This window comes from Eumetopias jubatus, unplaced genomic scaffold, assembly GCF_037043125.1.
Source record: "Eumetopias jubatus isolate StellerSeaLion01/CBP00866 unplaced genomic scaffold, mEumJub1_p1.0 scaffold_5, whole genome shotgun sequence".
Lineage (NCBI taxonomy): Eukaryota > Metazoa > Chordata > Mammalia > Carnivora > Otariidae > Eumetopias > Eumetopias jubatus.
Genome location: NW_028274811.1, coordinates 112,132,654 through 112,201,248, shown reverse-complemented (window position 1 = coordinate 112,201,248; position 68,595 = coordinate 112,132,654). Strand labels below are relative to the sequence as shown.

Here is a 68,595-nt window from a genome sequence, read left to right as displayed (position 1 = left end):
GACCCGCACCCGCTTGGGCAGGCGCCACAGGGCTGCTAGCGAGGTAAGACTTGGCCTCAGTGTGGCCCAGGCGCCCGTCGGGTTTCCATGAGCACCGTCCCAGCCACCCTCTCCACAGGTTTGCATGCGTGGGTGACTCAGCTGGCCACAAATGAGCTCATGAGCCATGATGGCGGCAGCCAGGAGCCTGTGGCCTTCCTTAGGCCTCAGCCCCTCAGGATTGGACTTCGGTCTCCCTTAGGCCCTGGTCTGGCTCAGGGTCCTGCATAGGTTCTTCCTGACCCCAACCTCAACCTCCACCCTCTGTATTCCCCATTTCCCTTCATCCGTCCTCTTGTTTTTGGACTGACCAACTCTGATCTCGCCATGACCCCCTTAAGGGCGAGGGCCTCACCTTCCATGAGAGTTGCTGTGAAGACCCCCACCAGACACTCCCCCATCCACATGGATGTCTGCGCCTCTGGCCAGCTCTGGGTCCAGCATGAACGGGGAGGGTCAGCATCCCGGCAGGGCCATGCCCCCTTCTGAGCTGCCCCAGGAAGGCTCAGGGTGAGTGACCTTCTGAGAAATAAGCACCTGGCCAATTGTGCCACCACAGGGTGCAAAACCCAGACAGGCAGAGGGAACTGATTCACCTTTCCAGAACTGCATGCTGAGGCCCTCCCAGCAGGCTGCGGCTGAGGCCCCAGCCTATTAATAGTCAAGCAGCTGTTTGCCTCCCTGAATGAGACTCTTTATTTGCAAGCTGCGTTGACAAAACAGATCCCGCTCCTTCCTGCGAGAATATTTGGGGATGGAGGGGCCGCAGGGAGATGTTCCTTCCTTTCAGGGAAGTTGAGAAGGTCAGCGCGGGAAGAGACCTTAGTGGTGAACCTCCTCAACGCTGGGGAGGCCAAAGCGAAGCTCATTATCACCATCCTCCCTGCCCCCTCCCTCACTCCTCCTCCCATGTTCCCAGCACCAGCCAACGGCCCCATTCCCTCCCGAGTACTGCCTCCTTGACAGTCTCCCCTTCCTCTGTCCCAGCCTCAAACTAGAAGCCTCGCGGTCAAGTCCTTGGGTGACTGCCCCCTGCTGACATCCAGGCCTCATCTCCCGTGCCCCCAACCCTTCGATCTGCTGTATCTGTGACTGTGCCCTCCCTGAGACCCTGGCCTTTGCACACGCTATTCCCTCTGCCTGGGGCTTCTTTCCACTACTCTCCCACCCCCCACCCCCGCCCTCTTCCCATGTTTAATGCTCCCTTACATCTTAGCCTAAAAGAGACCAGGAAGCCTTGCCTCCCTATACCCACCTCAAAGTGCTTTCACACTCTGCTGAATTTACCCCCTCACCTGAAGTTCTAGGAAGGTAAAGTGACGCCTTTTTTTTTTTCATTGCATTTCTCCACCGGCCACAAGGACACCATATGACATGGACCTAAATCAGAGAACGGGCATGTGAATTTTTTCCTCTTCCTAGACCTCCACGATCTGATCAATCACCAAGTCCTGTTAATTCAACCTGGTTAAGAACAGGAGATCTGGAAATGTCAGTTTGAACCATGGTTCCGCCACTTACCAGTTGAGAGACCTTGGGTACATCACTTAACCTTGCAAAACCTTGGTTTCCTCACCTGTGAAACAGAGCCAACCCATAGTGTCTGCCTCATAACATGGTTGTAAGAAGTCAATGAGATAATGCTTATAAAATGCCTAGCCCAGTGCCTGACATATTCAGCAAATGTGAGCTGCAAAAGTGACTTTCAACATTTTGATTTGAAACAGAATCTCTCACCCGTCCCTGCCCCCCCTCCACTACCACCCATGATAGTTGTTGCTCCACAGCACATGCTTTGAGAAATGCCTGTCTAGGCTCCCTGCTCTCCCCGCCCCCCGCTACTGAACAGGCAAGGCATGGAAGGCCAGAAGGAACAGAGAAAAAAGCCATGAACCTAAGGGTTAGGCACTGTCATGTGGCTGCATCTCTGCTTATTGGCACCTGCTGCCCTAGAGGCCTGCAATGGCTAGCCTCCCAGGGAAAGACCAGGACCAAGGGGCTGGCTGTCTTCCCAGTGGAGCAGCCCAGGTACCCATTTTGGGTCCCCAAACCCCTCAGGGTGCCTAAGGCATGTTTTTGTCAGGAGTTAAGGGACTTTGCTCCTTCTCTGCCTGATGAAAGTAGAGAGGGGCCCAGAGGGGGTTGGGGAGGAAGGAGACATTCATTCAAGCCTTGGAGCTGGTGCTCTCTGCTTCCAGGAGGTTGGTTGGCTTTTCCTGCTCCTCTGAGCTTCAAAGCCTTCTTAAATTGTCTTCAAAGAGTGAGTACTTATCTCTGCCTCGTACAGGCCTTTTCAGTTCCCAAAGCACATTGACTTCCCTGAGCTCACTTGGTCTCTTAGCTGCCCTCCCTGTGAGCGGAGTAAGGCTCTCCCCGACTTGGCTGATGGTGAATTTGAGGCTCAGAAAAGGCAAATGCCTTGCCCAAGGCCGCAGAGTGAGGATGTAACCATGCTGAGGCTGGACCCCGGGTCTCCTGGCTTCCCACCCAGCACTCTTACCTGGCTGGCGTTCAAGGTGAGTAGCTAGCGGAATGTTCTCTGTGCTGTGAGAGGGCTGGCCCCTTGAAACAAATAACTCTAGGCCCAGAAACATATGAAAAGATGTTCAACCTCATGGGGATTCAGAGAAATACAAATTAAGACCATTGTGAGATACCTTTTTACACCCACGAGATTGGCAAAAAGATAAGGAGCCCGACAATACCAAGTGTTGGCAAGGATATGGACACTGCTGACAGGAGTGTCTGTGGGGTAAGTGATTCAGAAAACCATCTGGTATTATCTTATAAAGTTGATCATTCACTTTCCCTACAACATGGCCGTTTCACTCCTGGGCATGTATATTCCCAGGTATGTATACATGAGTGCTTACCATTTGGACCACAGTGGTTATTAAAATTTTGAATTAATTTCAGGTCAGTCGGTAAATAGCTGCTACTCCACATCTCTCTCCACCCAGCCCCTTCACCTTGTGACTCCCCCGTGCTCTGGCTGCCCCAGTTCCTCTCCTGGGGGCCCTCCCAACATTCCCATGATCCAGCAACTATAAGGTTAACACCTGGCCTTCACAATACCTCCGGGACCAGGTTCCAGCTCCACAGCATTCATTCTGATTCTTCAGTGCCCTTACCTTTCCGGTTGTTTGTTACTATTATACACACCCTAGAGAAACTCTTGTTCACATGCACCAAGAGAAATGCACAAGTTTATTCAGAGCGTCAGGGTTCTTAATAGACACAATAGCAACTGCAACAACCCCAATAACAAATCAACTATAAATAACTTTATTTATTTATTTATTTTTAAAGATTTTTATTTATTTATTTGTCAGAGAGAGAGAGAGAGAGAGCACAAGCAGGGGGAGCAGTAGAGGGAGAGGGAGAAGCAGGCTCCTCACTGAGCAAGGAGCCCGATGCAGGGCTCGATCCCAGCACCCTGGGATCATGACCTGAGCCGAAGGCAGATGCTTAACGACTAAGCCACCCAGGCGTCCCTCAACTATAAATAACTTAATGTGCATGGACGTAAGATGCCCATCCAGGCTGCCTCCTTCTGTTGGGTCAGAGAAGCTACTCAGGGCCTCCAGGCAGATGAAGGAGACAGGCCGGTCTTCCAGCGGGGCCCAAGCCCCATCTGATGTCATGTTGGATAGCAGGTACTAAGCCCTCATTTCTGTGCCAGGTGCTACATTCGTTAGGGTTGTATCTTATTTCCCAGCCGAGAAGGCAGTTACCATGCTTCATCCCATTCACAGGGAAGGAAGCTGAAACATAGAGAATTAAAGTGGTTTGTCCAAAGTCACACATTGCAGAGCTGGAGTTTGAGGTCCTATCTCTCTGATTCCCAAGCCCAAATTCTTCTTCACCACTGTGGGCTCATTGCCACAGAGTAAGGGTTTCTGGGGTGCAGGACCTTCTCTGCTCAGGATCCCCAGCCTCTAGCCCAGAGCCTGGCATATGGAAGATGCTCAGCAAACAGAGACTTGATACCACAAAGTAGTCAAACCGCCTGTTGAGTCTGACCTCAGCCTCTGGCCTGGCCTTACTCCTGCCTGGTCCCTGAAATCCAGGACAAAAGGCCGTTTCTCCCCCTAATTCCCTTGCCTCGTGATGGCCTGATTTTGAGCCTGGACTTGTTAGACATGGCTCTCAGAGGCCCCTCCAAATCTTGAAACACAAATAACATGACTCTACTCACACATTCCTTTATTCTTTAAACATTGATTGAGCACCTCCCACGTGAGGTGCAGAGCTCCGCTTGGGAGGAACAGCACTGACCAGAAATCGTCCTTGCTTTCTAAAGCTCTTTGCCTGCCCCGGGGGACCCCAACCCTGAAAACCATGTCTTCCGGAAGAGTGGGTGCTGAAACGAAGCCCACGTGACTTTGGTCAAAGTGGTAAATCAAATTGTCTGGTATTGCAGCCCTTGGTTGGATGTTTGGTCCCTGTGTGCCTCCTGTCTGACCTTCTGCCTGAGCAAGAATTTGTTTTCACTCCGGGAAGAGAGGTATAGCTGTGGAAAGTTCAACGTGCTCACTTGTTTGTTTGGTTTCCTTAATTTCATCTCTTTAGTAAATAAAAATAAAGATGGTGTGTTTGCCCAAATAGTACAGGCTCCACCTGAGATGTTATTATGACACCTTAGGAATGAAAATCACACCACTGCGGTTAATGGTCTCGGTGCCCAGGGCAGTGGGGAAGTGCCAGATGGGGTTAGGATCCCGAGCCCCCAGCACAGCTCTGCCAGGAACTGATGTTGGAAAAGTCATTTGGCCTCTTCAGGCCTGTTTCCCTCTTTTATGAAATGAGAGAGTTGAACATGTTCATAAAGACAGAACTTTCACATTCACTACCTCGTTTTGCCATCATGATATCCAACGAGGAAGCCTCTTTGATCCCTAATTTATTGGTGGAGAAATGAAAGCAGAAGAGTCAGAAGGATCCAGGTGACTCAGCCACTCAGCACCAGAGATGGGACCTCAGTCCAGACTCGCAGCCTCTGTCTAGAATCCTCTTGTCTTCTCCAGGGTTTCTCAAGCTTGGGAAACAGACACATGCCTTAAAAAATTCTCACTGACCTGGGATCTTAGGGGTCTGCAGACACAAAATATAAGAACCTGCTCAGTTTGATCTTTGTGAAAATCTTGGTTTGTTCAGGAGGCTGCAGAGTCATTGACGATCCCAGGGCCAATGGGATCATAAATACAAACACCAACACAGTGTAGTCACGCGGCCATGCAACATTATCAGGCAGACATCCCGACGATCCAAAAATATTATCTTTAATTGTTTTAGATTATCACTGGAATGGACACCAAAAAATTAAAGTGTAAAAGAACTTGCGGGGAACCCCACCCCCCAATCTGAGATTCTGTCAGGCTGCCTCCACATTGCCTGAAAACCCCTCCCAGTGTAACATTCTTTGAGTTTCCCTGGTAACCATCTGCTGGTGGAAATGACAATTAAGCTGTTCAGCTGCCTGGTTCACATAGTTCCCCCATTATGGCTCCGTGCCAGGGTCAAGAAGGCCTGAATTTACCCACCTCCAGTGACAGGCCAAAGTAAGAGGGAACCTCCCAAGGTCAGAGATAAGTCTCGAAATACAGAGTCCAAAAAGCCTAAACCTGGATGAACATCATTCATTTATCCCCCACCCCATCCACTAACCCATCCGTTCTTCAAATATTCACTCCTGCCCATTATATCCTAGGTCCTAAATTTGGGACAGAGAAGATAGGGTATAAAAAAAATAAGCAAAGTTTACCAAAACGTGTATAATGTGCTACTCTCAATGTTATTTAAATGCATATATGTATATACCCTCCAATAACATTGTTTCCTCCTGGGAAACTGGGAAGAAGGGTGGGAAGCTGGGAGACTTTTCTCCACATCCCTTTTGTACCTTTCTAGTTTTTACATCACGTGTGTGTATTGCCTGCTCCAGAAATAAGTTTCAGTTGTAAACAACGCTCCTGACTGCCATCCCAGTGCTCCGGTCACTTGAGCAGGCGACCTCTGTGTGATGGTGGGGGGCGTTGGTGGAGTGATTTAGGGTCAGCCGAGTGAATAGTAAGCATCTTTTGGTCTTCCTGTTCGTGGGCTCTGTGGTCTTGTCCAAATGGCTGCTCACCCCAGAGGCTCTGCCCATCTCCTCCCAGGCTTGATCCTGCCCCAACAGGGTGCTGGGTCCAGGATGAATTGCTGGGAGGCAGTGGGGGTACCCCCCTGCTGTGGCCTCAGGAGACCTGTTTGTGTGGGCTGGCACGTGGTCACATATGAAAGTGACCAGGCATGTGTGCCCCTTTCTTTCCCCAAATACTTTCCTTAGAGCCCTCAGATGCTCCCTCAAGCCTGCTCCCATGGATAACTGGCTTGCAGCTGCCGTGGCGTGCATCCTCGCACCTCTCCTGCAAGGTCAGGACTGCAACTCCATACCCGTCCGTAATGTGGAGTCACCCAACATGGGCTCAGGACCCAGGGCTGAGTGGGAGGGGAGGGGTGGTAAGGCTGGGTTGCACACATCCAGTTCCTCCAGAGACCTAGCCGTGTTCTGAGATGTAGTTAGATTTGAAGAGAATGTATCCATCCCTTTGGACCAGACAACATTGGGACATCCATTGTAGATGGGCCTCAGATGACAGCCTCTCTGGAGACTCTTGTCAGTGAGTCCTCCCCCACCTTCGGCCACTTCCCTCCTCTTTCCAGCCTCGCAGCATCCCTGAAGCTCAAGACCATCCTTATCCCTGTTTTCAAGAGAGGAAGCTGGAACCCAGAGGTAAAATAACTTACTCCCAAGTTCACCTCACCTGTAAATCTCTCAGGAAGGATTCCATCCAAGCTGGCCCAGCTCCGGAGCCCATTCTCTTCCCACTGCAGCACCAGGCCTCCTACAGGGGGCGCTATGCTGGCAAAATGGCCTCTGCTTACCACAGACCACAGAAGCCCAGGCCGCAGAGGGAGAGATTGACGCTGTAATTATACTAAAATGTAAAATCTTTGTGCATCAAAAGACTCCATAAATAAAGTGCGAAGACAGGCCACCGACTGGCAGGAGGTAGTAGCAACAGGCCCAGGATTTGAGCTCCCACAAATCAGGAAGAACGATACAGACAGCCCACTGGAAACATGGGCCAGAGATACAAAGGCAATTCACAGGAGAGGAAATGCAAGCGACCAGACAAGTGATGAAAACGTTTCAGCCCCACTGATCAGAGACATACAAATTAAAAACACCAATGAGAGGCATTTGGCCCTCATCAGAGCGGCATAAACTCCAAAGTCTGACAACTGCCAGTGTGAGTCTGGATGGGGAGCGACAGAAACCGGCCAGCCCTTCAGATGCAGTCAGGCGATGGTGGGCGGGCTGGGAGAAGCTCAGGCGCCCGGCGACCCCTCCCCGGGCACACGCGGGAGACTTGTGCAAAGATTTTCGTGGCAGTGAGGCTCGGATCGTGAAAAACTGCAACTGTTCGACTGCCAATTGATGGGAGAATAGATGAATAGGTCGTAGCACGCAGTTACAATGAAATGGATTGGAAGAGTGGCAACATCTGTACTGAGCTCTGCACATAGTACAGATAAATTTCAAACAAAGTGTTCAAAGAAAACGAGCAAGCTGCAGAAGACTATGTGCAATATCATAGCACTGACAAAAACTTTAAAAATCTGCAGCGCAATACTTTACATGTTTTATGGATGTATACATATATAGCATAAACATAAAAATATGTACAAGAAAGATTCACGCCAACCTCAGGGAACAGGGCGGTGACTGTCTCTGGGCAGGAGGGAGGGGACACTGCTACTTACTTGTGATGTCTTATTTCACAACCTGGGTCCCGGGAACATGGAAGCTGTATGTATGTGTCCCTATATTTTTCATACGTTGAATGTTTAATATTAAGAAGCAGAGAGCCGGATAACGGCTCCAAGGTCAATTGTCACCCAGGTCACTGATCACTGTTAGAAAATTCCATCTGGAATTTACCCCCTAGTCATGGCTCCTAATTCTGTTCCTTGAGGATCCCGTGTGATTGTGCAGGCTGGCAAGTGCAGAGAGGAGGCTGCATCTCCCAGCCACCCCCTCCGCCCCTTGCCACCCCTTCCAGGCTTTAAAGCAGATGGCTGTTCACACAGCATGTTCTTTTCTGTGGAAAGTCCTTGAGAAGCCCAGACGCAAAGGAGGCTCAAAGAAATCCCACCACATTTGTCAGTGGAGTTCTCTCTGCTAACCATGGACTAGGCTCAACAAGGGATGCTCAGTGAGAAGCACTGAGCTGGGTGTCAGGACATCTACTGTTGATACACTGGGTGACTCTGGGTAAGCGACAAACCTCTCTGAGCCCTGGTCTCTCCACAGGTACACTGATTAAAATGTGTGGTCCAACGTGGTGGGTCCAGCCCTAGAAGCATCATTATCAACTGGTGAGCTTTTTTAAAGTGTTGATGCCCGGGCTCCATAATCAGAATTGCCTGAGGTGGGGCCCTGGAATTGCATTTCTCTTGAATTGCCAGGTGATTCCAATGCACCGGCAAGTTTGGGGATCAGACGGTCATTCCAGGTTGGACATTCACATATGTCAGAAAACTCTGTCCACGTCGCCTTATTTTCTCTCCCCACCCCCAGTGTCTTCCTGCATCTTTGTTAATCATCACCCTGAATAGTTGATGCCAAGCAGGGTGCTGGGTGAGAATGAGGGAGCAGATGAGCTTCCAGAATGCGGCCCCTCTCAGCCTCCCACTCCTTAGTAACCGCAGGAAAGCTGCGAAAGAAGGCGGGGAGGAGGGGCAAGCACTTGCACCCCTCCACAGGTGGAGGAGGGTCTGGTGGTAGGGACATGGCCCATCTGCTGAGTTCCTACCCCTCTGCTCCAAGTCCCAGTGCCCCAGCTCCTGGAGGCAGCGCCTTCCTCCCTGCCCCCAACCTTGGCAAGGGCAGGAATCACCACAAATCACAGAATTCTAGAACATCAAAGGCAGACCAGTGTTTTCTCGATGGAAGCCATTCACTGCCGTCTTACCACCTGTACTATTATTTAATTGCTACTTTCTTTTACATTGACTCACTGTTTTTTTTTTACTTGAATGCCTACTTTAGCCCCATTGTAAGCAATAATATCTGTGAAATAACAGGTTTGATGTGCTAGTTATTTCTTGTCTAATACACGTTAAAATAAATACATAATGATTTCCATTTTAAAATGTCCATCTATTTATCTCCTTAAGTCACTTTGTGCGTCACTGTGCTTTCAGAAACGCGGAGCTGGTCCAACCCTCTCGATTTACAGAGACGCAAACTGAGGCACAGGGAGGGGGGGGCCACGCCACTGGGGTGGCTGTATTTCCACAAGCGTCCACCCTGGAGATGAGGGGTGCGCACCAAAGGGCTTGTGGCCAGCCTCGGGTCCCCTGGTGACCTTGACCTTTAGGAAGACCTTTCTTTGGTGGTGCATTGCCCCCTCCTGGTGGGCCCTTCTGCAATGTAGCTCCTCCTGGAAGGAAGAGAGGGCCTCCTTGCAGAGCAGAGACGACTGGGCTTGGGTGGGAAGCTGAGGCAGTCAGGGAAGGCACCACGGAAGAGGTGGTATTTGCACTTGGGTCTGAAGCGTGACCAGACAGGGCTGAGCTTGAATGCCTGTTAGGAAGCTGTGATTCATTCTCATGGTCAGTGGTTGACCTCCCGGGGGAGGTTTGATAAGCCAGGGAGAGAAATCACGCCAAAAGCAGTGTGGAGAATGGACAGGGGAGGAGCACGGGGGGGCAGACGCAGCTGGAGGAAAGGGAGGTGTGAAGCGGGACAGCACCTACCTCGGCCTCGAACCCGGCTGGGACCTCACCAAGCCGATTCCTGCCTCTGCTCTGGGCCTGTTTCCCTACCAGTGAGAAGAGAGAACCAGGCTCCATACTCTCCAAGGACACTTCCAGCTCTGAGAAATAAAACCATGTAAATAGGAAATTATGCTGATGAAGTTGTGAATTGCTACACCCTCTTGGCAGTTAATCCGGCTTTAGCTATTAAAATAAACCAGAGCATCCCCTCTGGCCCACTTTCATTCCATTCTACAAAAATTAAAGCTCCAGTCCGTAAGGATGTATTTGCCAGGGCGTTGAGAGCAGCGCTGTTGTATTAGCCAGAAAAGGAGAAAGAAATAACCTGTCCCAGGCTCTCTCCCACCTCTGTCAGCAGGAGTCCCCACCCCCAACCCCCCTGCAGCTGGCCTCCGTCCAGACTCTGCCCCTCACCCGCTAGCTCAAAGCTCATGGCCTGGGGCCTTACCTCGCTGAGCCTCAACTTCCTCCTCTGTGAACGGGCGGAGAACCAGTGACGTGCTCCACAGGGTGCTCTGAGGGCGAAACCCGTAAGTGCGGGTTCACCTCGCCTGCTAGGTGAGCTGCCACTCTTACTCAGAAGCCTGCTGCAGATCCCAATGTCTGGAGAAGTGGCTCAGATCTGTCACTTGGTGAAAAAAGGGAGTTGCAGAATTGTGCGCTTCGGATAATCCCCTTTTGTAAAAAAGAAAGAACAGAGAGAAGAAAACGGGAAATGGGAGAAGAGGATTAAAACCTTATAAAACTTGATGCAGGGTGTCTGTGTCTGTCTGAGCCTCAAGGGAGGGTGTGAAGGGACCTGACATCAGGCCCCTAGGGGTTGCTGGGGGTGGAGGTGGGGGGGGCAGGTGGTGCTGGAGGGTGGGGAAGTGAGCTGGGAGTGGATGACCTGGAGGGAAGGACTAGCTTTATCTTTGGACATCCCTGATTTGTTTGACTCCTGACTTCAGTAATCACTTTTAAACCTTTTGTAAATCTTTAAAATCTCCAATGAGATTGAAGAAAAAAGAAAGCGAGAAATTGTCATCCCAGGACAGGGAAGGGGACTGTGGGAAACCTACTGGCCCCAGTGACTTGGCCCAGGGAGAACCCATTGTTACAGCAGATGAAGGGGCCATCTTTGGGTTCTGGGGACAAAGGCAGCCTTCCCAGATGGGCCCCTCTCTTGAGAGTTCCAATGCCGGAAGGGCTTTTGTCCTACCTCTCCAACCAGTAGAAATGTTGAGGTTCAGAGAGGTCAAGAGACTGGCCCAAAGTCACACAGCAGAGCCTGGCCAAAAAGGCAGTTTCCTGACTCCTGGCTCAGTAACCTCTCCCTATATCATGCTACCTTCCAACTCAGTGCAGGAGCCATCCTGCTGGGAAAAGAAGGGTATAGTGTCCCACCTGCTTAGCTTCTTTCCCCTCTGCTGACAGTCCCTCCTTCACTCATTTCCTGAGTGCCCTCACTGTGCCCTGCTTGAGAATTCAAGATGACTAAGGCGTGCTGCTTACCCGAGAGGCACTCGCAGTCGTGTGGTCTGGAAGCTTCTGGCTTCTACCACTAACAAAGCCATCTTTTTCTAACTGGGAAAAAAAAAAAAAAATGCTCTGAGGCTAATTTTTTTTTTTAATGCACTGTTTTGTTTGCTGCTGTCTTAATTGCTGCCATGTTATATTTTATCAGTTTAATGTTTTAATTTTGCGCTTGGGCCCTGAGGCAATTCAGTGAAGGGTATGATTTAGAAAATCAAGGAAATAAAAAAATTGTCCACATAAGAGGCAGCCTCCCAGGAGCCAAGGACAAAACATAAGTGCTTAAAATGAATTCTATCAGGAGCAAAACAAAAACAAACAACCTGTTGCCAGACAGAAGGTATTAGACCATCCTGGTTTTGTTTTTGTTTTTTAATTTAATATCAGTTCTTCCTTTTTCCCGAGGTCAGCCAAAGACTCATGACCCAGTACCCTCTCCATTGACTTCTAGAAGCTTCCACATTTCTGCTTCCAGGCTTGTACTCACGACGTGTGCCCTGCCTGCCCTGCCCTCCTTTCTTCCTCAGGAGACAGGCTATAATCACCGTTGCATTTGCCAATATTTGTTGACTGGTGTTGGAGGTAACACAACCGACAAGACAACCCCAAATCTGCCCTCGGGAAATGTATATCCTATGAAAATTCATTCTCAGTGAGGGTGATAATACCCCACGGGGGTGAAAATAAGTTCTTGGAGGGGTGATAAAAAGCTTTGATTTACCCAAAGATTTGTATGCTCATCAGCCTATTGACTTATCTCAGTCAGTGGCCCATCCAGCCCCCCAGTCAGGAACCTGGGCATTGCCATCAACTGGACTTGCCAACTGTCTTTCAGCTCCGGCTGCTGGTTATCAACCTCATGGTGGCCCATTCCCCAGAGGCTTCCGCTCTCTCCCTGAAAATTGACTCCATCCGTCTCCACTTCCCTTCCTGCCCAGTCCAGATCCCAGACCCCAGAGACTGAGCACCTCTCTTGCAAACACTGTAGACCCCTGTGCCTCTTTTCCTCACCCATCTGGCAAAACCCGAGGCCTCTAGATAAACCCCACTAAGTACTTGCCCCCGGCCTGCACCTGGGGAGGTGAGCTGCGGAGGGGGAAATCTCTTAGCGGGACGGAACAGGACGCGCGTAAATTAATGATCACCAGCCTCAACTGGGTTGTCGACACTATCAGGCAATTGGGGATTTTGTGGGCAAGTTTGCTTCCCAAGTCGGAATGCTCATTCTCCTCCTTCCTCCAGACTCTTCACCACCTCTTCCTCGCTCTCAGCAGAGGACCTTGCCTCCCACTTCGCAGAAAAAATAGAAGCTCAAGATGAAATCTCCCTTAGCATCCCACTACAAACCTACATCTACATCTGCACCCATCCTCTCTTTGTTCCTTCTTTTGGTTCTAGAGAAGTCATCCCTCCTCCTCTCTGAGACCAACCCCTCCACCCACATGCCTGATCCCATTCCCTCTTGCATATGCTCCTGAGCATCACTTGCTGATTATCTCCCCTGTTCCCTACACCCCTAATTAAGCTCTCTCCCCTTGATCTGCCTTTAAACAAACCCAGCTCTCTTGCACCTTATAACACACTTCCCCCAGCACACACACTGACCCTGGCACACTGTCTCTCTCCTCCCCTTCGCACAGAAACTTCTCCAAAGACCCACTGCCTCCTTCATCCCCCCTTCACTCATCAGACCACTGCCACCTGACCTTCTCCATCACTCCACAGAAGAAGCGCTCCCTAAAGCCGTCAACAGTTGCCACAGCCATCATTAAACCAAAGCTCACGGTCCCACCCTCATCCCATCTGACTTCTTAGAGCATTCCCCATGGGCTCGCCCCACCTTCCTGAAACTCATCCCTTGCCTTCCTTCCCTACACCCACCCTCCTGGGTTTTCTCCTGCCTCTCTGCTCGCTCCTTCTCAGCCTTGCCAGGCACATCCTCCTCTGCGCAGTCCTACCCTGTGGGTATGCTTCAGGGCTCCCTCCTGGGCCACCTTTTCTCCTCTGTCTGCGTTCTGCTCCCTGGTCAACCCGGCCCTCAGCTGTGCGCAGCCTCAATTATCATCTCTCTTCTGACAACTTCCCATCTTCGTGCGGGTCCAAGCGCAGGCCCCCAAGTGCCTACCCGACACCTGCACTCCACGTCTCAAAAGCATTTCAAGCTCCACCTGCCTCAAGTGGGACTCGGCTTTTCCTGGCCCCCTCGTCACCCTCCCCTCCCCACTCTGCGCCCATCCCTGTCCTCTCCAGGCTTCCCCTTCTCAGGGAAAGTCGCTGCTTGCCAGGCTGCACAAAACCTCACAGTCCACCCTGACGCTCCCTCTGCCTTGCCCTCCATTCCACCACATCTCTGTGACGATTTCACTTCCTGACAACTCTGGAATCTTCCACCAGTCTCCACCTCCGCTGCTACCAACATTGCCCCGTTATATTCTCCCTGGATGCCTGCCTGCCCTCCTAACCCTAACTTGCCTTCTGGCATGGACGCATACACACCCTACTCCACTCTCCACAGGCCTTCACACAGGTCACGTTAAAATGAAAAATCATCCTGTCCTTCGGCCTACGCTGTCAGTGGCTTCCTATCATGCTTAAGATGAAAAGGAAGATTCCTTAATGCAGAATCTGCCTGTGCCCACCTTCCACATTCCCCAATCCCCCTGCTCTCCCCCTAAGCCTTCCTACCAAGGCCTTGTCTCGCCTCTTCTCTCAGCTGCACCTTCTTGCCTCAGGCCCTTTGCACAGGTTCTTCCCCTCTGCCCAGGAATCCCCCGCCCCCTCATCATCACCTACACATCATTCAGATTTCCTCACAAACATCACTTTCTCAGGGAATCCTTCCCTAACCCCCAAGAAAGGATAGATCCCTCCTTCCTGTTAAATGCTTTCACAATTATGGCTAACATACATCTAGGCACAGCACTATTGTTAGAAGCTCTTCTTAGCATTTCTCCTTAGAACTCAGGTACTCCTCATGACAGCCCTATGAGGTAGATATTACACTTATCTCTATTTTACAGTTGAAGAAGCTGAGGCACAGAGAAGTTATATAACTTACCCAAGGTTCCAGTTAACAAGAAGCAAAGCCAGAATTTGAACCCCAGCCGTGTGACTCCTACACAGTGTTTACTGTTCCATAAGAAAACTCCATTCTTGGGCACCTGGGTGGCTCAGTTGGTTAAGCGACTGCCTTCGGCTCAGGTCATGATCCTGGAGTCCCGGGATCGAGTCCCGCATCGGGCTCCCTGCTCAACAGGGAGTCTGCTTCTCCCTCTGACCCTCCCCCCTCTCATGTTCTCTCTCTCTCTCATTCTCTCTCAAATAAATAAATAAAATCTTTAAAAAAAAAAAAAGAAAACTCCATTCTTTTCCTCTCTGCCTGAACTCACTGTTTGTAATAAAGTGTTCATATGACTGTTTAGCCTGTGTCTCCCCCTTTAGACTTCAAGCTCTGTTGGGGTGGAGACTACTTCATCCCAATAGTAGGTACTCAATAAATATTTTACTAAATGGCTGAATGCAGATTCCTCTCCTCCCTCTTCCTCACTCACTGTATTCAGTCACCTGGACCTATCCCTGTTGCTTCCTGGAGCTGCAGTTCCTAACTCTAGGAGGTTCAGTTATGCGCTTATCCACGTCCTAAAATTGGTTTGAATATGTTATGTGTCTGTACACATTCAAAATTTTCTACAGCAAAGTCTAGGTGGCTCATGCTATCTTCAGTTTCTCAATGGGTCCATGAAGTTAAAAAGAGCTGATTCAAATATTCCCCAGCCTACCTCATCCCCTCCCTGCCAACCTCCCCTCAATAAGTACAACAACCTCACGTCTAGTTTTGTTCTCCACAAATCCATCCTCCACATTTTGGTGATAGAAATCTCTTAAAAACACAAACCCAGGTCACCCTCCTACATAAAACCAGTCAGAGATTATCTGTCACCTTTGGAACAAAGTGCAAGCTCTGCTCAGCAGGAGAGGATGCTGTAGGGCCTGTTTACTTCTCCATCCTCCTGTGTCCTTACTCATCCCCTCTTTCCCACAACTACAGCCTACCAGCACAGACCAGGTTCTGTTTTGGCTTCCCAGCCTATACCAGGGTGGTTTCTCCTGTCTGTATACAGGCAGTGCCCTCTGCCTGGAATGCCAGTCCTCTCTTCTGCACCTAGAAATTCCTGCTCCATCTTTAAGCCTCAAATTAGATGTCTCTTTGGGGTTAGGTGCCCCTCCTCCCGGCTCCCATAGGCTGTGCCTGTCCCTGACAATGCACTCAAGGCATTGAACCATAGTTGCTTTGTTACCGAATCTCCCTTGAGCCTTGAGGGTAGCCATCATTTCTTATCCATCTTTTTATCCCTCCATTCTAGGTGAGCACTTAGCCTAAAGTATGGTGCTCAAAAACGATTTAGGCAATGAATGAATGACAAATAGTCATTGGTCCTAAAAACTCTGTGAAGTGAATAAATGAGTGGGTAACTGGAAGTTCGGGACCAGAGAAAGATGCAGATTAAGATGTTCAGAGATGAGTAAAACCCTATCGCAGATGTCACAGCGAACATGGAACACAAATGCCTGCAGTGAGCAAGTCTAGAGGATTTAAGAGGGAGTCATTCATCTCAAGGCCAGGAGGCGTGTCTAAGCCTGACCACGCCCTCCCCCGCCAATGGGAGGCCTCATTATCCTCCAAGCCTCCGCCCCTTTCACCCGCCGGGGCGGGGCCGGCCACTCCAGGAAATAAGACTACATTTCCCGGCGCGCCGCGCGGCGCGGGGTTAAAGAGGAGCCGGAAGTGGGGCGCGCGAGGTCTAAGGGCACGAGGGAAGTGGCGGGCGGGGACTGAAGGGGGCGTGCAGGTGAGCGGACGGGCCGGGTTTCGCCGGCATGGCCGAGGCCAGGAAGCGCCGGGAGTTACTTCCCCTGATCTACCAGCATCTGTTGCAGGCGGGCTATGTGCGCGCGGCGCGGGAAGTGAAGGAGCAGAGTGGCCAGGTAAGCGTGCGCGAGCCGTGTACTAGGGCCGCGTGCAGGTTTTGGGGAGCGACTGCCTGCACCCCCTCCCTTAGCGGCCTGGCGGGCACCCGGAGCCGGACCCTGCGGTGCCCCGGGAGGCGGCCAGGGGTAGTGAAGGAGCCGCAGCCTCTGCCCCCCTGCGGCTCCCTGTCCTTCTGGGCCTCAGTTTCCCCATCTGTGCAGCGGGCGGGCCGGCATGTGAGATCCGACGCGCAGGGCTTTGTAATTCCCGCGCCCCTTACCTCCACCCCCTTCCTGGTAGTGGCGGTTTAAAGTTTCCGAAGTCTCGGGCCACGTGGCTCAGCGCGGCCCCGGAGGGCGAGAGGGTTGCTGAGAGTCTGAGGGGTGAATTGCGACCAGACCCCGGGAAGGGTAGGGAGGTGAAAGAGCGCCGAGGGAAGGGGCTTGTGGCCCCTTAACTTGAGGTGAAGCTCCGGCCCTCATCCCTCCCGTACTGGGTCAGATAGCTTTGGATTGCGAGCTTGTGGTGGAGTCATTGCTTACTTCATTCATTTTTTTCAGCACTCAACTCTGGCGCTCAGGGTGCTGGTGATAGAATGTTGAGCACGGTCCCTCAGCCCTTCTAGGGTTTACATTTCTAAATCTAGTAGGGAAAGTGGACATAAATCAAAGAATCACAAAAGTAACTGTACACCTAACATATTAGGTGCCAAGAATGAGAGACATAGGGTGGCAAATTGCCCGTGTCAGGGATATCCAGGACTGCTTTCACCGAGAAGTGGATGTTGATTTGAGACCTGGAGAAGGAAAGTGGATATTCCAGGCAGAGGTGCAAATGCCCTGTGGTGGGAGGGAACTTGCTGCATTTGTACTGGCCTCTGGAAAGTCCACTGTGGCTGAAGCATAGAGTACAGGGTGACAGGGGGTAGGGAGCTGGCTAGAGCCCTACTGTAGTTAGTTTGGTCTTTATCTGAAGAGCAGTGGTAAGCCACTGGAGGGTTTTAAGCTGGTAAAGTGGTTATTGACCTGATTAGTCACCCCTTTGGCTGTGGTATAGGCCCTGGTCCTGATGCTTGCTCCCAGGATCTCCCTAAAGGGTGATGGGCCTTAAGACATTATCCTAGTTTTTCTCAACCCTCTCTGGACCTTGATTGCCTTCCTACTCCATTTAGGTCACTCAAGGGGTAAGTGGGGTAAGAGACAGTACCCATCTTCACTGGGGCATTTGTCTAGGCCAAGGTATTTTGTCCTCATGGAGCATACAATGTAGCAGGAGCAGACAGATGACAAGTATTTTTTTAAAAAAGTTAATGAGGTAGTGTGTTAGGTGATCATAGGTGTTAGCTATAAAAATAAGGCAGGCAAGGAGGATAAAGAATATCAGGGTTCAGTTATAAATAGGGTGATCAGGAAGCCCCACTGAGAAGGTGACATTTCACCTGACATTTCACCTCTGAGAAGGCAGAGACCTTAAGGAGTGAGGGAGTGAGCTATGTAGTTAGCAGGAGAGAGCATTCCAGGCAGAAAGAAAAGCAGCACTTTTGAGGGCCAGTGAGGAAGCAAATGTGCCTGGGGCAGAGCAGAGTGAAACAGACAATTGGAGTCTGTGTTATCAGCTCATGTGCTGGGCACTGACTAGAATATCTTGTTCAGGCCTGATAGCATCCTGCTAGGTGGGTGTTGCTCTTATCCCTGTGTTATAAAGAAGAGCCTGAAGTTTGAAGAGGTGAAGAGACTAGCTCAGCCAGTTAACAGAGGAGCTGTGCCTGACTCCAGATGCAGCCTCTTGGCCATTCTGCCCAGATCCATGATACTGCCCTCACCTCACATTGCTCACTCTACCTCCCTGAGGCACTTGACACCCTGGGTTCTTGACATTTACAAAGTGGACCATCTGGCCTTGGCTCTAAAGGGCTGGATTCCACCCAGTTCCCTCTGCTTCCACCAAGGGACTGGCCCATTTGGTTCTAGTCTCTTCCCAGCGGATGAGTGGACCGCAGTCATGCCACCTGGACACCTTGGGTGTCTGGGCTGTGGTTCGTACTGCCCTGGGAAGATTTACCCACCTGGCCTTTCAAAGACTTTTGAAAGGTCAGGAGTGGAAAAAACTCTGTCTTGTGGCCTCTAAGCATGGAGAGTGCAAGGGTGGTTGGGGACTGCTGGATAAATGCTAGCCTGGAACATTCTAATTCCAGTCTCTCAAAGGTACCTCTCATTAACATGTTGTCTTAAAAGTTTTTAGCTGGAACTACTTGCCCTGCTTGTCTCTGGAAGGTTTGAGTGGTACTGACAGGACCAAGCAGATATATTTTCCAGAGCAAATAGTCTCCCGTGAGGTCGTGGAGAGTTGGGCCCAAGGAGGACCCATATTGTGCTGGGGGGTTAATTGGTGCTTTCTCTTTACTTCTCTGCAGAAAAGTTTCCTGACTCAGCCTGTAACCCTTATGGACATCTATACTCACTGGCAACAGTAAGTCTGATGGGACTGAAAGAGTGGAGTAGGGACACCCCAACGCATCAGCTTGAAATAGCTAGGATTCTAATCTGATCTGCAATCTGTCTGCATAGCCCACTGAGGACACTGGCTTTGCCCCCGAGAAGCCAGGTCACAGGTATGGGTGTCTGATAGTGAGACAGAACATTGAAAGCTGAGATCAGTGCTTTCAAGGACCACAGCTTCTCAGCAGCTTGTTACTCATTCAGTCAACAAACATTTATTGAGTACCTACCCGCTAAATGCCAGGTCCTATTCTGAGTATGGAGATAACTGTCATGAGTGAGACAGACATGGTTCCTTCTTTCCCGGAGCTGACATTGGGGTCAGGTAGGTAGGCATGCCTCAAAGAATGAAACAAGTAAGTGTAAAATTAAAATGGTAGTAACAATTATGAAAAAGGACCTGGTGCCAAAACCCCATAAACGGGTTAACTGGGCCTCATTTGGGGGCTTAGGAGAGGTTTCCCTGTGGTGACCTTTGGTATAAGGGCTGCAGGGAGTGGGGGAGAGAACTAGGCAATAGGTCTGGAGAGGCAGGTAAAGTGGGTCTGGCAGAAGGAACTGCAGTGCTGAGGCCGTAGCTGCAGCCACAGGCCAGAGGAGGCTGGACGGCTCGCAGGGTCCACCCCGTGCAAGGCCTCATCATTCATGGTGAGAAGTTGTGTCTTTGTCCCAAGAGCAGTGGGAGCCATGAAAGGGTGCAGTACAGACTGGAGAGATCACTCTGCAGGATGGCATGGCTGGTTGGGGCTGTGGACACCATCATCCAGGCAAGAGCTGATGGGGCTTGAGACAGGAATAACAGAGGGGGTTGAGCGTCAGATAGTTGATTCCAGGAATATTAGGGGATGAGACCGGGAGCTGTGGATGATCTGGAGGGGTGGGCTCCTTGACTCCCAGGTGCCTGGCTTATGCCCTTGAATGGAAGGTGGGCCTGAGCAAGAAACAAGCCCAATTTGGGGGGAGAGATGGAGGGAAGGGGAGGACATGTTGAGTGTGAAATGTCTGTGAAACATGCAGAAACAGGAAAGGGGGGATAATCCAAGGGCATATCAACAGAGGAATGGTTTGAGAGGGAGGGAGGGGATAATCATTCTCTCCGTGAACTGGCCTGATCACAGTCATCCAGGGAAGTGGAGGACCTGCAGTCATGTCCCATGAAGAATGATTAGAAAGTACTGAACTGTCCAGGATGGACAAGAGATGGCAAAGGGGCAGGTGATATGTCTGCAAATCTCTGAGGACGAAGGGAGTGGGCCGTTCCCTGGGGCTCTGAGAGACTGAAGTGGGACCCAGATGTACTGCTCTAGGAAGACAGGCTTCAGCTTCTGAATATAAGCACTTGGTCATCAGAGCTAATCCAAAAATGAGGTAAGCTGCAGTTTCCTGTCATCGGAGGTGTGTAAGCAAAGGCAAGAATGGTGTGGAAGACATCCCAGCTTCCAGTGGAGAGCTAAGGTCTGTGAAGGCCCTGTCAGCTCTCAGTTCTCAGCTTTCCTCTGCTGTAAGGTAGGGTCAGAGTGCAGTGCACACCCCGCACCCTGCACTTCCTCTCCCTCACCCCCTTCAGCGTGCCCAGTTGTCTGGCACTTCCTTCCCTAGAGAGCTGCTTCAGTGAGCCCCTTCCTTGTCACTGGTCCCTTCTGTGGGTGAGGGGTACTGAATGCAATGAGGACCTCACACCCACCAGAGGCAGCCTAGTCTAATGGTTCTCAGCAAAGTTCAAACCCCACAACGACCTGTATGACCTTGGGCAAACTTGGCTTCCTTGAGTCTGTGTCTTCATCTGTAAAGTATAGTAATAATAAATAAGGTGCTAAACCTGACCATCAGAGGCACCCCCCCCAATATTTATTGAGCAATAGCTACTATGAGCCAGAACTATTCTTGACATATCTGAAACCAACCAGAGAAAAATCCCCGCCCTTGTGAAACTTAAGATTCTGTTGGGGTGAGAGGGGCAGAATGAATTGAGAAGTGTAATAAATGAAACCTCAGGGGAGTCCCAAAAAGTGGCCTTCCTGGGAACAAGGGACCACAAACTGTGTCAGAGCACATCTAGCCAGCTGGAGAACACGGGGTATAGACAGTGACGCTGTCGGGGTGAGAGGGTGAGGTCAGAGGAGATGGTCCTTGCACATTCCAGGGACTCAGCCATCTGGGTGCTTGTCCTGCCCGTGCCCCAGCCTTCCAAACCTCCTCTCTGACCCTAAGCAAGTCACTTAGTTGTTCATTTTTTGAGATGTAAGCTACATGCTGAAGATATTTAGTGAGACAGCAGAGGTTCCTGCCAGCCCCCCCAAACCCCTGGGGTTTGACTACATAGTTGGGGAGTCAGGCAGGAAGTAAGTAGAATAGCAGGAGAGAGAAAAGTGCTCTGAAGAAAATGAAACAGGATGGCAGGGCAGAGATCGTGGGTGGGCCACGATCAGACAGGGCCTTTGAGGAGTCTTTATTGGCGCAGAGGCCTGAAGCACAGGAAGGGCCTGAGCAGGGTCTTCCAGAAAGAGGGTAGTGCAGGTGCTGCCAGTTCTGGAGGAGGGGGAGCCTAGATGGTTCTGTGAATGGCCTACAGGTGCTGGCTCATCCCACTCAGTGATTGTTGGCCATTGTTATATAATGTTACTGACCCTTCCTGATTATTTTGAAGACTAATAGTTTATGAAATGTGGGAAAATGCAGAATACAAGTATACTACACCATGTTCACAAACTCTCTACACACATTTCCTTCGGGGGGTGCGGGGGGGGGCATATCTTTCTTTTCAAATGTCCTGGAGGTGTCCTTGTCACCTGGTTGGTATAGCCAGTCACCCTTGTCCTGCAGAACCTCAGAGGTTGGTCAGAAGCGGAAGGCAGAGGAGGATGCGGCGCTGCAGGCTAAGAAGACCCGAGTGTCAGACCCCATCAGCAGTTCTGAGAGCTCGGAAGAGGAGGAAGAGGAGGAGGTGCAAGCTGAAGCCGCCAAAGCCGGTAAGAGTCCTGCATGCTGGGGGAGCTTCCATCGGTGTGTTTGTAGGGGCTCAGCCCAGGGCCCTGCAGCTTTGGGGAGCAGGCTTTTGGATATTGGGTTGTTCTGGGGGAGAGCCCGCCTCCAGCTTCTCCTCCAGTGAGTCCTGGGAAGACCAGGACCTTTTAGAGAGAAGATTGGAAGCATCTTGCATACATATTGCAATATTTAGTTGCGGCCTTTCTCGTGCCAGACATTGTGTGCCGGGGACTGGGAATCCGGTGGTGAACAAAAACTGAGCTGGGCCCTTACAGCCTGATTTGGGGTACAGCGGCTATGTTGGTACAAGCCCCCGGGGATTCTGATAAAGATGGAAAGAAGCCCACAGTTGTAGAAGAACTGCTGGAAAGATCGCGGAGGGCAGCTGGCGGGCACCCCTTCAGTGTGGCCTGTGGGCTATGGGAGAGGTTCTTTGCTTTCCGTTGTTCTGGAAGAGTACAAGTGGCTTGGGGAGGCTGTCCTGGGCACTCTGCTTTCAGAGCTCTCGCAGGGGTGACCCCATGAGGCCTGCCCAGCCCCTTCTCCCCAAGTCCTCAGGACAGTTCGTGCTTTAACCAACACACCTATAACTCCACAGAGGAATCGTCCTTTTTCGCTGCAAGGTAATTGGGTTTTGCTTACGTAGAAGGTAATTTCTTAATTTTAGGTATACTTTCCGATTGTCAAAGAAATCTGGGATTCACTGTGGACTGTTCATTATAGGATATATGAAAATGACTGGTTAAAAAGGCAGGAAAAAAATTACCCATGCTCTCGCCACCTACGATTTGGCAAATTATTCTTCCATTTATTTTTCCTGAGCCTGTTTTTTTTTTTTTTTAAGATTTTATTTATTATTTATTTGACAGAGAGACACAGCGAGAGCAGGAACACAAGCAGGGGGAGTGGGAGAGGGAGAAGCAGGCTCCCCGCTGAGCAGGGAGCCCTATGCGGGACTCGATCCCAGGACCCTGGGATCATGACCCGAGCCGAAGGCAGACGCCCAACGACTGAGCCACCCAGGCGCCCCCTGAGCCTGTTTTTAAAAATATTCAAGATCATATTGAATATATATCTTATATCTTTCTTAATCTTTTAAAATTACAATTGCAAAACAAGTTCACTTTGAACCATACAGAAGCACGTTGAAGGAAAATGAGAGGTTTTCTGTTCTCCTATCCTGGTTCCCTCCCCCCCCCCCCAAAATGTATCCCGGCGGGTAGCTTTACAGCTCTCCCCTTTGCATCTAGTCCTACAGAGACAGCCATCCGTATGTGCACACATCCATATCTACACACTTTGTAACACAAAAATTGGTCAATTTCGTACTGACTGATATTTGATATTAATGGACTTTTATTTAGTGATACCTTATGAATTTTTCCTGTGATAACAGAATCATAATTGAGTCCCTGTTGAGAGAAGCATATGGAAATATTTGTGGGCAGTGTGGTACAATGTCTGGTGTTCCCTTCAGAATCATACTTGATGGGGAAGGGTGCCAGAAAGGCTGGGTGACATCACATTGGCCACAAGTTGCTAATGGTTGGGGCTGTGTGGTTCGCTGTACTTCCTCTCCACTTACAAACGTATCTAAAATTAAAAAGAGAGGGAGATGGAGTTAAAGTGCCAGGAAGGGAATTAGACCATGCTGTTCATCTCTGCAGTGTCCTCTCTAATTCACAACACACCCTAGAAATTTTGTTTTGTCTGAGATCTGGGGAGACAGTCTCCTGGTGTAAGAGCACCAGGAATCTGTGAGTCTCAACATCTGACCAATTCCCGGGCCCATGGTTCAGCTGCCTTTCCGCTAGAAACCCTTGAAATCCCCAGCAGCTTTCTCTGTGGCCCCGGGGGCGGGCTGGCTGACCACTACCCCTGTCCTGCTGCGTGACTCTTGGGCTGCAGTGTGGTCACCTGTCGGGCTGGCCCACCCTGAAGTTGGGCCGGGCCACTGAGGTATGCAGCACGCCTGTGAGCCAGCCCTTTCCTCTGGGGGCACCAGTGTCTCATGCCAGCAGGGAGTCGGGACTCCCTGGGGGACTTGGACCCGTGGCTTTCACATCTCCCTGCCCTCTTGCTCCTTCTGGCTGGGGCTCCTGCACCCCAGAGCTCTTTTCCACAAGTCTGGGCTCAGCCTCAGGTCCTGGTGCCAGCACCAGGCAGCCATACCAGTTGAACTGTCAGGTGAGCCGAGACCTGTTGGCTGTTCTTAATGAGAGAAAACTCATCTGGCTCATCCCGCGGGTGTTTCTGTCTTGCAGCCCCAAGACTAGCGTCTACCAATTCCTCAGTGGCAGGGCCAGTTTTGCCATCAAGCGCAAAAGAAAAAGCCAAGGTGAGTAGGACCACCTTCCAAGCTGTGGCCTATGGGAGTGAAGTGCCTTACAGGGGGCAGTCCCCTGCGTCGGAGAAGGATAGGGTTGTGGGTAACGGACTGACTTGGATTCATATTTCAGCCTTTGTCACCAGCTCTGTGATCCCTAGGGCGTCCCTTCACCGCTCTGGGCCTCAGTTTCCTTTTCTGTAAGGTGGGAACAATGCCCACTGCTCTGGGCCCCTGGGCACAGTATGCACCTGTAACAGCTTCTTGCTCCCCGTCATCCCCGCATTCTCCTGTTCAGCCAACAACTTGTGACCCATCCAGTTACTTTCCAGCCACCGTGGGAGGCAATGGGGGCACCACAGTGAACAAGACACCTATGGTTCTGAAAGCGCGAAGCTCATTTTCTAGACTGAAACCACTTAGAGAGGAATACCATGTGCTGGTAGTCCATAAAGCAGCATCGGACACACAAGGACGCTGAGCCGCGTCCCTGAGCTGCCTGGTGCACTAGCAGCGATGCGAAGAAGTGCTAGGAACCGCAGCTGGCGGCTCGTTACCACTTAGCGAGTAACTCCTGTGTCCCAGGAACTGTGGGCTTTCGCCCCACATTAAAGATGAAGAAACAGACCGAGGGAGGGAGTTTGCCCAAACTCTCACAGCTAGGAAGGGGTCTGTGCTTGTCATTCACCAGGCCACACCCGGCCCATCTGTCACCCCTGTCCTTTGTAGGCAAAGACCAAGAAAGCCAGCCAGATGGTGAACTCCACACCACATCCGGCCTCTGGAAAGGCAGTGGCCCACCTTCTGTCTGGGAGGTCCCCCAGGAAGTCAGCAGGGCCCTCGGCAAATACCATCCTGGTCTCAGAAACTGAGGAGGAGGGCAGTGTCCCGGCCCTCGGAACCACGGCCAAGCCTGGTGAGCAGCACTGACCTCTAGACTCCGAGCCCCCCCCCCGAGTTTGGGCTGGGGAGGCAGGCCCCGGGCACTGCTTTATCCAGCTCTGGGACATTCTGGAATTTAGCGGTTTGTCTGCATGGCAGTAAGGGCTCCGCACCTCGATGAGGGAGGGTCTGCTGCCGGGACACGTCAGGCTTTGCCAAGGGAGTTGGAGCAGCCTGGGTGATGGTGGAACATTTTCTGGTTTATTGCTCTCAGGTGGGCCCGGGGCCCACTGTAAAGGCTGAGGCTAAAGTGAGAGGCCTGGGTTTGCCTCAGTTTCTCATGTCAAAGAGGCAAATAGGCATTTGCCTGCCTGCCTCAGTGTGGTGCTGATGGAAGGAGACCTCTGACCCATCAGACGCTGGTTCGTGTGTGCTAGGACCTAGTCTAACGCTTCCCAGGGCAAAAGGAGTGTGGGAACGCAGGGGGCGGGGGGTGCGAGCGGCCCGCGCTGCGGCTCTCGGATTCCGGGACAGGTGGAGCAGAAGCTCCGCACGCGCGAAGTGAGCACAGGGCACGTGCCTCTCGTCGGCTGGCATGGCAGAGTGCTGGCGAGGGGAGGGCAGTCTGGAAAGGCAGGCCCTCAGTCCTCTCCCTCCCCCTCCCTCAGGAATGGCATCAGCCAACCAGGCCGACAGCTCCAGCGAGGAGACCTCCAGCTCGAGCGATGAGACCTATGTGGAGGTAATGGCCACCATCCTCGGGAGCTGCCCTCTGCGAACCTCTAACCCTCCCAGAGGCCTGGCCGGGGCTTCGCACACCAATGGGGCCAAATCAGTTCAGCCAGTGTTTCAGGGGGACTGGGAGCTGGAAAGGCCAAGGCCTGGGGAGGGGAGCCAGGTGCTGCTCATCGCACCTTGGGCATGAGAGAGGTCTCGGGTTGGCGGGGAGAGTCGCCAACCTGTCTGTGGGACAAGAGGAGCCTTCCTGGGAGAGGTGGCATTGGAGCAGGGCCTCGATGCACAGGGGACTCGCCAGGAAGGGATGTGGGGGAAAGTGTTTAAGCAGGAAGAGCTACACGAGCCAAGGCCCAGGGGCAGGAGGGCGGCCGTCCCGTGGTGTGGTCAGGTGAGTTGGGTGAGGGGCTCTGGGCACGCGGGTGAATGCCAGGCCTGGGCGCGTGGTCAGAGATCGTCAGATCGTTAGGTGTTGGTCTGTGGCCTTAGCTCTTCTCTGAACTGTGACCAGGGAGTCTTTCTTTATGGGGCACCTGGGCCTTGGGAATATAGTGGCAGGCAGGAATGCATGATTCCTGCTGCTGTGGGGACGTGGAGGGGCCCTCAGAAGTTTGACTGCAGTGCTAAAGGTTGCTAGGGGAAAGGTAGAGAGCCCCGAGGGGCAGCAACAAGGATGTGGTGCCGTAGGCGAGGTGCACGTCACAGAAGAAGGGTCAGGTGGGCAGGGGCCCCATCCTGCTGCCGGACCGTGAGGGCCAGCAGGAGTTTGGGCTGTGCTCTAGGCTCTGTGAGAAGCCATCTCAAAGTTTTAGGCATGGAGGTAAGGTGGCCTGATTTACGTTGGAGAAAGGCTGCTGATCGTGGCCTGGGTTGGAGGACAGGGCAGAGCGAAAGTAGCAAGACGGTTGAAGCTGGCAGAGTGAGGCTGGTGGCAGGCGCCAGGGCGCCTACTAGAAAAGGCTTGTGGAGGGAGAACCAGCAAGGATCGGGGCGGGAGGGTTGATCTGGTGCCCAGAATACTTCTCCCTTGCTTCCTGCCTCACCCAGTAACCTCCTGTCTACCCCAGGCCTGGCCGAGGGCCGCTCCCCACATCCCATCCCCACCTGGCTACAGCCATCAGGGCGCCCCGGAAAGCCAGAAGTCAGACACACCGCTTCGGTGAGCTGGAGGCCAGCACAGGGCCCTAACAGTAGTGAGGAGTCTGTGATTGAGGAGATGGCTGCCCCGGGAACCTGGAGTCAGGTGAAATCTGATGACGGAGGTGGAGGTAGGGCACTGCCTGCCTTGGAGATGTCAGAGTTTTAGAAGTCTAAGAAAGAGCCCATAGAGGAGAGGAATGTGCCTGAACAAGCCAGTGGCGAGACTGGAGTTCAAATGCTGGCCTCCCAGCCCTTGGGATGGCCACCACGATCAGATACTGTAGTTGAAGGGGCGGATGGGGTGAGCCTCCAGGTGGCAGAAGAGCATAGTGTTCGAGGGTTCTGCCCCCAAGGCCACCCAGACATGGGTTCTAGTCATGACTTTGCCCTTCTTATTGGTCTTGAATGACTTAACCTCCGTGAACTTCTTGTCCTTTTCTGGAAAATGAGTGTAAAGATAGCATCTGTCTTAGGGATTTGAGAATCAGGTGATACAAGGAAAGGACTTTATAAACCATAAAGCCTCTCCTACCCCTCAGAGGCAAAGATGATTAATTTTTCCCTAATCGCATTTTCTTGTTCCAGATGAAACCTTCAGTAAAACCACCCCAGGTCAAAGCCTCACCAGCCCCTGCCAAGGACCCTCTCGGGAGAGGGGCAGCCCCAACCCCTGGGAAGGCAGGGGATGTGACACCCCAAGTCAGAGGAGGTGCTCTGACCCCAGCCAGCAAGGCCAAGGAGCCGGAAGAGGACTCAGAGAGCAGTGAAGAGGAGTCTGAGAGCGAGGAGGGGGCCCCTGCGGAGCCACCCCACCAGGTGAGGCCTGGGGGTGGACTACCCCTCGGCGTCTCGCATCCCCCAGTAGCCAGGGAGTCTTCCATGGCCAGCAGAGGCTGGCCGAGTGGCTACATGATGAGCACCTCCTCTGCCAGATAAGACTCACCTTGGGGTTTGGGGAGCAGGAGGTGGAGGTGTGAAAATTGAAGGGCAAGGACAGTTGGGCTTGCGTCAGCCACCTGTGGAAATTGCCCTTTTTGCCCAAGCAGCAGCCTAGAAGGGCTGCTTCCTACAGGGTGGTCCTGCACCCCACTCTGTCAGTAACACCCCTTTACCTCGGCTTCCTTGTCTAGTGAATGGGATGTGGCCAGCTGGTCCTATTGTGAAGGGACTTAAGTTTTAATTGCCTGGTCGTCTGGCTCCTCGGGCCAAATCATGGTTTGTTAGCTAACAGGAATCCTGTTAACTCCCATCTGCTGGGATCCCCTCCCCTGGGCTGGTGGCCAGGGCTCTGGGCACATCTGAAGAGAAAGCAGTGGGGCTGGGAGGCTGTTGGGGCCGGAGAGCCAGGAGGAGGAAAGCATCAGATAGTGGTGGGAAAAGGCCCCGCAGCCCTGAGCTGGCCAGGTGAGGCCCAGGTCTGGATGATCAGGGGAGATGTAGTAAATAAGGTTCACTTTGCTGGGTGTTAAAGAGGAAGGTAAGGTGGGCTGGGCTGTAGGAATGGCAACTGAGATAGAGTCCTCAGGGAAGGCCTTACAGAGACATCGGGGACCTGCCACACAGAGGGCGCGGAAGTGGGCCAAGCCAGACTTGGTGCCCGTGCTCACAGAGCTCTCCCAGCGGGGGAGCCTGGCCGAGGGAGGCTCTGACCCCTGTGTACGGGCAACTTTGGGAGCAGTGCAGGGAGGGGCCTCAGGGAGGACTGCCAAAGGAACTGGCGTCTGTCTCAGACCCAGAGGAGGAGACAGTGGTGGCCTAGGGAGATGGGCAGGGCTGTGAAGGCCCCAGGAGTGAGAGAGTGAAGCTGATAGGCCAGGCCTGAGCACCAGTCAAGGTAGAGAGTGAGGAGAGAAGCGGGGGTGTCTTGTGAGCCCCAACTAAGGCCTCCGCTTTGTCCTGAAGGCACCACCAGAGGGTGAGGAGAGGAACAAACCACCCTTTCTCTTTTACTAGGTGAAGACCTCAGAGAAAATGGTCCAGGTCAGAGCTGCCTCGGGTCCTGTCAAGGGGACCCCTGGGAAAGGGGCCACCCCAGCACCCCCTGGGAAGGCAGGGTCTGCAGCTGCCCAGGCCAAGGCAGGGAAGCCAAAGGAGGACTCGGAGAGCCCCAGTGAGGAGGAGTCCGACAGTGAGGAGGAGGCGCCGGCTGCCAAGACGCCACTTCAGGTGAGGCCTGGGGAGGGAGAGTCCGTGCAGCCCCCGCCCCTCCCCTGAAGGCCTTCTGCAGACTTGTTCTGCCCTCTGCGAGAGCCCTAGACATGCTCAGAGTCGCACCCTTTCTCCCCTGGGGTATGTGTGATGTCCTTTGCTCTGTCCGGTCTCTTGTGTCTCCTCCTCATGTCCGCTCTCTGGGCTCCCTTCCCTGATTCCATTTGTCTCCCTTCAGGTGAAGCCTTCAGGGAAGACCCCCCAGGTCAAAGCTGCCTCAGCTTCTGCCAAGGAGTCCCCTAGGAAAGGGGCCCCTCCAGTGCCACCTGGCAAGGCAGGGTCTGCAGCCGCCCAGGTGGGGACGGGGAAGGGGGAAGAAGACCCAGAGAGTAGCACTGAAGAGTCCGACAGCGAGGGGGAGGCCCCAGCAGCTGTGCCCCCAGCCAAGAGCCCTGCTCAGGTGAGGCTGCAGGTGCCCCTGATTGGAGAGCCCATCTGTCGGCTTGTCTTCCCCCTCTGCACCTGGGGCCCTGCGCCCTGCATCTGCCTTCTCCCCACCTGTCTCCCCTCAAACGCAGTCCCCTGTGGGCCCCTGCCCTGATCCTGTCTTTTGTTACTCCCAGGCAAAGCCCATGGGGCAAAACTCCCAGGTCAGAGCTGCCTCGGGTCCTGTCAAGGGGCCCCCTCAGAAGGTGGGACCAGCAGCCCCCCGAGTAGGGAAGCAGGAGGAGGGGTCTGAGAGCAGCAGCGAGGAGGAATCAGACAGCGAGGGGGAGGCACCAGCCCAGGTGAGGCCCCTGTCTGTAAGGCTCTTCCCTCCCCCTCAGTGTCGGGAGCACCCCCCGCCACACACACACACACACACACTCTCTCTCTCTCTCTCTCTCTCTCTCTCTCTCTCTCTCTCTCTCTCTCTCTCTCTTCTCTTTCTCTGCTTGCCCTCTCAGTTTGTGTCTCTGCACACAGCCATGCTCTCCACTCCCTCCCCTGATCCTGTGTGTCTCACTGCAGGCAAAGTCCTCCGGGAAAGTCCTCCAGGTCAGAGCTGCCTCAGGTCCTGCCAAGGGGTCCCCTCAGAAGGCATGGCCTGTGGCCACCCAGGGCAAAGCCGAGGGGTCCAAGGATGACTCAGAGAGCAGTGAGGAGGAGTCAGACAGTGAAGAGGAGGCGCCTGCAGCCGTGGCACCAGCCCAGGTGGGGCCCAGGAGGGGCCGCTCTGCAGCCTGACCTCACCACTCCCACCAGTCAGCTCCCCCGGGAGCAGAGGGGAAGGATGGCCGCAGGGCTCCACCCCAGAGCAGATGGGGGCTCTGAATTCAGGCTCCTTCTCTAGCTTCTGACTTCTGTTTCCTCTTAGGCAAAACCAGCTGTGAGAACACCCCAGACCAAGGCCTCCCCAAGGAAGGGCACCCCCATTACCCCAGCACCTGCCAAGGTCCCCCCGGTTCGAGTGGGCACGCCAGCCCCTTGGAAGGCGGGAGCAGCAACTTCTCCAGCCTGCGCCTCATCCCTAGCTATGGCCAGGGGTGCCCAGAGGCCAGAGCACTCTTCAAGCAGCGAGGAGTCCGAGAGTGAGGAGGACCCCGCTCCTGCCCCAGCCGTGGGACAGGTGAGGTCAAGTTTATTCAGCTGACTCAGGGCCAGCGCTCACATGGCCCCTGGGGCACCTGTGACCCGCTTCTCTTCCCTGTCATTCCAGGCAAAGCCTGTGGGGAAAGCTGTCGCCCTGAAAGCTGCCTCCACACCCACCAAGGGGACCTCAGGCCAAGGGACTGCCCCAGCACCCCCGGGGAAGGCAGGGCCTGCAGTGGCACCGGTCAAAGCTGAGGCGCAGGAAGACTCCTCGGAGAGCAGTGAGGACTCCGACAGTGAGGAGGCGGCTGAAGCTCTAGCCCAGGTGAGGCCGAGGAAGGCCCAGCCCATCCCGGCCACACCAGAGCCTGGCGCAGGGCTGAGAAGAGGCTTTTCTGGGCTGCTCCTGCCCTCGCCCCCGGGTGTGCAGAAACCTCAAGGGCAGCCTCAGCTCAGCCTCATTCCCCACTTTTCACTCTGTCTCCTCCGCCTGTCAGAGACGGCAAGGTCTCCCCTGTGGCCTTTTGAGCTCCCATTGGGATTCCTTATGCCTTCCACAAGCTTTGTTGAGCACCCCATCTGCCAGGCGCTGTCCGGTCTCCCTCAGGGAGTTCCTAGTCTAGATGGGGGCGTGGACGTGTGCCCAGGTTATTCCAGTATGGTGTGTGCTAAGGCTGAGAATAAGCGCATACCTGGGCTAACAGCATGGCTGGTGGTAGCGTCTAGGGGTGTCCAGGAAGGCAGGCCTTCTGGAGGAAGTGGCATCGGGAACTGGGCTGAGAGAGCTGGCCGGGTGAAATGGAATGTTGCAGGCAAAGAAACTGGCCTGTGTGAAGGCCCAGAGGGTGGGAGAGCGCCTGGCCTGAGTAAACTGCCCCAAGCACCGAGGGAGGTGGTGTGGCAGGGGCAGACGGCAGGGGTTTGGAGCCAAACTGCCTGGATTCAAGTCCCAGCTCCGTGTCCTAGCAAGTGACGGAATCCATCCAGGGCCTTTGTTTTACTCTTCTGTAAATTGGAAATCAACCTTCACAGGATTGAGAATGTAACGAGATCTCACCTACCACACCCAGCAAGGAGCCTGTGCACTGCAGGCTTGCTCATCTGCCACCCTGGGGGTGGGCCAGGCCAGTGGGGAACAGAATCAGGGGTCCCCTCCCAGTCTGGAAGAGTTAAGTTGCGAAAAGTGAAGATTGCTCATGCCCTGCGCTCACTCACCATTTTATTATTTGTAACTGTCACTCTCCCCCCCCGCCCCACCCCAATAACCACTCAGAAATTAGTCATTTCTTTTTTTTCCCTATACCAAGGCACACGTTTTCTATGGATTTTTTTTTTTTTTTTTTTTGGTCCCCCTCTCCCTGTTGCGTTGTGGGACCCAGGTTCCTGTGATTCCCCTAGTGAGGTTTTGACCTGTGTGTGGGCCCTGCTGGAGTCCCAGCCCAACAGCTCCTATCCCGTTTGTAAGCTGCAGACACATCCCAGACGAATGCCTGAAAAGTTTCATTGTGCTTATTGCTTAAGTATTTGTCTTCCCATCTGAGCCTCCCACCGGTACCATTAGACGGGTGTTCATTTGCTTTGGTTTCTGGAGGAGGAAATTAGAGCTTAGAAGAGTTGTTTGCTGACCTGCTTCAGCCCAGCCAGCCAGTGAGGGTCCGAGCTGGGCCCGGGCCCCAGTGTGCCTGCCTCAAAAGCCTTTGACTTTCACACATCCTTTTGCTACATCCTGGCCCAAACTTTTCCAACCACAGACATGATTATGCTCTGGGGTCTTACATTCTTCCAAGGTGCAAAATAAAGCAGCTAATCCCTCTCTAGGGGAGCAGCTTTATAGCCTGATGCCCTGTCAGAAGATGGTGCCTTGCCCAGCTTTAAGAGGTCTGAATTGCTTCCACCGAGACAGGCGCCTCTGATAGGAGTCTTGTCTGAAGGGTAAGGATAATTAAGCCTCCGTTGTGGGGTTCTGGTGAGGGTGAAATAAGAGAATCCTTGTATGGCTTCACTCTCAAAATGCTGTCTGCACACACTCAGTGGGTCCCACACTGCTCAGTATTGCTGGGGTCAAGTGAGTCAGATAGTCTCTGGTCTGCTCAGAGACCCCAGCCAGCTCAAAGGAAACCGTCCACGTGAGAGGTGCGGTTCAAAACAAAGGAACAAAGACAGGACTGGTTCTGGAAAACCAGATGTGCCAGAGACTGAGAAGGAGGTGATTCTCCATTGAAATGCCATAGGAAGAGAGCCCTTGTGTGAGAGGGGTGGGAGAGTTGGTCAGTCAGTGTGTCATGATTGGCTGAATAAGTGGTACGGTGCCTTTAGGGCCTGACCTTGTGTTGTATGTTGACCGTACATCTTTTTTTTTCTTTTTTAAGATTTTATTTATTTGTCAGCACAAGCAGGGGGAGCGGCAGACAGAGGGAGAAGCAGGCTCCCCACTGAGCAAGGAGCCCGATGCGGGACTCGATCCCAGGACCCTGGGATCATGACCTGAGCTGAAGGCAGACACTTAACCAACTGAGCCACCCAGGTGTCCCTGTTGACCTTACATCTTACAATATTACATTTGCTTACCTGTTTTCCTGGCTTTTGTAGATTCATTGGGATTTTCTATATACAAACCATGTTGCCTGTGAATAAGGACAGTTTTACTTTTTCCTCTTCAGTCTAGATGGCACTTACTTCTTTTTCTTGCCTTATGGCACTGGCTAGGCCCTCCAGTACACTGTTGAATAGCAGTGGTGAGAACAGGCACCCTTGCCTTGTTTTCTCGTTTAGGGTATAGTGTTCAGTCTTTCACTGTTTAGTATGATTTTAGCTCTAAGTTTTTCAAAGATGCCCTTTATTAGTATGAGGAAGTTTTTTGGTTTTTTTTTTAAGATTTTTAAGTAAGGTCTACACCCAATGTGGGGCTTGAACTCACAACCATAGAAGAGTCACATGCTCCACTGACTGAGCCAGCCAGGTACCCCAAGGAAGTTCTTTTCTGTTCTTAGGTTGTTGAGTTTTTATTATGAGTTGGAGTTGAATTTTTGTCAAATGCTTTTTTCTGTTGAAGTGATCTTACTGTTTTTTTCCTGTTATATTAATGCAATATATTGCACTTAGTTGATTTTCAGGTATTAAATCAACCTTTCATTCTTGCAATAAATCCCACTCGGTCATGCTCCCTTCTCTTTGTTGCTGGGTTTGGTTTGCTAAGGTTTTTGTGTCTGTATCCATCAGGAATATTGGTCTGTAGTTTTTGTGTAATGTCTTGGCCTGGGTTTGGTATCCAGGTGATACTGGCCTCCTGAAACGGATTTGGTAGTATTCTCTCTTTTGTTTTCTGAGAGTTTATGTTGGATTGGTATTATTTCTTCCTTAATAGAATTCACCAAAAAAAGACACCTGGGCCTGGATTTTTTGTGAGGAAGATTTTTAATTACTAAATCAATTTTGAAAATTTTTATTGGTGTATTCAGGTTTTTTTGCTTCTTGAGTCAGTTATATTTTATACTATATTGAGACTTGTGAGATCAACTTCATGCTGGTGTCTTCTGTTTTCTTAAGTGAATGTAAAAGACATTGCTCCCCTCTGGATGACTTTTCTATGCTGATGAGCGCCTTGACCTTAGCCAGACACAGTCTGTGCTTTAGAGGGCTTTCTTTCTTGAAGTGCTGATTCTTAGTTTCACTTGGTCTCATGTGGATGGGGGAAGTTACTGATCAGATGGCATCTCTGAATGAGGCAGGGGCCTAGAAACACTGCCAGATGCCTCATTCTACTTCACATTAGCCCGGTTTGCTTTCACACTCCTGTGAGCGATCTCACCGTCAAAGATTTTACTCTTTGTTGCCCTCATCTCTCTAGGTCTGTGTTTGCTTGGATGCCCTGAGAGGGTTTGGGAGGATCCCTTGGATATCAGTTAAGATTAGGTTAAACTGAAGAAAACCTCAAACAGCCATGGTTTTCTGTCTTGTTCTGCCATCCTGAGTACCTGGCTCCTGCCTCATATGCTAAGATGGCTGCTAGAGCTCCAGCTGTTACCTCAGCATTTCTTCCACCTGGGAGGAAGAAGACCCATGTTTTCTACCCATGTAAGAAAGTTGAATTGTATACTTGACTTCCATTCTCTTAGCCAGAAGTTAAACTTGTGGCCGCCTAGCTGAAAAGGGAGCCTGGAAAATACCCCTGCCCTGGGTAGGCTCCTGCTTAGCTAACACTAAGAAAAATGCTCACAGTAAATGAGTTTATGTGCCAGGCACCATGCTAAACACTGTGACTTTCCCATTTAATCCTTGTGATAACCCTGTGGGTGAGCCTTGTTGTTAGCCCCATTTTACAGAGAAGGAAACTGAGGCCACAGAAGTCAGTGATTTGCCCAGGTTCACACAGCTGTTAAATGGATAAGCAAGAATCCAAATTCAGGCATCTGACTCCAGAATCGGTGTTCTTGGCTAACCACTCTGCTGTATCTCACCTTCTCCCTTCCGTAATTCCTATGTCTCCTTCCAGGTGAAGGCCTCAGTGAAAACTCCTCAGAGCAAAGCCAGCCCAGCTCCCACCAGAGCAGCTTCAACCAAAGGGGCAGCATCAGCTCCGGGAAAAGTGGTCACTGCAGCTGCTCCAGCCAAGCAGGAGTCCCCGGCCAAGGCAAGTGGGACCAGAAGCCCAGGTGCCGGAGGTGGGGTGGAGCCCGGGAGGGGAGCACACAGTTGGCTCAGCCTAGCCAGGGCCCTGCACAGGCGGGAGAGACTTCCACACAGTCACACCATGGGTGGGCTTAACCTAAATAGAACTGTGCTGTCTGCTTCCTTCCCTAATGCTGCTACCTTCTCACCATTCAGGTAAAGCCACCAGCGAGAGCCCCCCGGAACAATGCTGTCTCGGTGAAGGGCCGGGGGTCCGTGCCAGCCGTGGGGCAGGCAGTGGCCACTGCAGCGCAGGCCCAGCCGGGGCCAGTCAAGAGCCCACAGGAGGTCTCCGAGAGCAGCGAGGAGGAGTCGGACAGTGACAGGGAGGCCCCCCCTCAGGTGAGGCCCTGGGGAGAGTGGAGAGCAGCTCTTGCGGTCCCTTTGGCTCTCTCCCCTAATTCTGTTTCTCTCACTGCCTGCGAAGCCCTCAGGGAAGACCCCCCAGGTCAGAACTGCCTCAGCCCCCGGCAAGGGGTTCTCCAGGAAAGGGGCTGCAGCAGCCCCTCCCAAGAAGACAGAAGCCACAGGCACCCAGGCTGGGAAGTCAGAGGAGGACTCAGAGAGCAGCAGTGAGGAGGAGTCGGCCAGCGAGGAGGAGGCGCCGGCCCAGGTGAGGCCTAATGAGGAAGCCGCTACAACGCCAGGCCTCTGAGCCACCGCCGCCCACTCCTCGCGCAGGACTTGGGGTCAGGGCCAGGTGAGGAAGGAAGACCAGATGGAAGCCATGACTCCTGGACTCTTACCCCAGCTACTGTCCTCCGTGTCTCTTTAGGTGAAACCTGCTGTAAAGCTCCCCCCGACCAAGGCTTCCCTGATGAAAGGTGTCCCGGGCACTCCTGTTTCTACCGAGGCCTCCATAGCACAAGTGGACACACCGGCCCCACAGAAGGCTAGACCAGCAACTCCTGCCAAGGTAAATGAGGCCAAGGATCTCAGGATGTCGTGGGGAGTCTTGAGGAGGCTTGGGCTGTGATGCAGGTATCAGGAGGTGCTGGGGAGCTAGAGGAAGTCCCCTTCCTCATCTGGGCCTGGGGCCCCAGGGAGAGCTCAGCTGGGTGAAGCCTGGGGAGTGGGGAGAGGGAGTGAATGAGGAACCGACTTCTACGTGGACGATTTCCCTTCTGTCTGTGTGCAGAAAGCAGATTTCCCTTCTGTCTGTGTGCAGAAAGCAGCAGGAGTGGCTTTGTCCCACAGAAGTTCGGGGAGACAGACTCCAGGACATAGAGGGCTCCCGTGTGTGATGGCCTGGTAGCCACCATTGAGCCTTGGTGTCAGGAGAGGCAGTAGAAGGTGGTAGCAGCTAGGCCAAACTGGAGAGTCCTGGTCCCATCTAGAAAGATGGTCCCTGTCAGCCCCAGCAGCTGATTATGACCGCATGGAAGCGTACCTCTATGTGGCCACATGTTTGTTTCTTAAGGGAAGCTGGAAATCCCTGTGCCAGGCCGAGCTCCATCCCCTCTTAGGTTTCTGTTTTCTTCAGGAGTAAAACAAGCACCAAGAAGTTTGTTAAATGCTCCTAGCACTGACCTCTGCCTTCAGTGCATCAGACCAACTACGAGCGCTCCATCTCGTGGGTGGAGATAAAGGAATGAAAGATATTGGCCCTGCTCTCATCTCATGGGGCCTGTAGTCAGTAGGGCAAGGTGAAGTAGTGGATTATTGGAGAATATCCTGGTAGTGCCCTGTCTGATGGAGCTGGGAGAACAGGTCTCTAGAGGCCAGAAGAGATGATTGAGCAGAGCTTAAAGGAAGACCAGGGGTTCACCAGACAAGTGGAGCTAGGCACTCCGAGGCAGGGGCGTTGCCAAGAGGAGGGAATATGAATTCAGGTGGGTTCCACAAAGGCCAGCCACCCTGTAGGCAGTAGTCACTTCTAGTTGCTTGTCACCAGTCACATGTATGGGGGCCTAATGCCAGACTAAGACACAAGAGTCCCAGCCATGTTTAGACATAGCAGTATTTTGGTTTGTTTTTGTTTTTTAAGTTTTAAGTGGGTTCTTGGATCAGGACATCCTAATCTGCGGAAGAAAACCTAATTCCAAGAGCTTAAAAGAGATTGGTTCCATCATGCCGCACAAAGCTTTGGGGTAAAACTGCTCTAAAGGTGGTTCCTTCAGCTCGGCGTCATGGGTGACCCAGATTTCTTCCATCTTCTGCTCACTGTCATGGCAGGGCTGCAGCGTCTCCCAAAGAGCTAGGAAGTCCCCCAGCAGACCTCCCTTCCCCTCACCTCCTTGTCTAGATCTTAGGCATGTGCTTCCCCTGCCAAAAAAAAAAGGCCGCTCACTGATAAGGGGCCTGTGGTTCTGTGATTGGCTGGGAGAGGGGGCCACCGTCCCCAGAGCCTGGTGAGCGGGGTTGGTGGGGGCTAGCAGAGCAGAGTCGGGGGCACAGCTGTTGTGGTGTAGGAAGTGACACAAATCAGGATCTCCTAGCTGCTCTTGAGAAAGTGGACTTGGGCAGCGTAGGCTGCTCTGCCACTTTGCTTGGCCAGACTGAGTAGTGAAGGGGGGCCTCTGTGAAGGAAGCCCCAGTGAAGGAAGCCCCTGCCCTGGGCTCCCCTGAGCTGGTCACCACCAGTGCCTGCTACTCCGTGCTCTCCTCCTCTGGCCCCTCGACTGCAGCTCATGCCCAGCCAGCCCCCCTCATTTATGCCTGGTCTGGCAGGAGGGGGCAGCAGCCCTGGCACACTTCTGGCTGGCTCCTGCTATTACCTGAGGGTGTTGCAGCCAGATGTGAGCGCGCTGGGACCACTACCGCTGGCTCACCCCTGCAACCTTGTCCCAGGCTGCTGTCTCCTCTATTTTGGACGCCTGGCCACCAGCACTCCAGCTCTCAGGTTTTAGTGCGGTCTGACTCCTATTTCCCTTTCAAGTTCAGAGTCGGCTCTGGAGGGAGCATTAGCAGAGGGGAAGGCTGTGTTTCCAGTGGCCGGGGGCATGCCAAGCCAGCAGCTGTTCTCCTGTGCATGTAGTAAGGGGCCGTGCTGCCTCCCGTGGACAGCCAGCATACGAGAGCATCCTTGCTCACTGGCCATGGTTTCCCTGCCCCGGTCCCTCAGTTGTGTTCCCCTTCAGCTAACACCCCCTGTCCCCTACCCATGTGCTTGTCCCCTCAGAAGGAGGGTAACTCCAAAGCTGCCAGAAGCAAGCCCCTGGCCCCAGCACCCCCAGAGAAGAACACAGAGGGCTCCTCGGAGAGCAGCGACGAGGAGCTGCCGGCCAGCCAGGTAGGCCTTTCCTTCTCTTTGGGACACTGCAGACTCAGGGCAGCAGGCCCCTGAGGGTTGCGAGGGCAGACCTTTGCCATTTAAACAGCACTTCACGGTCTCCTGGTTGAGCCGTTCATCTTCACGGTAACCCCAGGAGGTAGGCAGTGGGGCATCACTGAGCATCCAGGCTTCACAGCCAAATGGTGGAGGGTCAGTACTGGCTCTCCCAGCTGCCAGTTCCATGACCACCCTGAGGCCCAGATATCTGTCCTGGAAGCAGGCAGGGTAGTGGTCCTCCCTCCTGCATTCCTGCACAATGCACTGCCTGATGGGAGTGCCTGTTCCTGCGGGAGGGCACATGCTGTGGCCCATTTGATGCATCAGGAATCAAAGCCCAGTGAGTTGAAGTCCATTCCCCAAATTCTCATGACCCATGAGAAGACAAGGCAGGGCCGGATGCTGGTCCCCTGGCTCCCAATACATCCCGCTTGCTGTTTGGGACCGGGAGCCTTCCCTGCGGGGCTTGTCGGAATCCAGCGGGCATGTCCGGGACCTCACTCCGGCACCCATGGCACGCGTTCACGTGCTCTGCTGCACCCGTGGCCTCCCCAGACTCCCCCTAAGGTTGGGACCAGGCCCACCTTATCTCCCCAGCTTGCTGAGTCCAGGTTTCTGTGTGAGCCCCAGCCTTTCCAGCAGGTAGCAGTGCCCTGTGTCCTGTAGCCCCAGGTGGCTGGACGCCTCTGCCAGGTCCTCTCGGGGTCCCTAGAGTCCTATAATTACCAGACCGTCTGCTTAACCACCTCCCTCATATACCTACCGCGTGCTGATCGGTCCACCAGCGAGGTCAGTGGCTGCTGCTGCGTGCCACCCTCGGTGATGGGGTGGGGTGCTCGCTGCCGTTCTCTGCTCCGTAGTGCAGGCGACAAAAGTCCTGATGAACAGCTACACCTAACGTTATCGGTCACTTTCCATGTCACAAACCCCGTACTTCGTTATCCTGCTCAGTCCCCACAACAGCCCTCTGAAGGTAGGTTCTTTTATTCCCATTTGAAGGAGGAACAAGTGAGGCTCAGAGAAGTTGAGTGACCTGCCCTGGCATCCCACGGCCAGGAACAAGGGGACAGACCTGGCGTTTGAACCCAGGCTGTGCATACGGTGCCCACGGGCCGGCACTGCACTGTCCTCTCTCCAGGGAAAGGGGAGGGTGGCCCGGGCCTTGCCCTCTGGCGGTCCAGGCACCCTTCGGAGGCCGTCTCCTTGTCTGAGCAGGATCGGGACAGCTGGGAGGGAGGGGGCCGCCTCGCCCTGCGTTGTGGGGGCGGACTAACACAATTAAAATGAACATCATGCTTAAGTTGAACCATTTAATTGGTACGTTAGTCCTGAAGATTCTGGAGTCCCTATTAAAGAAGAAGCAGGAAAAAAGTTGGCATTTTGTGCATTTCCCTAGGAGCGGTGCAGCCTGAGGAAGCTGCAGCCTCTCCTCCCTGCTGGGGGATTTTGAGCTCCTTCACCCCTAGCTCACTAATTATGATTATTATTACTATTATGCATTTGTCAAGTACTTCCCTACTGACAAGTTTCACTCTGTTTTTATTATTAGCCTATCAGTGGAGAAAAGGGTTCAATGCCAGAGTGGTGGGCAGAGCCTCAGGCTGGGGGGCAGGGGCGATCGTGGCTCCATTCCCAGGCTCCCTCACTGTGCCTCAGTCTCCCCACCTACAAGGATGGACCCCAGCCTCTTTCTCTGAGATCGACTTCAGGGAGGGTGGTCTGTGGCTCTGCCCTGTTGCTGGCATTATTAACCCCAGGCCAGGGTCTTTGCTGGGGTCAGTGCCGTATTAAAAAGACCTAAGCCCTGCCCTCAATGTTTCAGGTAGAGTCAGAGAAGAAGACCCGTAAGGAGCTAAATTAGGGTGTTAAGTCGGAGCCCTAGCATGGTTGGTCCTGGAAGGAGCTCCTGTCTGGTCCCTGGAGAGCAGACTTCCAGTCCAGCTCTGGCACAGTTTGCTGGTCACCCTGGGTGAGGCCACTTGCCTTCTCATCCCGTGGGGTGACATTCCTTGGGGGCTGGTGAACCACGAGGCTGCAGGCCCAGCCTGGAGGGGGATTTCCCAGCCCTTTTGGGTAGGGCTGGCCCGGGACCTGTTAACTAGGCCCCAGGCAGTCCTGCGAGGGGCTCTTGGGTGCCTTCTCAGCTCTGTCCCTTACCCCAGAGTTAACAGCCTGGGCTGGTCAGCCCCCCAGCCCCACTCAGCCCCAGACTGGAATGAGGGCAGAGTTGGTGAGCCCAGCTGTGACGGCGGGCCCCCAGGTTTGGTTCTGCAGCAGGAAGGGCATCCCCACATTCCCTCTGGGCCCTCACGGCCTGGCACCGACAGGGAGGCCCAGCCAAGTGTTCAGGCTGCGTCAACTTCCCGTGAGGCTTTGTCACCTCTGTGTGCCGTGCTTTGCGGTTTTCAGAGCGCATCAGAGCCCCTCTGGTGAGCGAGCCCAGGCTGGGATTACTAATAGCCTTTTCAACAGGTGGGAAACAGGCCCTCGAAGCTCAGGGGCCTCACCACATGGTGAGGTCTGGCAGGAGTGGGGTCAGAGGTGGGTTTCCCCATATCCCTGGGTCGGACGGCCCACCTTTTGAACGATCCGATGCCACTGCTGCACTGTTGTTGTGTCCAGGGCTCAGCCCCGGGCCCCTCGTGTCCCTGCCCTCGCGTGCCAGGCCCCCTGCACCGCCCCCGGTGCCGAGGCCGTGTGGGCAGGTGGAACAGGGAGGAGGAAGCTTTTGCTGCTGAGCTGCTTTTAACATCCCAGACGCTATTGTTTGCCTCGGTGGGTTCGGTGCCTCTCTTCGTCCCCGACAATCTGTTCTTCTGTCTTCTCACATATATATAGATTCCCCCCCCCAACTGTAAGCCTTCTCCCACTTCCCATCCTTCTCTCTTTCATCATGTGGGAAGGCAGGCTCTGGAAGTGGCAGATCAGAGCAGCCGCGGGGGAGGCTGTTTGGCAAGGGTGGGAAGGGCCGCAGCCCAGCAGAACTCCCACCCTCGGGCAGGCACCTCTCTGCTTGACTTCTCAGGATGCCTCTCCCACCGCGCCCTGGGCCCCCCTGGGCCCCGGAGGTGGGCGGGGTGGGGTGATGGGCGAGACAGGGTCCCAGACCTTGGCCTCGGGCTGCCTCCTCCTGCTGTCCTGTTTCCCCTCCAGGCAAGAGAGGGCGTGGAACTTAGACCGAGTCTGACCTCTGGGGATGGCAGGTGCAGGCTCCATGTGTGTGAGGGTGCCCTTGTGTACGGCGGACATGTCCACCAGAGCTGTGACCCCGCCTGGTTCGCAGGGCCCCAGGGAGCGGCCACTCTCTCTCTCTTTTACTGCCTCACTGGAAGCTGTACAGCCTGCCCCAAGATAGAATGGCGTGCAGAACCCCCACATGCCTTCACCAGCCTCAGTGGATCTGCACTCGTGACCAGGCTTGCTTCATGAAAACCCTGCACTCCTTCCCCAGCACCCCTGGGTTCCTTTCTTTGATGAGAGGACGGCCACCATACAGTATCACTCCTGAGAAACTGGCCTGCGCGCTCGGCATCCCCACTTCCCAGATTGTCTCATGAACGATAGTCTCTACATCTGGTGTGTTCGGATAAGAGTTCACACAGGGCCACACACTGCATTGGGTCCCTTAAGTCTTCATCTTGGCTTTTCCCCTGTGCGGTTTGTTTGCTGAAGACATGGGGTCAGCGTGGAGTCAGGTCGTTGCGTCCTGGGCCACAGCTCAGGAGGCTGCACCAGCGTGTCTGGGGTGGGGGCAACTCGGCTATGCACAGCTCCCCAGGAGGATTGTGGGTGACAGCCGGGCAGCTGAGGGGCATGCTGCTTGGAGCACCTGGCTTGGCCAGCGTCTGTCTGGCCCTGAAGTCAGCCAGAGGAAAGAAGGCTGAATTGGCTCTTCTGGCCCCAGCTCTACAGTCAGTAAGCTGTGCAGCCTTGGCCACTTTTCTCCCCTCTCTGGACTTCGAGTTTTCCCAGCTGTACAGTGGAGCCAGTACCGCTGACCTCAGGGGCTCCTGGGGGCTGTTAGGTGCTGTGTGGGTCTTAGCAGGTGCATGGGCGGGGGCGGCGCGCGGAGAGTGCTGTGGGTGGCCGGAATGGCCTCCGCCTGCCCGGCTGCCCTGAGCGCTCTGGACCCCCACCCAGCCTCCCCTTTGCCTGGCCAAACCTTTAATCACTGGGGGGGTATGTTTTGTTTTTGTTTTTCAAGGTGATTAAACCCCCTCTGATTTTTGTCGACCCTAATCGTAGTCCAGCTGGCCCGGCTGCTACCACCACACAAGCCCCGGCGGCAAACAGCCTGAGGAAGGTCCGGGCCTCGGCGAGCACAGCCAGGAGCTCCTCCTCCGAGAGTGAGGATGAGGATGTTATCCCCGCCACGCAGTGCTCCACTCCTGGTGAGCACAGGCCCGCTACGCAGGCTGACTCCCGTGCCGCCACCGCCAAGCTGGCCTGGCAGAGGCCACCGGGCACACACGCGCACACAGCACACACACAGCTCCCTGCGGCCCAAGGGGAGAGGCTGCCGGCTGAGTCACACAGCACACAGTTGTTTGCCCAGAGGGGCTTGGAGCCAGGTCTCTGCCCCTGACATTGGTTCGTCCTGACAAGGAACTAGCTCTGGTCTCCATCTCCGGAGACCACATTTGCCGGGACTTCTCTGTGCCAGCTCCAAAGGGTGGTACCCATGCCAGTGGCTGGAAGCTGCAGACAGCAGGTTCCTACGTAATCTAAGGGAGAGCTTTGTAGCAACTGACTGCCTGAACGGGGAGAGGGCTGTGAGGTGGTAGTGAGCCTCGTGGTCCTGGTGGCATGTACAGACATCGTAGGCAAGGGTTCCATCTGTCAGTGGGAGACAGGACCCTATCTGGGGTTTCTTTTGACTTCTGAGAATCTCTGGTACTCCCGTTGCCATCAGGAAAATAGCTAACGTTGTTGTGACACTCTGTGAGCATAATAATAAGACCTGGTTTTGGTGGGCTCATTAAATACAGAATAGCACAGGAGAAAAAACTGTCACCGTAATCCCGCTGTCTGGAATAATTACTGGCGTTTTAGAACTGTTAACTTTACCGAAACTGCAGAAACCTCAGCTGTGCGTGTGTTTAGTGAGTCATAGCGTGCACGCGTGCTCTGATTTTTACCTGACGGACTGTGACATTACGTATTTACCGTGTGAGTCCTGCTGGCCACAGAGCTGTCCTTTGGGTGGGCTTAGCATAGTTTATGTGGGCAGTGCCATGCTGGAGGAAGCGACCGGCTTTGTTTGGGGGCTTTGGGGTTATCACGAACAGTGCTACAGTGAGCACACGGAACTGAGCCTTTGCAAATGACCGTGATACTCTTAATGAAGACTCTTGTAGGGACCCCTGGGTGGCTCATTCGATTAAAGCGTCTGCCTTCGGCTCACGTCATGATCCCGGGATCCTGGGATCGGGCCCCACATCGGGCTCCTTGCTCAGCAGGGAGTCTGCTTCTCCCTCTGCCTGCCGGCCACTCCCCTACTTGTGCTCTCTCTCTCTCCCTCTCTGTTCTGGCAAGTAAATAAATAAAATCTTAAAAAAAAAAAAAAAAAAAGTCTTCTAAAGGCACAGAGTCCCATTTGGTAGCCGTGCTCCCCACCATTGCTCAAAGTAGTGGCCTGGCCAGCTGAGGGGCGGCAGCATCGAAGACTGAGGTGTGGGGAGGGGCCGGGGAGAAAGCCTGCGGTCACAGCAGTTCTGTGGTTCCCCTGAGCTCGTGACACAGAGCTAGTGACGGCTCCTGCCTGCGAGGCTTAGGGATGGTGTTTGGTTTTTTAATTTTATTTATTTTTGTGAGAAGAGAGAGCATGAGCCAGGGATTCGGGGACAGAGGGAGAAGCAGACTCCCCACCAAGCAGGGAGCCCGATGCGGGACTCAATCCCAGGACCCCGGGATCATGACCTGAGCGAAGGCAGACGCTCAACGACTGAGCCACCCAGGCGCCCTCGGGGAGGACATTAAACAGGCTTCTGCTGCAAATGCCGTGAGCACTGGGCCACGTCCCCAGGAAGGGCTGATAATTGGGGATTGCTCCACGTGTGCCCTGACTTGCACCCCATCCCGCTCCGTTTCAGCCAGTAGAACCAAAGCAGCTGTGCTCACGGCCCACCCAAGGCCAACTGCCAGAGCCAGCACTGTTGGGGCCGGCAGCAGGGAGGCGTCCGGTCGGGTGTCAGAAGGCAAGAAACAGGAGGCGCCTGGTGCTCAGGTACGGCAGGCAAGGGAGGGCCATGTGGGCCGGCAGGGGCGAGGGGACCCCCCCCGCCCTCCCCACCCCCACACATGCTGCTGGGTGGGGCTGCCGTCGCTCTCCTCCACACACCCCCCGCCCCCAAGGAGCCGCCCCCTCACAGCCACGCACCTTCCCTGGCTTGGCTGCAGCCCCGACCAGGCTCCCAGATGCCTCTGAGCTGTAAGGAAGAGTAGTCTGGGAGTGTGGCCCCCGGGTAGAGCCACGCTGTGGCTCCGCGCGCCCCTCGGCAGCTGTTCCAACGTGGTTGCGCTTTTGGTTTGTTTGCTTTTTCCCTCCCCGTTTGGAAATGCTGTGAACAAACCTTGCCTGTCTTAGTGTGGATAATGGTGACTTCCTGGCTTCACCATTTTCAGTGCATTTCTGTTGGGTCTTTGCCTAAATCTACAGCCTGAGCAGGGTGGAGTTAGCGACTCATTGTGCAAACGACAGAGCTGAGCGCTGTCCCTCAAGACCGTTGAGGCCTGTCCAGAATTAGGCAGGGCCAGAACCCAGGTCTCCTCACTCCTCACCCTGCTCCTGGGCCATGTGGGCTAGTTTTCCCATCCCATTGCACCCCACCCCTCTCTTCGAAGAGGGCAGGAGGGAGCTGGGCACCCCTAGCCCAGAGGGGCTCAGCACGAGCTACAGCCCAAGAGAAGCTTCCTGGGAGCATGGGAGCTGGGTAGCTGTGCTGTGGTCACGGCACCCGGCAGCCCGCCTCCATTCGGCCAGCAGATGGTGCTGAGCATCTGTCCGCACCAGGCAGACAGCCAGGAGGGTCTCATGGGCCATGAAACAAGGAAGCCAAAAAGTAAAGTACTCACCAATTGGTGGGTACTTTGAAAGAAACTGAGTCTAAATGAGAGAATAATGAGGTGAGCTGCTTTAGGAAGGGTGGGCAGGAAAGAGCAGCCTCTCCAGGGAGGCGATACCGAGGCTAGAGAAGCAGCCACGCCAGGGCGAGCCAGGGAGTACTCCAGCCAGGGGAAGGAACCCAGGCTGGGACCCTCTGGGGAAGCACTTGGGCGGGAGAGCTGGGGGAAGCAATAAGGCGAGAGGAGCCAGGCCGAACAGGCTGTGGTGAGGGCCGCCCAGCAGCAGAGACTGGGGGGGTGGGGGGGCGGTGCCTGCCCAGCCCAGCTCTTTTCCAGTTCTGTCTCCCTGACTAGGGGCGGATGTGGGAAGCAGGAGTGGCACCAGGGACACCTTTGAGGAGGTTGTTGCAGCCACCAGGCTAGAGACTTTTCCCAAGTGCAAGCTCAGATTGAGTCGGGGGGCCTCAGGTGGGACCCGAGCAGCTTCCCTCCCCTGGGCTAAAAGCTGTCTTTGGATCCACTGAGAACAGTATGATCAGCTGATAACCTGAAGCCTGGCCCTGTTTTCTGCCCCGATGCTGGCATTACCCCCTTGACTCGCCCTCAGTCCCCTTCTCCAGCCCCATGGCTCCTTGTGCAGATAGAGGTCCCCTCCAACCCCAGCCAGGATCTGACCAGGGCCTGGCACAGATGGCATCCCGAGGACCTGCGAGTCTCAGGGCTGCCTGTGGCTGTCCACAGGTGACAAAGAGGAGCCCTGCTCGCCTCCCTCTGACCCAGGCCGCCCTGAAGGTCCTTGCCCAGAAAGCCAGTGAGGCCCAGCCTCCTGCTGCTGGGACCCCGTCTTCCAGTGGGGTGAGCCGGGGAGCCTGGTGGTGGTGGTGGTGGGGGGGGCTAGGCCCCACCCTGGAGGGGACAGTGAGCAAAGATGACAGACCATTGAAGGGAGGGCCCAGGGAGGGGCCCAAGTCCCAGCGCCAGCGTTTACCCGCCCTGTGACTGTAGCATGCACACATCTCTAACCCACACCACCCGCGCCCCCCAACCTCTGCTGCCCAGCTCAGCATTTGTGGGAGGGCTGAGTGAGGCCCGGGTGCAGAGCAACTAACAGACGCCTAGCCCTGAGGTAACTGGGGTGTTCCGTAAGCACCAAGTTTATTTCCCTTCATTTTTTTTTTCTGTTCTCTCTCTCTCTCTTTTTTTTTTTTTTTTTTTTTTTACCAAATTAGGTTGACGGTGCTCTGGGAACACTCCCTGTGCAGGCCAAGGGGACCAACAAGCTCAGAAAGCCTGAGGTTCCTGCAGTCCAGCGGGCCACAGCCACTCCTGCCAGATGCGCCAAAGCCAAGGCCTCTGACACCTCCAATGACAGTGATGACAGCAGCGGCAGCTCTTCAGGGAGCGAGGAAGATGCTGCCGGGCCTCAGATGGCTCCCTCGGCCCCCAGGCTAGGTGAGGGTCCCAGGAGAAGGCTAGGTGGGCCCAGAGCAGGGGAGTGGCAGCCTGGTGGAGCACGAGTCTCAGGCCTCGGCACTGTATCTCCACCTGCTCTGCAGCCTGGGCCCAGTCACCCCATGCTGGACCTCAGTTTCCCACCTGTACAACCCCACGAGGAGGTTGGGCCAAATGATACCAAAGACCTTCCAGCCCTGCTGTTTGACTGCCAGCTTTTTACTCTCAGGCTCCCATAACTGGCCCCCCAAAGTCCTGGGGTCATGCTTCCCACACAGAATGGGGCACCTGGGTGGTTCAGGCGGTTAAGCATCTGCCTTCGGCTCAGGTTGTGATCCCAGGACCTCATCGGGCTCCTTGCTCAGCAGGGAGACTGCTTCTCCCTCTTCCTGCCACTCCCTCTGCTTGTGCGTGTGCACGCTTTCTGACAAATAACACCTTTAAAAAAAAAGAAAAGCAGGGAAGCAGAAGTCGGGCCTCAGGAATTAGAATGGAAGGTTTTGGCATTGAGATGTTTTGCTTAGAAGGCTGCGAATAGCCATTGAGCTGGGAGGAAGTCGTGGGAGCAGGTAAAGCCTTGGGCAGGAGGGACCAGCGGAAGGCTCAGACCATCCCGGGGCCTCCCGACAGCTGGCCTCTGCCCGCCCCCCCCCCCCCGTAGGTCTAGCCCCCTCCACAACGGAGACCTTGGTGGAGGAGACCACAGCGGAGTCCAGTGAGGACGAGGTGGTGGCGCCCTCTCAGGTAATGGTGAGGGCGGGACTGGCCCCTTGGGGGCCGTTCGGACAGGCGCTGGAGGCCTGCTGCAGTGTTAGGCCGAGGCCGTCGGCCACAGCGGGGGCCCGTCTCTCCCCGTGGGGCTCTGTTTCAGCATAGAGCCATGAGTATGGACTCCTAGAGCCTGTAGGAAAGGCTTGCCCGGATTTTAGATGAGTCCCAGAAAAAAAAAGACACTTTGGAACAGATGGGATTTCTCTAAGGTTATCTTCTGTACACGGCAAGTGCTAGTGATTTTCCATTCGCGTTAGTAGTGGGAGATTGTCTTTTTAAATGCGGCTGAGGAAAATCTGTATTAATTAAAATAGTGTAGGAGGTTCATACAAAGGGCTAGTGTGCCCCACGCCAGGCCCGAGAGGGCTGGCCCGCTCTCAGGGGCTCCTGGGACGGCTTCCTCACAGTAGGCTCTGCACTCAAGGGTGGGGCGGGGTTCCGGTCTCGTTCACACTGGGTTTCTGCAGTCTCTTCTCTCAGGTTATGTGACCCCTGGGCCGACTCTGGCCAATTCCCAGGCTTCAAAGGCCACTGCTAGGCCAGACCTCAACCCCTCGGCTTCCTCTACTTCCGCCACCAAAGATGCCCCAGACGGCAAGCAGGAAGTGGAGCGCCAACATGTAGCAGGCACCGTATCCCCTAAAACAAGTGAGTCAAGGGCCACAGGAGAGAGACAGTGGGACATGGAGGGACAAGGCAGTGGGCCTCAGGAACAGTCCTACCAGTATGGTCCTGTCTGTCACAAGGGCCTCTCCAAGCAAGGCCTGGTGCCCCACATCCGGGTGTCTGGCTCTTAGGACCTGGGATGGCCTGGAAGTTGGGTTTTCCAGCTCTGTGGGATGCTGGTGCATCTGGTTGGGTGATCCCTGCCTTAGAGCGGCCTTGGCTTTCTCTAACTGTCCCCATTGCCTTTGCTTCCTAACAAATGGACTCATGGTGTGGGGTGTGGGAACTGAGGGCAGTTCAGACAGAAGGCAGGAGCCATTTCTGGCGAAGCCTCTAGCAGATGGCAGAGACCCCAGGTGATGGTTTGACTTGTAAAGCCTCAGACAGGACCCTAGCCACCCTGGGCCTCTGTGTCTTAACCACACAGGGCAGAGTAGATCCATCCAGTGAGTGTCAGGGCGTGGTGCACACAAACAATTGTCACAAGGTGTTTGGAGGGCAGACTGGAGTTGCTGAGGTCACCCAGCCTGGGGCATTGCCAGTGCTGAGGGACAGGTAGCTTTGATGGGCACACCTGGGACAGCTCTGGGCATTCCCCAGCTGTGGTGTTCTAGGGTGTTTGTAGACAGGAAGCAGAGACGTGGGCTGCGGGGAGGGAGGTTGCCGGCGCAAACCTCCTCAGCTTCCCTCTCCAGCCAACCCCTGCCCTTGCCAAGAAGCACCAAACAACTGAATTGGGCCTCCATCTGTCCTGGGACCACCCCGCCCCCCGCACCGACCCCTGCTCAGCCTGCCGTCTGCGCCTCCCCTGGGCTCCTGTCCTGGGCCCACTGCATGCTGCAGGCAACAGGCCCCAGCCCCGTGACGGGGAGCCGGGCCGAGCCACGGGGCGCCTCTCAGAGCCAGCGTGTAGGCACAGTTGTGTCTGTGAGGCCCAGAATGAGTGCAAACCTGCCGAGTCACCTGGGAAGTCAGGGGCAGCAGTGGGACACTGCTAATGCCGCCCTCCCTCCCCCCAGTACCCCAGCCTTGGCCTTAGCTGCAGCTCACCGCTGCTGGGTCAGCAGAAGAGCCATTGCTCACTGTTTGCCCCACTGTTCTTTGTGAGAGGTGGGTGCGACAGGGAGACATTTTAGAGGGGACTGTGGACAGGTTTTTTCACACGTGTAGTCAACACACAATTATCAAAGGAGAGCAGAGGCGTGGAAAATTCTAAACAAAGGCACGAGAAGTCACTCTGGCAGGCAGCAAACCTGCCTCGTCAGCCACCACGTGCATATACACCATGCCCGTCACCCGCTAGGCTGCCTTGTTCCCTGACCAGCTTTTATCATGAGTCGGCCTTAGAATAGAGGCCTCACCGTTTATCTGAGCCCTTATTTTACAAATGGGGAGACCGAGGCCAAGGGAGGAGCACGGTCCCCCAGCATGCTGGCGGTGGGCACAGCTGGAAGCCAAGTCCCTTACCTCCCAGCTCTGGGCCTCTGACTGGACAATCCCGTCCCCTCCTGTCTGATCTCTCTCATTTTGTTGGCAGAGTTCACTCCCCATCCTTAAGATTCTGGAGTCTTTTTCCATCTCCAACCTGACTCGAGTGCAAGGAGACAAAAGAGCTAAGTTAGAAACGGCTGGAAAGGTGTGAGCCAGGCATTGGGGCAGAGTGACTTCTGGGCCCCCTTTCCCTGTCTGTACCTTGTCCGAGGAGGTCACCTGTGTCCCTAGACCACGCCCCCCCTTTGGCTCATACGTGAGTAGGCCGCACCCTGCAGCTTCAGGGTGAGCCTGTTTGCTGTCTCTCCCGATCCGTGACCCCATGTTCTCTGTCCACAGGCAGAAGAGAGGCTAATCCCATGCCTCAGAAGCCCCGGAAGCCCAAGAAGGAGGCCGAAAGCCCCCAGGCCTCCATGCTGGCACTGCAGAGCGACATCAGCCGGCGCCTCCTGAGTGAGCCCTGGCCCCTGAACGAGGCCCGGGTCCAGGCCTCAGTGGTGAAGGTCCTGACGGAGCTGCTGGAGCAGGAAAGGAAGAAGGCCGCGGATGCCGCCAAGGAGAGCAGCAGGAAGGGCCGGGTGGGCCGCAAGCGGAAGCTGTCGGGGGACCAGACGGCCGCCAGAGCCCCCAAGAGCAAGAAGAAGAAGCAGCTGGTGGCCGGGGGAGGTGGGGAGGGTGCTGGCTCGCCAGATAAGGCCCTCAGGACTCCCAAGGGGAAAGCCAAGAGAGACGGAGCGAGTGGTGACATCAAGGAGAAGAAGGAGAAGGGGTCTCCTGGCTCCCAGGGGGCCAAGGAAAAGCCGGAAGGGGAGCCAGGGACACTGAAGGTTGAGGGTGGAGACCAAGGCAACCCAAAGAGCAAGAAGGAGAAGAAGAAATCCGACAAGAGTAAGTGGCTGGCCGCTGCAGCCCGGAGCAGGCTTCGGGGCCCGTGCTGAGAGCCTCCGGTCAGCGTGCCGTGGGGGCGGGCGCCCAGCGGGCACAGAAGGGAAAGGCTGCAGACTGGTTTGCGGGGGGCCGGGGGCGGGGGGTGGGGTGGGGCGGTGGTGGCAGAGCCAGAGCTGGGTCGCGGAGCTCCTGGGCTGACCTGCCGGGGATCCGGGGAGATGCAGCTGCACGGTGCGGCCTGCTCACGGGCCACCGGTGCTCGCTCACGGCGGGTGGCCAGTTGTCCCGCGCACCTCAGCGTCCTGCTTCCACGGCCCAGGCACCTAGAGAGAAGGTTCCCTCAGAGCTCACGGCAGCTGGCCCTTCCCAAGCTCTGTGCCAGACTGCGTGCCGCAGAACCTCCTTTCATCCAGCCCTGTCTGTCCCTTGAATGTCACTTTTTAAAATGTGTGGAAGTCTTAAAAAGTGAGTTAGAAATAGTAGTCCAGATGGTCCGTGGATGGGCTCTTGGGCCAGGGCAGGTGGTCACAGAGGCCTGGGGCCTGTGTTTCGATGGGTCCCCGGAGTGTGGGGAGAACTGGGGAGCTGGCGTTGGAGGAGTGGTTCTAGGATCCCTTGAGACCAGCCCTGTCTCTTGACATTGACCCCCCCCCCCCATGCTTCTGTTACTTAGGGGGTTTACTTTCTTTCCTTAGAAAGAAAAGACAAGGAGAAAAAGGAAAAGAAGAAGAAAGTAAAAAAGGCCTCAACCAAAGACCCTGACTCACCATTCCAGAAGAAAAAGAAGAAAAAGGTAGCGTGTGTTCCTGAGGGGTCTCCAGCCAGAAGAAGGACGCAAACCCGGTCCCCAGGGTGGATGTGACCAGCCCCATCCTGTGTGTGTCAGAGTGCGGGTCGGGCAGGCCAGACCTGCTCCCTGCCCCCGAGCCATTCTCAGGGTCCAGCGGTTGGGGCCTCGTGAATTGTGACAAGCTGGCGCAGATGGGTGGAGGGCAGGGGCCACCCTGAGGGAGGGACACGGCCTGTGTGTGTGCAGCCATGGCAGTGGCCCCGTCTTTGTGAGGTAGAAGGATGTTCTTGGGATGGGTGAAGGAGAGCCCTGAGGTGGGGGGCAGGGAGGCTAGCCAGGTAGGCTGAGGTGAGAGGAGGCATTCCCTGGGATGTATGTACCCCAGCTGGCAGGGTGTCCCCTCTGCTTTATGGGTTCCAGAGGCTGATCACCGGAGTAGGGGGCAGTTCTCAAAGCTGAGCATCTGTTGGCTTCAGTGTCCCGGGCTCCTTCCTGGGCAGATGGGGCCCCAGCCCTGCCCTTGGGGATCCCTGTGTACCCAATATCTGTTCCGGGTGGGGGAGCTACAAGTCCTCAGGAGAGAACCATCACTTCTGCTCCGGGGGGTGGGGGGCGGCATGGGGGGGCGCGGAGCTGCTTCAGGTACAGGAGCCTCTCGTCCTTCTCTCCTCACAGAAGAAGACAGCAGAGCAGACTGTCTGAGGGGCACACGGCAACAGGTACGCTTCCTGGCCGGGGGGTCCCTGGTGAGGGTAGGAGGGTAACTCTAGCGTCTGGCCTGGTTGCAGGGGCCAAGCAGGGGGAAGGAGCAGGGGCTGGAGAAAGTGGTTCTGTCCCTCAAGGTCAGTGGGGCCAGTGAGGCGATGCCAGAAATCAGAGCTGCAGAGTCAGAAGGGTCCAGAATAATGATGGCCGTGACCAACGCAGCACTCCCTGGGTGCGGGCACTGGGATAGTGCCTCTTTGTAGAGGAGAATGAGGCTCGAGGTCAAGTACAGCTCGGTCTCTTCCCACCACTGCCCACTTCCTCTTCCTTGTGATCTTGTCATTTGAGGGCATTCCTCATGGGGAAGAAGATGGTTTCCTCATAATAAGCCACCCCGATGGAGCTGTGCTTTCCGGGTGGTGGTGAAGGGGCTGATGGGACCCCAGCAGCCACCAGCCCCCTGGAAATGAGGGGGGGGCACACAGAGCCTGCCTGCCTGGCGTTGAGGATTAAGCATGGAGCACTGAAGTGCTCAGCCCCGTTCCTGGGACACGGTCTGCACTAAAGTGCCCGCTGTGGTTAAAGCTCCTCCCCTGCGTCAGAGACACCAGGCTTTGATTTTATTTTCTTCTCTTTGGAGAAAAAGGTCGGGAAATCTTATATCTGGATATGTTTCCTTCCCCCAGGGATTTCCTAGCCAAGTGGTGACCAGCCCCATGCCTCTGCCCTCTGGCCACCATGGGTTGGAATTGAATCTTTAACTTCCCTCCCTCCCCAGAAGAAGCCAGCCAGCCGCAGAGCCCGTGCTGGCCGAGCTAGTGAGCCCTGCAGAGAGGCTGGTCCGAGGAGGAGGAGAAGTGACTTGCGCTCACCAGCTTCGCGTCTGACTTCTGCCCTGACACAGAATGCTTCAGATAGACGTGTACAGTATATATATATTTTTTTAAGTGACCTGCCCCTCCCCCTTCAAACCCAACAGGGCCAGAGGCCTCGGGACTTTCCATCTCTTGTTCCTGCAGACCTAGCAAGGCCCAGCCTGCAGCTCCTTCTACGTCTCTGGTCTCTGGCTGATGCTGAGGCTTTGTCCTCTGTCAGTTTTTCCCTGTTTTGTGTGTGGTTTTTTGTATCAACTCAGAAAATAAAAGGCTTGAAGGAAAGGTGCGAGTTCCCAGCGCATCCGGGACAAATGTTTTGCATTTGACTTATTCTTGGAAGGGACAGCCTGGCTAACGCTTGGAGGTGACCAAATCCCGCTCAGGATTTGTTCTTGGCTACACATCAAGCTCTGGGACGCTGTGGTGAGTGGAACAGACAGGTCGCCAGAGAACAAGACCCTGCGAAGTGCCCCAGGTGCTGAGTCAGCATGCGGAAGGCTTCCCGGAGGAAGTGGCATCTCCGCTAAGGGGGACCTCGTGCATCGTCACGGCTGGTTGGTTAGGGCCTGGCAAACATCCAGAGGCAGGAAATGGAAGAGGGCTGGTGGGGAATGACTTCACGAGCCTCCTTTTGAAGTTGGGGTGTGAGCTGGAGGCAGGCCCTCTTGATGTGCCTGGTAGAGAATAGGTCCCGCGGGCAGCGTAGGAGCAGGAAAAGCAGTTAGGATTGAGTCGCCCTCGTGTCCAGATAAGGAAGGTTTTAGGATGGTGCAGGCAAGAAATGTACGAACTCCAAAGACCTGTCTGGGTGCCAAATCTCCAGAATGTGGTGAGGGCAGCAGTGCCATCGCCCAGAGCTGCATGGAGCCCCAGATGACACGGAGCTTTCTCTCCAGTGCGCTGAGCCTCCTGCCAGTGAGAGTAAGAGGCCATGTGGAGAAGGAGAGCGCTGGGCTGGAGGTCTTGGAGGCCCGGGTTGGCATCCGCTGCACCCTTCACTCGGGCCCCTGCCCCGTATTAGCTTCTCTCTCCTGCTTAGTGTGGTGGTCTAGAACGGGTCTACGTAGGGCGTGAGCCCCTGGTTCCCCACAGCTCCCCGCTTCCTGGCAGTCCCGACGCCGGGGCCTGCGCCACTGCCGTCCGTCCTCACACTCACGCTGTTCTTAGTAGAGGAATGAGAACGGGAGGAACTGGTACTTAAACGATTCTGGGCAAGAGCCTCTTTCTTTTTGGAAGTAGAGTGTGCTTGTGTGTCCCCACGGCAACCGAGCATGCCTGCGTCCAAAGAGCGCACTCCGCACAGCCCGGCCGGGCCCCACAGGCATCTGGGGCTGGGCTTTGCTGGGCTGTGTCCTCCCACCCACGCCACTGGATTCAAGGTCTCGGGTACCTCCTTGGGGTCCACGAGCCAGATCCCAACAACAGTCAGAGCCAGAAGTGTTCTACTTACTACCTTTTATTCTCACAGAGCTGCGGCCCTGAGGGCCAGTGACAAGCTTGGCCGCACGGAGGGAAGAGGGCGGGGGTTGTGGAGAGGCTGGTTCTTCCCGGGGGGAGTGCTGCTGGAGAGGGGAAGGGTGGCTCCTCCCCGCAGCTAGGTAGGCTAGAAAGGCAAGGCCGAAAGGGCAGGAACAGCTAACGTGTTGGGTTAATGTGGGGGAGCACTGTCCCCTCGCCCTGTGCCTTCCATCTTGTCTGTGGGCCTGGATCTTGGTGCTCCATGTTGGAGGCTGAAATGGGGGTCAGCCTAGCTCCTGGTCTACCCCCTTGGGCCCTGCGTTCCTGCTGATGGATGAGGGGTGAGGCAGCAGGACCCTCCTGCATCATTACATTCCGTGTTCTCTGACGTGACTTGTGTCTAAGACTGATGGAGAGCCAGGTGCCAGGGTGTCGTGGAAGGAGGCGCAGAGTGGGAGACAGTGTGTAAGGGAAGGAGGGGGGCTAGGGCTGGGGGTGGAGAGGAGCAAGGAGGCAGAGGCCATGCGGGGCGGGCTGCGTGCCGGCATCTGCGTCTGCTTGTCTCATATGCCCACTACAGAGAAGAGAAGCCGCAGGTTAGGGTAGGGGGGTCACCTGTTGGCCCTGCCCCTTCCCAGCACCCTGGGATCTCAGGGCCGTTGAGGACTCTCCACCCCCACAGCCCCTAGTAGTGGTCCTCGGGTGTGAAATGGATGTCCCGGGGAGGTTGGAGAATGGCCCGGGGTCATGCTGTGCCGGAGGGCCCGTGAGGGATTCAGCCCCTCGGGGGATAAGCTGCTGGGGCCCGGATGACCCCTGCAGGGGCCCTTACCTTGGCCCAGGTCCTGCTTGGTCAGGCCCAGCCCGGATGACAGGTCTTCCATGTCCAGTGGCTCTGCAAGGGAACAGCAAGGCCACGTGTCACTTGGCAGTCCAGCCTCCCATACCCATTGGCGAGAGGCTGGGGTCATTCCTCCCAGCCTGGCCACCGGCCTCGTGCCTGGTGGAGACGGGACTCTGGCTGGATGGCAGCACTAAGGTGTGCTCGGGGCAGGCCAAGGGAAGGAACGATGACATGAGATGGGTGGGCCTGTAGGACTCCTGGATGCACCGTGGGCAGTGCCTGGCTGCGTGAGCGTCGCAGATGGAGGAAGGAAGGACAGATGCGTGAGCAGATGAGTGGATGTAAGGAGAGAACCGATGGACAGATGACTGCATGGGTAGGTGGATGAAGGAGTGGCTGAGGGGCTGCCCCACGTGTGCCAGGAGGGCCTTCTGGGTCCTTCTGCTTCTTTGACACTCCCTGGCCACGTAGGCACTGCTTACCACTGCAGTTACGGTGCCCGTGGCTCCTGGTGTGGGGGACCTCGGTGCCGTTGGGGAAGACGCACCAGCAATAGCCGGTGCTCCCATAGCACTGGAGCGGCTTATAGTGGCCGTTCTCATCACACTGGGGCCTGAACGTGCCAGGGTGGACGGCGGGGATGCGGCTGACCTCCTCCTGGCACTTGGTCGGTACTGAAGCGACAGGCGTGGTGAAGACAGTGAGTGAGCAAGCCCTGGGCCAGAATCTCGGCAGAACCAGACATCCACATACCGCTGCCGTGGGCCTAATGCCTTCTGCCCACGGGGCTGTGCTCACTCTACCCCTGGCACAGGTGGGGAAACTAAGGCCTGGACCAACAAGGTGTGAGATCAAAGTGGAAGTAAGCTTATCCCAGAACGCGGTTTCTTCTGACACTCAATGTCTATTGAAGTTTGGAATTGCACCTGTGATTCTTATTTCTAGGGAAAAGCTCCCATATTTCTGCCTGTTGCTTCTGGGCTTGGCTGCTCCCCCTCAGCACTCCCTTTAGAGGCTGACCTCCCTTGTGGAGGCTGGCACTGCACACGTGGGGCCTGGAGACAAGGACCCGACCCATCCCAGGTGTCATCACAGTGACCTTCTCCATTCAACCCCACGCAGCTTATTTGCCAGGGTGGACGGCGGGGATGCGGCTGACCTCCTCCTGGCACTTGGTCGGTACTTATTTCTTATTTCTAGGGAATTCTTATTTCTAGGGAAAAGCAATGGGCATCTTGGTAAGTCTGAGCCTCTATTACTGGAGTTATCCAGGTACAAATGGGGCTTGCTTTGAGGATGTGGTAGAGGGATTCAAACATCAGCTGGGAGTTGGTCACCCTGGCATCGAAGGTGCTTTCTATGACTCTATGTTGAGAAAATCGGAGGCCTCTGGTGGGATGGGCTGGGCCCCTGATCTTCCACTCCCCAAACTGAAGCCTAGAGGGAAGACATTTGCCCAAAGTTGTGTGGCAAATTAGTGCCAGGAGGAAGACATGGCCCTCTTTGAGGCTTTAGGGCTGAAAATCCTAGCATACATTGTCCCCCAGATGGAAAAACCCCAAGGTCCTCCTGTCCGGCGTGTACCGGCCGTGTGAGCTCGGGGAGGTCCCTCGGCAGGTGGGGTCCTGAGCCCTGCCCAGCCCCCTCACTCGAAGCTGCGTGGGGTTGAATGGAGAAGGTCACTGTGATGACACCTGGGATGGGTCGGGTCCTTGTCTCCAGGCCCCACGTGTGCAGTGCCAGCCTCCACAAGGGAGGTCAGCCTCTAAAGGGAGTGCTGAGGGGGAGCAGCCAAGCCCAGAAGCAACAGGCAGGAGCGACAGGAGTGAGAGTTGAGAGAGGCTGGGGCAGTCCCACTGCAGCTCCCAGAGAGCCCTGAGGGAGCTTCCAGAAGCCCTGGCATCCCAAGGCTCCTGCTCCTCATACCTTTTAGTGGAACCTCGGGCTTATTCTCCAGGGAGTTCTTGCTCATTTCAAACAGGAGCCACTGATACATCCAGCTCTCGAAGACCTAATGGGATAGAGGCAAGGGGTCAGGCTCCACAGCCCCCTCCAGCCCTGCCTGACTTTGCCCCTGGGGACAGACATGGAGGGTCCAAGAGGGACCCAACACCCCAGAGCCCAGCTGCAGCCAGGCTCCCTCTTAGAGACCCATAGGGTTTGGTCGAGGTGGTTCCTCAACTCCGAGCCCTCTTCATGTCGGTGGCTTTGTTGGCGCCGGTGCACCACCTCCAGCCTCCTGAGGATAGCTTCCCCGACCCAGCCCTACAGCACCTTCTCCCAGCCCTGTCCTAGATGTCAGGGATGAGAGGGGGCCGGCGCAGGGGAAGCTGCTGACCTTCCAATCCAGGGGCCCCATGGTGCTCTTAAGGTGTTTCAGGTTCTCTAGGAAGTTCCCCTTCAGCTTCGGGTACACCTTCAGGGGGTCAGTCTCCTGTGGGGTAGCAAGGCAGGAAGGAAGGTCTAAAAAGAGCTCTCTGGCAGGCAAGGTGAAATGTGCAATCCGCCTTTCCCTGCACCTCTGCCATAATGGAGCCAAGGAGGGGGGAGGCAGCAAGGGCCTTCCACCTGCACGGCTATGTGATCCTAGGGCTGGGAGTTCGGAGACCCAGGTTCCAGGCCCGCTTCTACCCATAACCCCCAGTCTTCCATTCCTTGCAGACTCCTACTCATCCTCCAGATCTCCCCTCATCAACACCCCTGCCCTCCCCCCCACTCAGTTGGGTCCTCTACTGCTTTCCTCTGCATGTCCCTCATCACCTGGTCACTTGTCTATCTCCCACATCAGCCTGGGACCCCTGTGGGGTTGGAAGCAGAGTCTGATTGCTTCCCAGTGTGAGCCCAGAGCCTTGCACGGCACCTGGTGCGGAGTAGACACACAGCAGAAACTTGGGAAGGGAAAATGGGCATCTTGAGCTAGTCACTTCCGGGCTTTGGGCCTCAGATTCTCCATCCCAAACCCTCAAGCAGATGGCAGGGCTAGACTACATATGACAGTTAAGGGCCACATTGGCATTCTTTCGCTAATCTGGTGAGGGCGGAATTGTGCAGGCCTTGGAGTGTGGTGTCGCGGGAACCATGGGTGGGCAGGCAGGGCCACCCATGGCGTCCCACTCACCAGAAGCACGTGCATCACGTGGTCCTGTGTCATGTTGCCGTACTTGGTGGCGTTCTGCATGGGCTGTGGAAGGAAAGAAACAGGGGTTACCAGTACCGGCCCACAGAGGAGGGGCCCTGCAACAGAGCCAGCGGCTCCAGGTCTTGGTAGGAGTCCAGAGTTCAGCTGCTCAACAGGAACAGGCCCATCTCTGCCACCTCGGAGTAGGAGCCCAAGTAGGAGAGCTCAAGCCAGGCACTTTCCCTTACTGCGTCAACGTCCTTAGTGGTCAAATCTGCATAAGCTTTCCTGCCCAGGGCTTCGTGGACAGCAGATTGTTTTAGGACAGAAACATTAACTATAGAGGACATCAAGGGCTTTGAGAAGGGAGGGGGCCGTGAGATGCTCTGGGAAACGAGAAGCATTTTGTAAACATCCCAGGGATGGCCCCAAGAGGCTCCTTCCTCCCCGACCCCTGGGAGCTCTCTTCTTCCTAAGGCAGGCCCTGTCCTCCCCGCCCCCCGCCGAGCTGGGCTTTTCCTGGCTCAGCCATCTTCCCCTGGCCTTCACCCTCCATCCAGGCTAGATGACACCTCCCCGTTCCGCCGCCCTCCGCTTGTCCTTACCCCCTGGAGCAGGCCTGGCATGGGCAGCGCCTGCATCATCATGGGGGCAGCGACCTTCATCTTGTTCAAAGGCTTGGATGCTGTGGGGACAGGAGGTACAGTATGAGTGTGGCCCCAGTGCCCAGGGAAGAGAGCACTCGGATTGGGGACCAAGATCAACCCAGTGAGGAGGGGCTGGAATCCCAGACCCGAGGGAGAAGAGAGTGGGCCCAGCTGGGTGCAGGGATGGGGTCTCGAGGGAAGGATGGTGGGGTGGGGGAGGTCGGGATGGAGGTGGGGGACGCACGCTTGGGGAGCTTCATGCGCAGGTTCTCCAGCTGCAGGTTCTGGGAGGTGACCGTCAGCTTGTCCAGCCGGCCCTGCTGCTGGTACAGGAAGTAGGCAGTGGTGGCCTGGCCAGCCAGGAGCAGAGCCACCAGGACAGAAAAGCCTGTGTACATAGCTCCTTGGCTGCACTTGCTGTTGGGGGGCAGGAGGTAGGTCAGAGGAGGGTCCACAGACGTGGCTGCCCCAAGGGCTGACTGAGAGCAGGGGGATGCCCCCCGTTTCCGTCGGCTCCTCCACCCCCTCAGCTATCCCGAACACGCACACATAAACAACAAGTGCCTACGGACACACAGCTCGAAGACGTTCCCCCAGCCCCACAATTCTAACCACTGCTGCTCCCTACAGTCCTGAGCAGAAACCCTAGCGCTGCCCCTGGACCTAGGATGAGTGGGGAAGAGCCAGAGATGAGTGCCTTGTCCTTCCTGGGCCTCGTCCCACCTGTGCTACAAGGGCTTGACACGGAGGGTCTCCCCGGGTTCTTTCTGCCAGGGGGGTCTCCTGAGCATCAGGACTGCCCTCAAGGGGAACAGGTTTCAGCCCCCTACCTCCCCAACCCTTGCAGTGAAATCAGAGAAAAGGGAAGGAAGTGGGCCCTGGGCAGCAGAGCATGTGGCCCACCTGAAAACGAGAAGTGAGGCCTTGACATTTTAGGAGCAGGCTGGGGACAGTGGATGATGTCAGACTGGAGCAGAGTCGGGCACCACTCCCTCTGGGGACACACCCTCACCCCACACTCCCCGTGTCTTTGAGCAAGTCTCTGTCATTCTCCGGGCCTGTCATGTGGGTGCCTCTCACCTCAGCAATTCTAGGATTTGGTGGTTTTCTTCTTTGAAGCAAAATCTGACTGTGACCACGCAAGTATTTCAGATGGTACTCCCAACCCGGGCGGGGTTTCAGTAGGAGTATGGTGCCTGAGCCTGTGTGACTGGGACAATGTCTCACATTCTCTAAACGAGTTGGCTGCACAGGGAGGGGTGGCCAGACCTCAGGTAGTTCTTGGAGTTGTTGGCCTTGGTTACGGTTTTGAGGGCACATGAATATGTCACAGCTTAGGGAATGTAAGGATCCTGCCCCAGGACCCTGACCGTTCCTGGCCTGTTTCCTCCCACCTCACCCCGGGGGTGGGACTACCAGAACCCCACTAGAAACTGTCGTCATGAGACTACACTCTGCCTACTCCAGGAACCAACAAGGACAGTTTAGGAAACTCCAGGAGACCCTTCTGCCTAGTAACTCATGACATCACACACACAGCTCGTTCTCATTGGCTCTCTGCTTGCCAGTCCTCTGCATGTTCTGGGCCAAGGTCCAGGCCAAAAGATTGTTGTTCTGTTAGGAGAAAGCAAAAACCCCGCGTGGGGAAAAGGAGGAGACCAGACAGGAAGGGAAAACAAGTACCACTTCTTGGCCTTCTCCAGGAACAGGGGTAGCCTGGCTTCTGTGAACATCCACCCAAGCCCGGGTCTTGCCTGGGTTCAAGCTCTCCAGTTCATTATCTACATGCTCACCCCTCTGCAACCCCAATCAGGTCCCAGTTCTACCTTCCACTATACCTTCTCTGAACCTCAGTTTCTCATAATGCCTAAGAATCTACAGAGTCATATTGGAGATGAGACCTGGAGTGGAATCCTGGCTCTGCCACCCCCTTAGGTCAGGGAGCTGGGGTAAGTCAACCCCTCCGAGTAACCTGAAGTAGGAACAACTACTCAAAGGGTTGTTATATAAAATAAGATCATGAGGGTAAAGCTCTTGGCTCCATACCTAGGTACACAGTTAGCACTGAGTACTACTCTCAAGGGAGTTAATAGTTAACTTTAGCGTCTGGTTTCCTTCCTCTTTTTGCCCCTTGAATGTGGGTCCCCTGGTTCTGGATGACTGCCAACTCTTGCCACCTCTCTCCTCATTTCCTCCTTTCCACGGCCTCCTTCTTGAATGAAAAATAATAATAATAATTGGCTGAAGTCAGGAGCCAACCAGAACTAGCAGGAACCATGATACAAATGTTGCGAAGCAGAAGTGTTCACAAAGGGGTATGAGAAACAGGCTCAAGGCTAGAATGGACTGAGCACACACCAGGGCCAGTTTTAGAAGCAGTCCCTGAACTAAAAGGAGAGTCAGGCAAGGATTTGAGGAGGGGGCACCCTCTCTGTACACTGAGCTCGCACTAGGTCTGCAACTCACTGCGTGGCCCTTCCTGCCCTCTCTGCAAATCCTGCTTCTAGAAGGAGGCCAGATCGTAGAGTGGGCTCACAGTTTGAAGTCAGGCTAGTCCTGGATTCAAATTCTAAGTAGCTCACTCCAATACTCACCACCTGTGATAACTTCAGTAAGCTGCTAACAAAGCCTCAATTTTCTCTTATGTAAAAATGGGGATGATAAAAGTACCGGACTTATATAGGGCTACTGTGAGAGTTAGGGTTGGGTTTAGCACATAACTAATCATAGGAATTACTAACCCTGGCTGAGGACTGGTGACAGGTAGTCAGTGAACGGGAACTATTATCATGGCTAGTGTCATTGTTTTTATTATTACTGAGACCCAGAAAGAAGTAGCAATTTGTCCAAGTCATATGTGACAGCAGCAGAACCTGGACCAGAATCTAGCCCTCACAGGAGAGTCAGCCCTCCGAGCCCTGGGATTCCTTGGGGTTTTCACAGGAATGCTCTGATGGTCTATATCTGGTCCTGCAGAATGCAGTTCCTCATGACATCTCTAAGTGTCTCTCCCAAACCTCTTTCTGCCTGGCAACAGCTGACATCACTGCCCTGAGTTTCTATAATTTGCAAATTACTTTTTTTTTTTTTTTAAGATTTTTAAGTCATCTCTACATCCCACATGGGGCTCAAACCCACAACCCTGAGATCAAGAGTCTCATGCTCTACTGACTGAGCCAGCCGATCGCCCCAATTTGCAAATTACTTTTTGAAGATTGGGGAGAGTGGGGCTATGGGGTAGCCACATTCTAACCCTGTTTCTTTTCTTTTCTTTTTTTTTTTCCCCAGGGAAACACCTGGATGAGACAATCCTGGGCCTGGGAAAGGGGTCCCGGGGTCCTCCTGGATGGCTGTGCTGGCCCCTTGCTGAAAGGGAGAGGGACACAGGCAGGGCATGACCCATATGAACCTTCAATCCCTTCTAAAAATTTAGCCAGAGCCCCCACCCTTGCCTTTTCCTGACTCCTCCCAGCATCTCTCAATCCCTCCTGTAATGGCAGATGCGTCCATCTACTCACACTTCCCTGATACAAACACATTCACCTATCCGTGGTGATTAGGGAGAAACTCCACTGTGATGAGCAGCTTCTACCATCCTCTCTGAGAAACTCAGTTTCTCCATCTAGGATCCATAACATTTTCCAAATCTAGTCCAAGGTTTCTAACCTAGGATTCGCAGTCTAGCTTCAGGGGGTCTGGGAAGCCCCTGATATTGTGTGTAAGTCTAGGGGGAGAATCCAGGGCTCTCTTATGATTTTTGAGGACAGAAGTGTATCATACAAAGAAATTTAAGACCCCTGCCCTGGAGAAGCTCCCTCATTTTATTGGAGGGAGGACAGAAGCCCAGATCAGGCCAGAGACCTGCTCAAAATCACCCAGAGGCAGGGCCTGAATCCATCCCTCCCGTGGCTCCCTGTCTCGTGCTCCTCCCATGGCACCCAGGCACGTCTGTGTGGTCCAGGATTTGTGTGCTCTCTCCTGCAGCTCACACATACCTCTCTGGAGCGCCGGGGCGTTGGCCCAGCATGGGCAGCTGCTCATGGTTGGAGATGAGGTCGCGCTGGTCTTCCATGGTTCTGGCCTCTGGTCTTCCCCACACTTCCTGCTTCTGCTGCTGCTGCTGCCGCCTGGGTGTCTGGGACCCTGAGCCCCGGCTTACCTCTTGAAGTTGGAGCTGAGGAGGAATCTGATTTGTCCACCGGAGGCCACTCCGCCCACCTGGTAAAAGTGGAAGTGAAAACCACAAAGCTGGAAATACCCCCACTTGGGCAAAGCTGCCTTTAACAGGACAGGATGGGGAGGCGGGGGCTCCCCAGACAGGTAGAAAGGCCAGTATACTTCCATTGGCTACTCAGGGCCCTCATCACTTGTTTCTGGGCAGACCTTTGGAATCATAAGGCACTTTGGATATTGCAAGAAACAGGCAAACATTCACTCCCTAGACGGAAAATCACTTTGGACAGAGAAAATGCCTTTGTCTCCCCTGCTTCCCCACTGAAAAGTGGGCGCAGAACGTCGGGGGTGGGGTGAGGAATGATACGCTCAGTGTTCCCCATGCTCCCTTCTAACTTGGGCATTTTATGAACCTGAGTCCATGGTTCTAAGGCTCTGGTACTAACATTTGCTGCCACTTACTAAGCCTTCCTTTGTGCCAGGCACCGTGCTAATTGTTTTACATGCTTTGTTTCATTGAATCTCTATAGTGACCCTTTGAGGCCTGTTTTATTTTATTATTTCCATTTATAGGTAGGGACGCTGAGGCTTTGAGAGGCTATGTGCTCGCATAGGATCATGCATCCAAGAAGTGGGGAATCCATGGTTTCAACCTCTCTGCTCTTGTGTCATGCTGATGTCCAAACCATGTGGTTCAAATTCAGGACAGTGGGGGTCTCTGCAGAGGGCCTGGAAAGGGTACCCAAGGGAGATTTGACTATGTTGGCAAGGTTTTATTTCTTACTGTTTTGTGGCTTACCTACCATATTTGTTTTATTAATCTTTATGTCTTCTGTGTATTTCAAAATTTACATTAATTTTTTTTTTTGTAATTTTAGTAGTTTTTAATTTAGAAACTTTGTGGTCTGGGCACCTGGTGGCTTAGTCAGTTGGGCATCTGCCTTCGGTTTGGGTGGTGAGTCCAGGGTCCTGGGACTGAGTCCCGCATTGGGCTTCCTGCTCCAAGGGGAGTTGCTTCTCCCTCTGCCTCTGCCTCTCTCTCTCTCTCTCTCTCTGTCTCTCATGAATGAGTAAATAAAATCTTTAAAAATAAATAAATAAATAAAAGTAAAAACTCTGTGGTTTGAAGATTCAATGAGTCTTAGATTTCAAGAATCAAGGGAGATAGTATATGTATTTTGAGGGGAGGGGAAAAAACAGACATGGCCTTCGATGCACCAGACCTGAGTTCAAATCCCAAGTCAGAAAGACCCTAGCCGCATGACTTGAGCCAGCCCCCTGACCTTTCTGAATTGGTTTTCTCCTTTGGAAAGGAATGACAATAACACTAAACTTGCAGCGATGTAAGATTAAATAAGCATTTAGCACAGAGCCTGGTACCATAGGAGATACTCAAGAAAAGAAACTGTTACTCAAATATTTACCAGATATTTTCTGGATAATTAAGAAAAATGAAATCGTGTATCCATACAAACTGGAGCACAAATGTTCATAATAGCCCCAAACTGGAAACAACCCAAATGTCCATCAACAGGTGGCTAGATAAACAAACTGTGGTTCATTCATACAATGGAATACTACTCAGCAATAAAAAGGAATGAACTATTGATACTCACACCACCTGGATGAATCTCAAAATAATTATGCTATATGAAAGAAGCCAGAACCAAAGAGTATATACTGTATGATTCCATTTAGATAAAATTCTAGGAAATGCAAACTAATTTACAGTGATAGAGAAGAGATGAGTAGTTACCTGAGGATGGGGGTGGGGGGCGGTGCAAGAAGGGACAAAAAGGAAGGATGACAAAGGGACACAAAGAAACTGTGGGGTGCATTATCTTGATCGTAGAGCTATTTTCATGATGTATGCATTTGTCAAAGCTTGCCAAATTGTGCCCTTTAAATTTGTAAAGTTTATTATGTGTCAATTATATCTCAATAAAGCTATTTTTAAAATAAGACTTTTGAAAAACATTTCTTAAAAGACAAGTGACAAAGAAAAATAGTGTGTGTATTTCAAAGATCACTATTAAGAAAGTGAAAAGTCAGCCCATAAAATAGGAGAAAATATTTACAAATTATCTATCTGATAAGGATCTAATGTCCAGAATATATGAAGAGATATTAGAACTCAATAGTCACAAGACAACCCGATTCCAAATGGACAAAGGATTTCAGATTTTTCTCCAAAGATGTGCAAATGGTCAATAAGCACATGAAAAGATGTTCCCCATCACTAGTCATTGGGGAAATGCAAATCAAAGCCACCATAAGGTGCCACTTCACACCCACTGTGACGGCTACCATCAAAAAGACAGACAATAACAAGTGTTGTCAAGATGTGGAAAAAGTGGAACTGTCATTATTGCTGGTGGGAATGTAAAATGGTGCAGCTGGAGCGCCTGGCTGGCTCAGTCCATAGAGCATGTGACTCTTGATGTCAGGGTTGTGAGTTCGAGCACCACGGTGGGGACAGAGTTCACTTTAAAAAAATAAAATGGAAAATAAAATAAAATGGTACAGCTACTTTGAAAAACAATTTGATAATTCCTCAAAAAGTTAAAGAGTTATCATGTGACCCAGTAATTCTGCTCCTAGATCTCTACACAAGAGAAATGAAAACATACCCCCCACACAAAAACTTGTACACCAATATTCATAGTGCCATTATTCCTAGTAGTCCAAAAGTGAAAACAATCCAAATAGCCATCAACTGATGAGTGAGTGAATAAAACGTGGCATATCCATACAACAGAATATTATTTAGCCATAAAGAGGAGTTAAAATCTCAACAGAACGGTTGTTTTTAAAAAACAATGAAGTACTGATTCATGCCACAAAATGTTTGAATTTGGATGACATTATGCTAAATGAAATAAACCAGACATAAAAGGCTACATATTGTATGATTCTATTTCTGCGAAATGTCTAGAATAGGCAAATCCATAGAGACAGAAGGTAGATTAGTGGCTGCCAGGGGCTGGAGGTGGGGAGGGGGCAGGAGGGGGGTATGGAGAATGATTGTTAACGGGTACAGGGTTTCCTTTCGGGGTGATGAAAATAGTCTGGAATTAGATAGTGTTGATGGTTACACAACTTTACGGATATATGGAAAACCACCGAGTTGTACAATTTTAAAAGCTTGAATATTGTGGTATGTGAATTATAGCTCAATTTAAAAAAAGATTTCTTGGTAAGGATGGCTAGAACACACATATAGCTTTACTTCCTCTCTCAAATGACTTTTTTTTTTTTTTTTTAATGTAAACTCTAAGGACAGAGAAGACAGAAGAGAAAACAGCAGCAGAATTTGGGAAGCTGGAGAGCATATAGACTAGTGGTAAATCTCATAGCAGACTCCAGAAAGCTAAATCTTCAACCTGCAGCTAGAAAAGCTGAGAAGCTTTACCTATTTACATGGCAGAACAGGCTCAGGAATTGGGATATGAGGCGACTGGGTGGGAGTAGAGGTGGGGCTAAGAGGAAGAGGGCTGGTTGAAAGTCTGTTTATGAAACAGTTGGATACCCACTTCCTCTCCCTCCCCCTCTCTGACAGAAGACTGGAAATTTATCCCCAGGCATAATAAAGGGCATGGGCCAGTACTAAAGCTGAGAGTCCCAACCTTCTCCCCCTCCCGGTTCCCAGAATGCTAGAAGGCAGGCCTCTCCCTCGGGTAATACTTGGAAAGATCCTTCTTCGGGGAACATGACCAAACCAGGAGGAATGATCTAAATACTCTAACACTGGGGGTTCCCCAATTAACAGGTAATGCTATAGGGAAGCCCTCAGCAGATAAGCTCTCCTCATGGGTCACGACTTCCATTTGGTTTTTTAGACAATCAAGGATCATGGAACATCTGAAGAAAGCCTCCAACGTAAAAGAGAATGAACTAAACAAATAACCAAACCCCAAAAAAGCACCAGGGAGGAAAACAAATGGCCATGAATAGCCTTAGGGACATAAAAGATGATACTGTACCCATGAAACAAGAATAGGATGCTATAAAGATATAGGTGCTATTAGAAGAAAAATACAGCTATTGAAGATTAAAAGTACAAGGGCAGATATTAAATAATTGGTAGATGGAAGATAAAGTTTTTTTAATGTTTCAGAAAGATAAATTTCCCACAAGGATAAAAAGAAAAATCAGAAAGAAAAGAGAATTAAAGCCAATCTGAGAAACCCAACAGCCAAATATCAGAGTTTAAGAAATAGAGAACAGAGAAAATCAGGGGGAAGAAATCATCAGTGAAATAACTCAGTACCATTTCCAGAAGTCAAGGACATACATTTCCAAACTGAAAGGGCCCGGTGAGTACCAAGGAAAAGGCATAAAATAGTTTCAAATGAAGGGACATCATGGTAGAGGTTTCAGAAAAATAAAGACAAAGAAAAGATTCCACAAATTCCAAATTTCCAAAAAAGAAAACAAAACAAAACACAACACATATAAAAACCCAGGAATCACAATGACTTTGGACTTTTTTTTTTAAAGATTTTATTTATTTATTCATGAGAGACAGAGAGAGAGAGGGAGAGAGAGAGAGAAGCAGAGGGAGAAGCAGGCTCCCAAGGAGCAGGGAGCCCGATGTGGGACTCGATCCCAGGACCCTGGGATCATGACCTGAGCCGAAGGCAGACGCTTAACCATCTGAGCCACCCAGGCACCCAATGACTTTGGACTTCTTAACAGCAACCCTGGAAACCAGAAGATATTGGAGCAGTGCCCTCAAAGGTCTACGGGAAAATGATATCCACCCTACGAAGCCAAATTATCAAATATGTGAGGGTGTCATTAAGATATTCTCAGACATTGAATATCTCAAAAATTTTCCTTTCTCAGAAAGCTTCAGGAAGTTATGCTCTACCAAAATGAAGTTCACTAAAAATAAGAGAAGACCTGGGACACAGGAAACTGAAATTCAATTGGTGAGAGGGAATGGGGATGCCCAGGAGAGTGGCACACAGAAGTTCTAGGAGTAAAACAAAATATCTACATTGGATCAGGCCCAAGAGCTCTGAAAGATATCTCCTCAACATGACAAACCTGATAGATATCTGATATGCCTGG

General features: G+C 53.7%; 2 protein-coding genes across 8 annotated transcripts; one reads left to right on the top strand and one right to left on the bottom strand.

The window, feature by feature from the left end:
* Positions 1 to 16,218: 16,218 nt before the first annotated feature.
* Positions 16,219 to 53,591, top strand: TCOF1 (treacle ribosome biogenesis factor 1). Of its 6 annotated transcripts, none has more exons than XM_028106595.1 (28): positions 16,219 to 16,368; positions 18,765 to 18,820; positions 21,673 to 21,818; positions 24,099 to 24,172; positions 24,890 to 25,076; positions 25,711 to 25,784; positions 27,503 to 27,733; positions 28,871 to 29,083; positions 29,304 to 29,525; positions 29,689 to 29,853; positions 30,077 to 30,259; positions 30,423 to 30,674; positions 30,765 to 30,962; positions 35,130 to 35,267; positions 35,462 to 35,647; positions 35,733 to 35,918; positions 36,081 to 36,221; positions 38,427 to 38,537; positions 42,781 to 42,967; positions 44,669 to 44,802; positions 46,383 to 46,496; positions 46,871 to 47,093; positions 47,755 to 47,837; positions 48,332 to 48,512; positions 50,361 to 50,909; positions 51,605 to 51,702; positions 52,375 to 52,418; positions 53,183 to 53,591. In XM_028106595.1, the coding sequence occupies exons 1-27, from the start codon at positions 16,261 to 16,263 to the stop codon at positions 52,399 to 52,401; spliced, it is 4,467 nt and encodes a 1,488-aa protein (XP_027962396.1). In that variant the 5' UTR covers positions 16,219 to 16,260; the 3' UTR covers positions 52,402 to 52,418; positions 53,183 to 53,591. The 6 variants fall into 6 exon arrangements, with proteins under 6 accessions (XP_027962396.1, XP_027962394.1, XP_087879622.1 ...); XM_028106593.1 differs by having other exon boundaries at positions 53,091 to 53,591; XM_088023496.1 differs by lacking the exon at positions 29,689 to 29,853 and having other exon boundaries at positions 53,091 to 53,591.
* Positions 53,592 to 54,717: 1,126 nt separating this feature from the next.
* Positions 54,718 to 63,624, bottom strand: CD74 (CD74 molecule). Of its 2 annotated transcripts, XM_028106518.2 has the most exons (9): positions 63,342 to 63,433; positions 59,591 to 59,763; positions 59,305 to 59,384; positions 58,700 to 58,762; positions 57,920 to 58,015; positions 57,508 to 57,592; positions 56,064 to 56,255; positions 55,570 to 55,632; positions 54,718 to 55,311 (listed from the first exon to the last, which is right to left on the bottom strand). In XM_028106518.2, exons 1-9 carry the CDS (start codon positions 63,416 to 63,418, stop codon positions 55,301 to 55,303), a joined length of 840 nt encoding a protein of 279 aa, XP_027962319.1. In that variant the 5' UTR covers positions 63,419 to 63,433; the 3' UTR covers positions 54,718 to 55,300. The 2 variants fall into 2 exon arrangements, with proteins under 2 accessions (XP_027962319.1, XP_087879626.1); XM_088023500.1 differs by lacking the exon at positions 56,064 to 56,255 and having other exon boundaries at positions 63,342 to 63,624.
* Between the last annotated feature and the right edge of the window lie 4,971 nt (positions 63,625 to 68,595).

Coding starts and splice junctions, on each gene's coding strand:
- TCOF1 (XM_028106595.1), top strand. CDS start 16,261: ATGGCCGAGGCCAGGAAGCGCCGGGAGTTACTTCCCCTGATCTACCAG. Junction 50,910..51,604: donor GAAGAAGAAATCCGACAAGA/GTAAGTGGCTGG, acceptor TTCTTTCCTTAG/AAAGAAAAGACAAGGAGAAA. Junction 51,703..52,374: donor AGAAGAAAAAGAAGAAAAAG/GTAGCGTGTGTT, acceptor CTCTCCTCACAG/AAGAAGACAGCAGAGCAGAC.
- CD74 (XM_028106518.2), bottom strand. CDS start 63,418: ATGGAAGACCAGCGCGACCTCATCTCCAACCATGAGCAGCTGCCCATG. Junction 59,385..59,590: donor GCGCATGAAGCTCCCCAAGC/GTGCGTCCCCCA, acceptor CTGTCCCCACAG/CATCCAAGCCTTTGAACAAG. Junction 58,763..59,304: donor TGCCAGGCCTGCTCCAGGGG/GTAAGGACAAGC, acceptor TTCCTTCCACAG/CCCATGCAGAACGCCACCAA.